The following is a 57,793-nucleotide window of genomic DNA, read 5'->3' on the forward strand; positions in this document are numbered from 1 at the left end:
TAATTGCTTAGTCTTAAATAACTTTTTTATCTAGCTATATATAAAAGTCTTCCTATTTATTATTATGCCGCTACCTATACTACTTTTAATATAGCTCTGTAAGTATATATAATCTATCTATAAGAAAATATCTTATTATTACTATATTATTATAACCTTTAGTATACCGTTCTTTAAATCTAGTTAAAATTCCTAAAATTTCTTCTTTTTCTAGTTCTTTAAGCCATTTTACTCTTAGTGTGCCTAATCTAGGCCTATTAGTAATCTTTTATATAGGTACTTTATCCCTAGGTCGTCCTAGTATTCTAAGCCCTTAATAACCTCTTTATTCTTACTATACTTTAATTTAATTCTTAAATCCTTTCTAGTCTTCTCCTAGTTTGCGTCTAGCTATTAGATTTTTAAGATCTTTAAACTTTATAATTCTAGTATCAACTATCTTACTCTAAGGTTAAATACTTTGTTTACCTATTATAGACGTCTTTATTTATTAATTTTAAAATTTTAATCTTATAGAAATCTTTGTCCTATATTTATTTATTTACCTTTAAACTAACTTACTACTCTTTCCTATTGGTTTTTATTTATTATAGGTCCTTAGATATCTCTTATCTTGTCTTAAAAATCTTAAGCGGTTCTTATCCTTTCTTTATAATCTTAAACTTATAACCTTTTACCTCTATTACGTACTAAAACAGCTTACTATTTTACTTTTTTTATATCTTATAAAGTAATAGACACTATATCTGATAAAGTTTTAATCCCTATTACTAATCCTTTTTATATAGTAAATTTAACTTTTACCTCTATTATTGCGTCCTTAAGGTCTATATACTCCTAGTAAGCTGCCTTTATTACCTTATTATTGCTACTAATAGTCTAATTATCTTAATCCTTAGATTTTATTACTCTTTAATAAAACTAGTGCGCAAGAACTTTCTTTGCTAACTACTGGCTAAATATGCCGTCTTAGTTCTTACCTAGTCTATAAAGTTAATTTTATTCCTTATCTAACTCTCTTATACCCTAAAGTCCCTTTAAGTTAGGCTCTTATAGCTAATAGCTTATACTATACTTAGTATCTTTATAAACTTAGTATATATTATTATAGCAAAACGCGAAACTCTTAATTAAACTCTCTTTTATTCCTCGCAGTATATTATTATCCCTTTATTTATATATATATCGTCTATTAATCTTATTTTGTTACCATGTAATTACTCTAACTACCTTTATAGTCTTTAACGAAATAACCCTATTTTCTATAGTTTATATAAGCCCCTTTTTTATACCACCCTTTTAATTATAGAGTTCGCCTAAACGTCTTCTGCTACTAAAATCCCTAGTTTAGCCTCTACTCTTTAGACCTTTAATTACTTAATTCTTATTCTCTAGGTTTCTATAATCGCTTATTTTACTTTCTTAATTCTTTAGTACCGCTTATATTAGGTAACGATAAGGGGCAAACGAATATACATATATTGGTTACCGAGCCGTCAAACCATTCGGTTTGACACTGTACCTTTTTAGCCAGTTGCGTTCGTTTGGCTCGGTGGGCGATCGTTACAGCTTAGGTCTATTAGCTCTGCGCTATACTATAGTTTAAATACTTATTACGTCTTCTTTATATACGTTAGTCCCTACTATATTCTACTAAATTTATCGCTCTAATATAGCCGGTTATTTACCTTAATGGCTTATTTAATTAGCTCTCTTATACCGCTTAAATCGTCTATTAGTATTATAGTAACTTAAACTTTAGCCTTTAGTCCCCTTCTATACTATACTATTAACGCCTTAGTTTTATTTAGTCTACACTACTAGTGCCTAAAACTATATTATATAATCTATTACTAATCCCCTTTATATAAGTTAATATAGCTTCCCATTAGCTATTCCTATTAATTCTAAATCTTTATATATCTATATTAGTCTACTAGCAAATCCCTCCTAGCTTAAGAATATATACTACGCCTCTAGGTTAGTAGTTGCCAATCTATTAGCCTATATCTCTATAAGATAAGGTTTAAACCACTCTAATACCCTACCTATTAAGAACAGTTCTGCGTACGCTACCTAATCTACTAGTTCTACTAATTTAGTTCCTTTATATCGGATTTTTAGCTTTATCTATATAAGGAATCCCTTTAGCTTATATTTTTCTCCTATAAACCTTTTAACTAATAGTATCTTAATCTTTTCTCTCTTTATATCTTATATTTATTAGTATTATTTTATTCCGCAATACTTCTTAGCTAGTTTATTATAACTACTTATAAGTTGTTATCCCTTATACTAGTATCTCCTCCTAATCCTAAAGTAGTTGCTGCCGTAGATAGTATTATAACTACTACCTTAGGTAGTATGTTATTTAACTTCCTTTACTGTAACCTTAGTAGTAAATATATAATAAAGCCTTATAGGAAATACTACGGTAGACTTATTAATGGGCTAGGTATATAGATATAGAATAGTTAATAACGTAAATATAATTAGTAAAGTAAATTGCTTAATAGATTAACTCTAATTATATTCTAAGATTTACTTTAAAGAAGAGAACTACTTAGATAGAGACTGTGGTCCTTTAAATATATAATACTACGCCTAAGAAATATACTAAGTATATTAGTACGTCCCTTATATTCCTATATTCCCACATTTCTACGTTTTAAACTTATAACGTAACTAGCTACGTAACTCGGCTACCCCCTACTTTATAGCTCAATCGGTTCTAGCGTCTCCTATACTATCTCAACCAACCTATTTATATATCTTTTTAGTAGTCGCATTACTGCCAATATAAGGTTCGTAACATTTATAAAAGAAAAGATAATTACCTAACTAGTTTATTACTAGCCAGGTACTAAGAATAAAGGTCCTTTATTATAGAATAAGTTTAAAACTATAGTCTAAGACTAGATTAGAAACCCTATAGTAAGACGCTTTAATAATACTACTATATACTATACGGCTATTATAAAGGAAAACTAGAAGTTTAACGTCTTTCTAGCCTATATACGTAGCTTAAAGGATCGCTTCTTATATACTCTATTTGTTAATCCTAATTAATAGATCGACTTTTAGTTCTTATATCTCCTAATCTACCTATAAGTAGAGCTTTTCTATTAAAACCTTATAGAATAGGTAAGAACTACTAAGGACCTCTTCGCTATAATCCGCCGTATAGAGTAACTACTTAATACTATAAAGCTTATAGAAGATTACGTAGCTAGTAGTAGCAGATCCTTATATATAAAGCGCGGTTATAGTATAGGCTCTATAGAGTTAGGTTTAGGGGATAAAACTTAAGGTAACGCCTTCCTAACTAAACTCCCGGGGAGACTACTTAATAGCTAAGTAGTCTAAAGAACTCCCTAGACGTCAGTACTATATATATAAGTTAAAGAAGGACCGCAGGTAGCTACTAAAAAGAATCCTAGCAATAAGCTAGTAAAAATAAGTTAGGCCGGCTTTTAGAAACCTAAAGCCCTAGTAGCGTATTTCTTTTAACTATAACTAGGACTTTATATAAAGGGAGAGAAGAAACATATTATAGTATATATTATAATAGATACGCCTTAGGGTAAAGTCCGTCTACGTGCGTTATACAATAATATATACTAAATTAGCCTTATTAATTAAGTTATTATATAATAATCGCAATTGTATAGCTGACTATAACTATATAGTTACTGCCATTACTAGAATAGATAAATCCCCCTTACGCCTTTGATAAGCTTTAAGGGGGAGAGCGCGTATATAGCAAATAATAGTTTATAAGAGATAGCGTATATAGAAGACGGTTAAGATATAGGGAACTACTAGTATATAGTAATTAATTAGTTAATAACAAGGCCTAGCTAAGACGTAGTAAACCCTAGCTAAGTAGGCTAAGAGAAAGATATAGTAGTATTAAAAGAGGTCCAAGTTCTATAGAAGTTTAGACATGGCCTTAGACACCGCTAGCTATATACTAAAGTGGTTAAACTGGGGCTTTTTTACCCTACTAAGGTGGTTTATAGGGTTTTTCCTATATAATACTAATTTCCCCCTATATGCGGAGTAGTCTACGTGGACCGAGATAGGATCCGTATTCGACGTTAATTAAAGAGTTAATAATAATATATATAGACTAAAAGAACTCTTAAAGCTGTATATAAATAGTAGATTGTCTATATCGTAGTCGTAAATACCTATAGATATTTTAGAGAATAGGGCCTAAATAGTTATAATTGAAAGAAATGTGTTTAGTGTGATATTTTAGAGTTTAGGATTGATAGAAGAATTCTATTAATGGACCGTATTAGGCAGTTAAAATAATTCTTAAGCTGTTGTTCTACTGCTCGAAGATGTCTGAATAAGATATTGCAAAATACCGTCCCGCTGTTATCAGATATATAAGTCTCGAAGGCTTAGTAATAAGATGCTATAGATTGATCCGACTAGAGTGGAACGCGACGTACGAAGAAAATTTGTGATGAACTTTGATCTACCGCATAGGAGACTACTCATAATAAATACTCCACGATATCTATTCTAAGGCTTTGCTAGCCCAATTTCCTGTTCAAACTGGGCCTTCCACTGATCATGACGAGATACCATCGAAGCCACAGGCTCCAGGGACGACTAACCACTCAATTTTGCCGTCCCAACAAGTGTAAGTTGGTCATCGGCGCCTTTCTGAGCATGGTTGCCGGAAGATCTAGGTTTCGTTGGAATGGTCACTGTTGATTTCGACCTTTGAGGGGCTAAAGGCGGGCTTGGCTGTGTGGTAGGATGCGCGTATGACTGCGAACGCTGGGCAGCCTCATCAATGCCGCCTAAATGTGCATCTCCCTTCGAATTTCTGCGCCAACTTTTGGGCCTAAAGTGAGAAAAGAATCCCGGAAGTTTGGGACGTTGTGGAGCGTATGCTGCTTTAAGCTGGCTGGGGGCTGTTCTTACTACGTACGCAGCAGCGCCTGGTATCTCTGAGCTAGAAGTGCCACGCCCCATGATCTCTTCATAGCTATCTTTCCATTCCTTGTCGAGATACTCTAGGGCGCCTTCGGTTGCGGCAGCATAATCTGGATAATCCGTCGCGCAGGCTTCCTTGATGAGCCGTAACTTTGACATATCAGCTGCTGCTTTTGCTTTGTCGAAGATCGGATGCCACCCGAGGGCTTTAATATCATGCTTTACACCACGATCCACCTGTTGTTCGTTACCCATGAGTTCAACCAGGGCGTTGACCTTCTCTTGAATCAGGCGTAAGAAAGGTTGAAACTTCCCACTATCGATGATTGACCAGTGAGTGATAGTAATACTCATGCCTCTCCTCTGCTCCCATCGGTGTTCCTGGAGGATTTCTAGCTTCTCTCGAAAAGCTTCCAACCTGGCTCTATCAAGTGCTGGTTGATAAGCACCGGTGAATTTCTTTGGCGGTTTCAGCCCATGTTTCTCGAATTGAGTGGCTCTGTCAGTGTATACAGGTCTGTCGATAATGCTTTGCAATGCTTGTTCGATGTTGAGTCGATACTCATGATCGTCGAGTCGAGGGTCGCGAGAGTTTCCAGTGTCGCAGATACCAAGATTGTCGCCCCATACTAGTAGTCTAGCCTGCTGTATACCAAGCTGCGCAATGAGAAGTCGTTGCATATGATCCCAGTCTTTGCTGGGATGGATCAGTCCAAAGCATTCAACGCATGTGCTGAAAAGTTGCGCCAGTCCGAGGGTGTTGGATTTTTCCTTTTCACGGGTCTCCATGGAGTAAGCGAGCTGGACAGGACAGAGGTAAAGAAGAAATCGGAAGCTGAGCAATGAGAAAGGTGACCAGGATTATAACCTTCTTTAAACGTGATGCTAGAAGTTGGCCACGATGATTGATCCTACGCTGCGGGGCATATTTATACAAGACACTAATGCGCCTAACGGTCATATCAGAAGATAAGGAACGATGACCATTAAGTTATCGAATGACGCTCGCTGCTTGCATTTCGAGCAATCACTTGCATGAGGCGTTTGCGGGGTAGTTGGCCAAGCGTCCTCCTGTTCAGTTTGGGGATTCCTTCTCAAGAAACACACTATTATCGGTCAGTATGATAGAAATTCTTTCAGGGAATATTAGTTTTTATTGGAAACAACAATCCTGAAAGGTTCACTCCATGGCGGGATCTTCCACTCTACAGTGGTCAAGAGAAATATCATGTAATATATCGCAGTCTTTTTTGGAAAGATGATCCATGAAGTCACCTCGCTTATATATATTGTTCCACACAGCCTTGCCTGGCATCCTGCCAGTCACTCGCTTACCTTTTGGGGTTTGTCTGGTGGCTGAGTGGTGCGGAGCTTGTCATCTCCATCTATGCACCTATAATAGTAAGTTATCCCTTCCGCCGTTGATATAGGCGCAATAACTAACGAGCCAATTAGAGCCCGTGCATTCAAACGATTTTTTTGTTGTTCGCGCACGGGCTACGTTTCTATTGCGCCTCAACAGCGTAAAGGATAGGAAAACACTAAACGGAATTTGGAGTTTCGAAAGGTAAAGATAGTAATATAGAACGAAACCTACCTCTCCGCGATAACTGACCTTCCTTATAAGTCCTTGGCTTTTATTACTACTACTAAGTTTAGTATAATGTGAGTATTGTGAGTATTATCCCGCTCAAGATCTGAATACTAGGACGGTGTTAATTTACGAAGCGCAAAATTGCAGCTATCGGTCCCCAATGAAGGCTGAGTTTTTTTGTGTGCGTTGCCCCACACTTGAGTGTCCTTGCTGCCGGAGCAGAGATTTCGTGTGGCTGCAGTTGCGGTTGGCTGCAGTTCCTACCAGGTTTTCGTCAAGACCCCTCCTAAAAAATTAAGCTGTCGTTTCTACTATCAATGCTGATTCCTAATTATTCTGCCTGCAACAATATTTCAGTTAATCGTACATAAAAAGCCCTCCGCTCAGCTCCATCCAAGTCCACGAAAAATTTCTTACCACCGAGATCCTCGATCATCTTACAGACGGCGCTCTTGCAGACGCTATTCTGAGGCCCCCTTATCACCAACGAGAAACCAGCCGTTCTTCATGTATCAATCAACAGCTCCCGCATATCATCCACATCAGCCTCCAATGGGGGTAATTCAGCCGCCCTCTACTTTTCCGCCAGCGGCTCCTACATATCATTCACCCCAACCTCTAGCAGGAATCCCGCAGTACTACTCGGCAGGATTTCAGCCACCTTCTGTATATCGACCCGCCACTCCCGCATATCATTCTCCTCAACCTCCGCTAGGGAACCTACAACATTCCTCTGCGGGAATGCCGCGGCCTTCCATGTACCAGCCAGCCGCTCCCACATATTTTCCTCCCGCGCCTCCAGCAAGAGCTGAACAACGCTCCTCGGCGGGATTCCAGCCACCCTCTATGTATCAACCTATTGCTCCCGTGTATTATCCTCCTCAACCTCCAATGGGAGTAGTTCAGCCGCCCCCTATATATCGACCCGTAACCCCTGGATACCATCCTCCCCAACCATCAGCAGGAAACCGGATGCCCTCAACGGATATCCCAGCAGCTCCCATTTACCAATCTCCTATACCACATAGGAGAAATAATTGGCTAGTGGACGCAGCATCCGATGTTACTGGATCACAAGCCATAGTTTTTAGACACTCGGATGACGTTCCTATACCTCAATCATGGAAAACCTCTGCCTCTACAATGGATTTCTGGTCAAACACAAATTTTTGGTGATTCTCTACTTTGAAAGGCCTTCATTGTTCTAGCGTCATTTCTGATACCCTACATGGAAGCCATTAGAGCTATGATACTAGCTTCCACCCCTGCTGGCAGAATCTCAATATAACTTGAATAGAAAACTTTAGATAGTCAATTACAACCTCATTAGAGCTTCCACTACATATTAGCTATGCTCTCATAAGGGAGGAGTGACTGAGTTCAACGTCATTACGTGCAGTAAATCGAGCCTAGACATTCCGTCGATCCAGGTCGGATTTTGCCGATTACCCTGTTCCTGTTCCAGTTGCCTGCACCCCCTTGTACCCCCCCTTTGTTGCCTATACCTTTCTCGTGTATATATAGCTTCTTTTCTTGATAGTTTGAATAGACAGAGTCTTCCTCATCTTCTTCTGATCTGCATCGGATCGACACATTCCCCCCCCCCCAAAAAAAAGAGTTCTATGTACCTTAGTGTTGCTAACCAAACCAGCGGTGAAAAAGCCTCTCCCCAGATTCCATGCTATTCTCGTAGTGGTCTATTAGATATAGTCTGAAGCCCGCATAGTATTATTGAGTAGGCCGGAGCTGTAAGCAGGAGAGCACTAATCTGTCATCTTTAAAGGCTCCGGTTTATGGGGAGAGAGTAGCTTTGTGGCAATTAATATTTTCCAAGTTAGTGCCCGTTTATGATGACAATGAATCAAATCCAGACCCCTAAGATTGTAGCTGTACTGTCCGAATCTTCTACCAAGCCAGCGGCCTAGCAGGCAATAAGGGAGGTTAAGGCACTACTTAGAACCTATTTTAGCCTCCCCTACCTACCTCTTATCTATGTGTAGTTAAGTTCGGCCCTACTACCTCTATTTTAACCCTTATCTCTGCTCCCTCTTATGCTCTATACGTCTCTCTATATATATAGTCCTACGCAAGAGAGACGAGCAGAGACACAAGTAGAGGTGTGGGTAGAGACGCGGGCGGGGGCGCGGGTAGTAGGGACGAGGGCAGAGGCGCGGGCAGAGACACGGGCAGAGAGGCAGAAATACGGGAGGGTTGAGAGAGAAGCAGGAGGTGAGGGAGAAGGAGAAGCAGTAGAAAGGGGTGACCTAGGTAGGAAGGTGAGTCTAGGTAAACGGTGCTTAAGCTTTGACATTCTCTTTTGGCTACCCCTTTTCTACTGCTTCTCTCCCTCCCCCATCTCCTGGTTCTCTCTTAACTCTGCCCGTGTCTCTACCTGCATCTCTGCCTGTGTCTCTACCCACGTCTCTGCCCGCGTCTCTACCCATATCTCTGCTCGTGTCCCGCTCGTGTCTCTCTTATATAGGAATATAGAGAGAGAGATGTATAGAGTATAGGGAGAAGTAGAGGAGTAGAAATAAAGAGGCGTATATAAAGATAGACTGTACTTAATTAATCTACAACTCTAAAAACTAAGCCTTAAGCCACTAATTTAATACCGGCAGAATTAAGCTTGGCAAACGATTCGGAAAGCAAAGTTACTGCCAGGAGTTACTGCCAGGAGTTACTGTCCGGATTCTGTCCCCCCTGCAGATAGAGCCAGGCGCCCCGATTATTCCACACAGCCAGACCAATACCGGCCCCTACAGCCGCCTATGATAGAGGAAGTCATTTTGACAATTTGGAGACTTTGGAAAAACTGGCCGTTTATCAACCGCCTTTGACGAGAGTAAAATCGGTGATCTTGAGTTGTTAGAGAGATGCTCAACTAGCGGCGTCAAGATAACAGAGGCGAACTCAACCAGAGCCACCAGGGCGTTAGGGATATACTCCAATAGGGCTACTAAAATGGCAGAGACACATAACTTGAACCGCTGAGGTTTTAAATATATGCTCAAGCAGAGGGCCGAAGAATTTGTAGCAAAGTCTTGATCCTTTCCGAAATGATTGTTTTATCATCAACAGTTCCTAAGTGGTAGTATACTATTATCCCGTAGTTAGCTTAAGATATAGAAGGGACGTGGTACGCTTATTGTCGACCGTCAGGTCACTGTCAGGTACACCTTATGACTTACCACCCTGTTTCTTGCCATCTTACCTGCCCCTTGACTCGGTCACCGACTCGGTCACCGACTTAGTCTACTACCCCTTCCTCATGTATATATAGAGGCCCTAGAGCCACATTCAATGGACGGAGTTCTTCTCAGCTACTTGTCCGTCCAACACTTATCTATGTATCGGATCTGGCGGATCTATCTCAAGGCCTCTTCCCTTCCTGCGTCTTTCGCCTTGCATTTGCGCCCTTTGTTCTAGTGTATTTTCATTAGCTGTCGGAGAAGGATACAAAATATCTAAAGAGGCCAGTTAGGGGACCTACCAAGCTCTGCGGCCCCCTGCTTTACGCTAGCCTCACTAAAGGCCCCCCAAAGCCAAATTACTAAGATTGAGTCAAAAAGCACTAGTAGATTGAAGGTGCCCCAGGCGTCCCGCGTGCCATGTGGATACACGCAATCTCTGGGTACCCCTTCGCAGGGAAAGCCTCGCTGAGCTCTCCCTGTCACCTACACAGATAACGCATGCCAGGCAGTCTAGACCATCCGGGCATATAGCCAGATGTAGAATCGAGTCACTGTTTTATCTAGCTTAGAATACGGTGATATGATCATGTCATTTCTCTCTGATATCCAGCCTCCCAAATTAGGCCTAAACAAAAACTCGGCGGTTGGCGTACTAATTACAAAGGGCTCTGAAAAATGCTCATTTCAGTCATTTCGAACGTAAAAGTGCCAACAAATGCAAACAAAGCTCCCCAAATTCCAGCAGAACAGCCTCCCTTACCTCCCATCCATGTGGTGAGCGCACGCGCATATTTGGTTTTATGGTATTTCTTATACATCAAGTGCAGAAACGAAGATTGAAAAAAAAATTTGTCGTGATTTGGCCACCCCAAACAATGCTTGACGAAATGCGTAGGAGTTCCGTGAAGAGTGCGTTGAAATAATTCTCTATAGTTGAGAAAATCGCATTGACGAAAAGTTAGCATATTTAGGAATGCTACGGTGCCGAGCTGCGTGGGCAGTTTTTGACACGCCTGCTTCTGTAAATTTTTTTATTGCTGGCTTGGGATGGCGTTGCGAGAGGCGGTGGAGAAAGCCCAGAGTTGATCGAGGTCAAGATGTGACTGCGGTTGATGTGATAGATTGTATCGAATCCGTTCTTGAGGATGTTGAAGCGCAAAGCATTTTTGCACGACTAGTAAATGTTTCAGGAAAGAGTAGGACTAGTCCCATGTTTCTCACTGTTTTCGTTTGAGCCCACTGTCGTAGGGACCTGATGGTGGAATTCCGGGATGATGATCGATGGCGGACGAATCCCAGCCGTTGAAAATCTCTCCTCTGTAGATTTTTCTACTCTCTCCTCTGCCACTTTCTCTCTTTCATGTCCTACACTCTTAGCATCATCAACTCCCGGTAACTCCTTAGTCCAGCCTGTGCTTCCCACTGTCTCCTCCATCCCGTGAGTATCCGGGATCTTTGTAGTTTCTAAACTTTGCCGTATATTCGCTGTTTGGGCGGCGAAAATATTAACGTCTACAATTGGTTCGTTGAACCCAGAATCTTGATGAATAGGTGGGCTGAACCGAGGGATTTCATTCATCCCTGCGTCTACACTCTCCGGCTCACTCAAAAATACATCTCTTTCGACCTCATCCTCCAGTTCTGCAAGTGTGCTATCTTCTGCCCTTATTAGTCGATGCACACGGTCACTGAAACTCGCATTCCGCATATGTCTGAGTCTGGATGGTGGTGTAGCAGGCGGGTGAAGCTCGGCTGGCATAGTAGCGAGAGTAGCACTAAGTTGTAGCGGCGTGTCGGAGCTTTTGAGTGATGACGCGAGGGAGTTTTCGAGTTCACCGGGCGGTGTAGTGAGACAGATTGTAGCACCATCCTGGCCTCCGAAACCATGTCCATCAATCCCAAGGCTTCTTCTCTGCACAAGTCGTGTATCCCCATCAACGTAGACTTGCTCCCATCGAGTTTCTCTGCTCGCTGGAAGGCTCTCGAGCTCGTTCTCTAACTCGCTGTCGAAACTCATGATCGATCTTGGAGCTGCGTGCTCGTACCGACGTCGGTTATTAGTTTCATACGAGGTGGAGCGACCGCGTGAAGGATTTGGGACAATGTAGGAGCCTGAGGAGCCGAACTGATATTCCGTGGAAGGTGCACCGTCGGCAAAAGTAATGCCTCCTGCAGATAAGGAGGAGCGAGGAGAGCGAGGAGCGTGGGGCCGAGGTTGATGCCGGTAGTGAGAAATATCATCGATGCTCATCGCCGTAGCGGGGTCAATATACTCTTTGTCTGATCTGTGCGTTGAGATGCTGTGGCGAGAATTCAGGAGTGGTCTTGAGTGGTCTGAAATACTGTCCGGGAATTTAGCGAGGAGATCTTTGGCTGAGAGTCTGTCGGAAGGATCGTTGCTCAGACATGCGACGACGATATCGCGGAAATGCTGCGGGATACTATCCGAGCGATCAAACGTCCGGATAAGGGGTCGTTCCTGACGTTCTGGTTCATCTTGCTGCTCTGCTAATGCCCAGAGGACCATGCCAAGCTGGAAGAGGTCGGACTTGACTCCTATGTAAATGGATATCCTCTGACCATTCTCGATCAATTTCGCTAACTCAGGTGGTTCCCATCCTACAGGACAGCCTCTCCTGTTGATGTCGATGATTTTTGCATCATCCTTATCATCGATAACAATGTTGGACAGCGTGAAGTCACCCTGAACGAATCCAGCCTCATGAATCTCCGAAAGACCTTGGACGATTTGCTTCGCCCATCGCTCTCGCCGTTCCCAGGGTAGCTTATCTGAATTTTTCCAGTCATAGATGAGATCTACAAGCGCGCCTTGATCCGCGTAGCTGATCAGCAGACCTTTGATGAGTTCGTCCTTGTCATCAACGATGACTCCCTCAAACTTGATGACGCTCTTGGAACTCCGGAGGTTGCACAGAGCGTTGATTTCATACAGAAATTCTTCCACTGCATCTGGACCTGGGATCTCTTTCTTGATGTACATTTTACCGCCGATGGTGATTTTGTAGACGAAACCCGAAATGTGCGACTCAAATCTTAGCGCGCTTTCCCGGAACCTTGGACATGATAGATGATCTACAGCGGGAGTGGGTGGATAAGGTATTATCTCATTAGCGTCTTCAGTGACATGGACATGAAGTCGGCCATCGGCTGTCTGAAGCTTCAGATTCGTAACGGTATCATAGAACTGAATATCTGGAAGAGAGTCGCGGATGGACTCGTATATCCGTGCGCTCTTGTCACGCTGGTAGTGGAGGCTCTTGAGATCTGCCTCTAAAGATTCGGGTGGTACATCTCGATAGTCACAGGAGACTGTGACCCTTCGCCACTTATTCGGTTCTTCGGCGTAAGTGATGAAGAATTTTTCTCGGTCAGACATGTCGCGGAAGTGCATACTGAGATTCAGTATCCACTTCGCTTCGAGTTCTTGCTGCAGAAGATGCTCGTCTATACCTTCCGAAGAACCATCATGCTCAGTCATCCCACCTGTTGTGGAGAGAGGAGGCGGTTCACCCAGCGGCAACTGACCTACGCTGTCGTCAGATCCATAGTCGACTTGTCTAGAACCAAGAGGTATTGATGATCCTTCTCCTCCACCTATTGGCTTGGAGGGAGGCTCTTGATGCGGATTCCGAACTTCTGGTGCCGACATGGATGGAATCGATATTGGGGGGGGGGAGAGTGCTCTCTTCCCATTGCTATTTGAACCCCTCCTATCAGCAGAAGCAGCCCTCCTCTCCTGATGATCTTGCGGGTGCGGACACAGCCTATCCCTCTTTTCTGAATTCATTCTTCTAAACGTAATCGGCCGCGGCAGGCCCGGGACAACTTTCCTGCTTGGTCTCCTATGCATCAGACCTGGCCTGCCCTCCGGCTTCTCCAGAAAAGGATCTTGCTTTTCTTCCCATCCTCCAGGAGGTGGTTCGCCACCTTCGTCACCATCCCTCTTCAACCAATTCCCAATCTTCTGAAAGGACAACCTGCTCCACATATTCTGCCTGGGCTCCTGGCTGCTTCCCCTCACTGTCTTTGTATGCTCGTCAGAATCCACAGAGAAAAAGAACTGCGGCATTGTCAGAGCCATACGCGGGCGGGAAGGAGCAAAAGGCGGCAGCAGTTGGCAGATTCAAAAATGCCTTTCCCTCTTCCAAAAACAACAGCAATGCAAGACGACACGGTGCCGGCTCTGATGGGTGTGTGTGTGGGGCCCGTTATGGAGGTGCTGAGTTCATGNCGTGGTGACGATTTGGGTAACGTGAGCTGCGCGCGTCCATCAGTTCATGCCTTCAGAGCCAGATTCGGCAGCGTGTGGTGGCGAAGTGGAATGGTCCCTGGTGCACAGCCTTGTCAACGGCTTGGTGGAAGGTGTCGAGGAATTATTGGGAAGGCTGGAGGAGCGAGGTGGGATTATGAGCTGAATAGGAGGCTACTTGAGGTGGTGAGAAGAAAGGCCGTTAGGCGTGACTCGGTCGATGAGGCTGGGTGCTAGCGACAAGGCTCCCATCGGGCGGGAAGACAGACACGACGCGCGAGGCTAAGCCAGATCAGTGGCTAACACCAACATAGGAGTGCCCTGGATGCACAGCAAAGAGAATGCAAAGGGTATACAGGCAAGAGCAGCAACAGCAGTAGTAGTTTGCGGGTCGCCGGCGGTGCGACTGTGAGAAAGTGAGCGAGGTGGCTGCCAACGCCCCCTCTCTAGGTTCAGCGTTCGGGGCTCCCTGTAGCTCTGACTGTGTGCTGGTTGTGGTACTTTCTTGACCGCCACCTCCTCCTCCCTCCCCAAGGGCTGACATGAAATTTGACCCTTTTCCTCCTATCCGACAGCGGAACAATGACTTGATCCTTCCTCGCCCACCCTGCCAATCCTCGCCCCTCCAGCTCTTCCTGCGCGGAACAGGATACGAATGCCCGTTCGCGTCTTTCACGGCGAGAGTTACCAAGTGCTCATTTGCAGCGTACAATCCCTTCGGTCGGGTATCAACGAGTGCACTGGGCGACGTGCATGCTGCTAGCCCTCACCTTCCACGCAAAATGCCCAATCGCTCCATTTCGGAGCTGCACAGCTCTGAACACATTTTGCTTCACTTTTCCAACACGGTACAAAGCCCTCAACCATTGGGAAGCCCCCCGCTCAGCCCTGAGACTGCGCTGGCATTTGCTGCGTCATTGCTATGGACACGTCAAGCGGGCTGCTTGGCGTACATGAAGAATCATGCAACGAATGCAGTTCATGAGCGCTGGGGCCGGTCAATAGAGCATCAAATTGTCCAATTCGATTGCCGTGGCCATGGGCAATAGTTCATTTTTCTTTTGAGGCCCGACCCTTTGTTGTGCGTCTTTATTCCTCCTAGCTGCCGTGGCCCGTGAGCCTCAGCATCGTGCATCTAGTTCGTACAGGGTGCTGAGCCAGCCCAATTAACTCAACGGCTACTAATTCCTGCCTGTCCCGTCAGCCCCGCTCTTACCCATTGTCTTTGGGATGCGCGAAAGTACTTTGGTATTAACCTCGGGGTACGGATGTATTCAAGATCCAAACCCTTCTACTTTGACGAAGCTCACAACATGCAACAGAGAAGGGTCGTGCCAATCTTTATATGGACTTCAGCTGGAAAGAATGGTCAGCCCACCCAATGCTGTAACTAAATGTGTCGTTTGAGTTATTGGACGTTCGGACGTTCGGACGTTCGGACGGTTTGTGTGTAGTCGGGATTATGCCAGTATGTCCTACGTATATGATCATCGTGTGGGTACTTAAAGTGCTGGCTACCCACGATTGGGGAATACAAACCCCGCGGTACCCGTATTGTTATCAATGGGTGTGAATGAACCCTTGTCGAAAGTATTCACGTGTTTAAACGAATTCAAGGATGTGATCCCGGCTATTATTTGCCATCGACTCTATGTTGATAGGCCAGCTAGACTTCTAATTCGTCTAATATGGCGAGCCAAAAATCTCTATATACAAGAGCGGAGTAGTATGCGTTCCGTTACATGAAAAGCCGGAGCTTCTCCACTCCGTATGCAGTATATTCCACCAACTCCCCCAATCATGGCCATGTACATGAGCCGTCCGGTACAAATTAGTACGGGGCAGCACGCGACAAGAACGCCGTTTCTTATGCAAGAAGTATATATCAGAAAGTAAAAGTGAATACATGCACCCCGTTGCGTAGGCTAGAATGATGTCGAAAATTCAATTGTGAGATTAGCGGTCCTCCTCTTCAACTTCTTCGCCATCTAGATCAGCAATCGCTCGTCCCTCTTCTTTGACATCCCTGGGCTTTTTGAGTTCCTTCTTCCAAAGAGAACTAGCAGCTTCGCGGTCCAGGTTGGGGAACACCTCTGAGAACACGTCGGAGTACCAGCGAACAGGCTTGCCTTCGATGCCTTCTTTGATATTCTGCAATCCCTTTAGCATTTGAAACATTAGACAGAAAATACAACATGACTTACTTCAGGCAACTCCAACCAGTCACTCAAATTGTCCTCAGGGAAGATAATCATCTTCGCGCCCGCCCGTCTTGCCGCCACCGTTTTCTCTCGGAGTCCGCCGATTCTCAAAACCTTTCCGGTTACAGTCAACTCACCCGTCATGGCAATCGTAGGGTCAAGAGGTCTGTCGAGAGCCAAGCTCAAAAGACTTGTTGCCATCGTAATACCGGCGCTAGGTCCGTCTTTCTGCACCGCGCCTTCTGGGCAATGGAGATGAATCCTGGCGTGCTCGAAAAAGCGATTGTTGGAAAATTCACGAGCCATAACACCTTTCGCGAAACTGTACGCTATAAGGGCGGATTCTTTCATTACCGCCTTAAGATTACCGGTACGTTCGAGACCAGGGCGAGAAGAGTAACTAAGGGCGTTCTCGAGAATCGATTCGACATACAGAGCAGCACCACCCATCTGTGTCCAAGCGAGACCCATAGCCACACCTGAGGGGGTCGTATCGTAAAGGCGGTCAGAAGTGAACACTGGTGGGCCGACATAATCTTGAAGGTTGTCTTTGTTGATGCGGATGTGCACCGAGTCCGGAACCTTCAATGCAATGCGTGGTTTCTCAGTCGTCTCATTTTCGATATTCTGAGATGTCTCTTTGACATCCATCTTGTCTTTCCCGTATTCGCCTTGTGTTGCCTTGCCTTCCTCGGTGAGGGCTTTTTCTTCCGACAGGACTTCCTCCCCTAGGTCTTGAATGATCTTTAGAGCGGATTTGCGGTAGACCTTCTCGATCTGTTTCTTGAGGTTACGCACTCCACTTTCACGGCAGTATTTGTTGATTAGTTCAACTATAGCCTCTTTTTGTAGCTCAACGTCAACTTCCTTGAGGCCGCTAAGTTCCTTCGCTGCTGGAGCGAGATACTTTTCAGCGATAGCCATCTTTTCGTCTGCAACATATCCAGAGAGTTCGATCATCTCCATACGGTCGAGGAGAGGTCGCGGAATCGTATCTGTCATGTTCGCGGTACAGACAAACAGAACCTTGGACAGATCTACCGGTACATCCATGTAGTGATCCAAGAATGAGTTGTTCTGCTCGGGGTCTAGCAATTCCAGTAGAGCTGAGGATGGGTCACCATTGTGGCCCCTGCCAATTTTATCTACCTCGTCAATAAGAACGAGCGGATTTTCTGTCTGGCATTTCTTCAGAGCTTGAATGATTCTGCCTGGTAGTGCACCGACATATGTTCGTCGGTGTCCTTTTATCTCAGCAACGTCTGATAATCCGCCAACGCTGAACCTATAATATTGCCTATTCAAGGCCCTAGCAATTGATTTGCCAATGCTGGTCTTTCCGACTCCGGGTGGGCCGACCATACACAGAATTTTGCCTTCCACAGTGCCTCGTAATTTCCCGACAGCGATGAACTCAAGAATACGATCCTTCACGTCCTTTAGTCCGTAATGTTCTTCGTCAAGTACTTTCATAGCGTGCTGGATCCCAAAATTTTCCGCGCTTCTCTGGCCCCATGGCAGTTGTGTAAGCCAATCCAGATAATTTCGTGTAACATTGAACTCAGACGCAGCGGGTTCCAGATGCGCAAGTTTGTTGATCTCCTCATCGAAAACTTTCTTGACAGCTTCAGGCATTGAAAGTTTGTTGGCTTTCTCTTTAAACTTTTCAAGAAGCTTATCCTTCCCATCTGACTCCAATCCAAGCTCTCGCTTAATGCCTTTCATCTGTTCCATAAGCCAATATTCCCGCTGCTTCTTCTGAATCTTGCTTTCGACATCCTTTACAATCTTGGACTGTAGCTGGGCGTTCATAAGTTCTTTCTTGAGGACGAGAAGCGCTTTGCTTAATCGCTCTTCAATGTTCATTGACCCTAGCGCTTCCTGTAGCTCATTCGAGTCGGCTTGTGCCACCGCCGCTGCGAAATCCGCCAATTTTCCTGGGTCCTCGCCAACATTGCCAGCATTCTGGCTCATGGAGAATGTTGAAATTTGGTCCCGGAAAAGAGGATTGAGTGATGCAACCTCTTTGAATGTGTTGACTATTTCGCTCACAAGGGCCCGTGTTGTCAAACTCTTCTTATCCAGAGGTTCTTCGACCAGATTCTCCACATTGACGATACTAACTAGGCGATCCCGCAAAAAAGACGTAGGCTCATAGTAGTAAACTGGCTTTTGCGACTCCATGGCGCTCTCCTCGAAGCTTGCAACCACATCACCCTTCTTCTCGTCTGATTCTGGCTCTTTTGTTGCAGATTCACCAAGCGTGGCTTCGACAGCTGTAGTCTCGTCTTTGCTGGCCACATCATCCGTCTCGGAACGGTTAGGAGTTATTAAAGAAGACATCTTAATCCTCCTGTGCGGGTACAGGACTGCAGTCATCGCCGAGTCCTCTCCCTGGTTCACGGGAAATGCACTTGTGATTTGACAGAAAGTCCCCACATTATACACATCATCCATACTTTCAATGGTGTCTTTGTCCGCTTCATCGTCCTTCAACAGAAACGCCCCAATGTAAGGTTGTCCCCGCTTCATCATCTCGTTGATCGCCGCCGCAACTTCCTTGTTTTTTATGGTTATTGCCTTGTAAAACCCTGGGAATAGTGGTCGCTTGCCGATTGGTATCGCCATGACTTGCGGGTAGACTTCAGGTATTGTCGGCTTCGTCAATGAACGATCCGCTGTCTTGCGCTTCTTCCCGCCACCCTCGCCGCCTCCAGCCCCAGATTCACCCCCACTGCCACCAGAAGATGCGCCTCGCCCATTCGAAGATTTACTTGAGGGTATTGGCTCTGGTGTCTTAGCTTTGGCTCCTAGGCCCTCGGCTTCGCGCTCCGCATCTCGACGCTCTTTCGACTCCTCTATCAGCTCATTGCTTTTCTCCTCATGAGGTTCTTGTGAGTCCTGGGTTGGCTTTCCCGGTTTTTCTTTCCGCCTAACAGACGAAGTTGAAAAGCTATGACAGTTTATTGATGCAAAGGATTGGTGGCCGCATCTCGCGAGTGGTGTCGGTCGTCTTGTAAGGGATATACTATACGTTCGAGATAGCACATATGAATTCGAAGTCGTAAATTGTGTAAGACTAGGGCCCGATCTTGCGGCCCGTCGAAGAACTGCCCTCCATGGCAGGTTTTGGCCGTAGAGCATGCTGAGAAGACCTCGGGAGTTGTGAAAACGTTATTGTAAGTCGAGTGAAAGTCAGGGAGGCTGGGTGGAGGGTTGGATAGAACTGTAAGTGGATGAGATGCCCGGTACAGGCGTGGTGACAAAGCACTCCGGTGGCAATGGAGGAGTGTAGGGATGGTGAAGATATGTTCAAATCTCGTTCTTACCAATCTACTCGAGCCGAAAATGGCTGCATCATGTCTTGCGGCTCCGAAGCTCCGGCACATACAAAGCATCGGTGAAACTATTATCCTGTTTAACACCAAGCGCAAGCTTGGTAGGAACTGTCGTTGGACAATTCACCCTTTAGGCACCAGATGTTTACGGTCAGCGCCATCCTCACTCTGACTACCGGCGCGGCTGTAAATGATCGGATGAATTAACCATCAAAGTGTTTTATGAAAAGACTCATCACAAAGTTTTCAATTGAGTGGTCATACATTAGGTAAGATATACCATCTCAGACCCTGACGTGTTATCAAGGTTTTGAAGATTGTATTTTGATCTTTATTATCTAGAAATACCTTCAGATCCGTATGCGAATCTGATTACTGAGCGCTACACCTCTTAAGAGGTGATACGGCTGAAGTATTGAGCTTTTCGTCGCCATCATAAAACTTCCAATTTAGACCTACTTCCGCCGCTTCAAGCACGATGCACAAAAATTGTGCATATAAAGAGAACTCCAGTAGCATAAGAATGGATTTGAGCTCTCAATCGAGAAAATAAATCCAATTCTCGTAGATAAGCTTTGAGCTAAAGCAAAATGAATGATTGCAATGCCGACCGCTAGCATAAAATAATAGGAAACACAACCAGGGTTAATGATGCAGATGCTGCTGAAATGTGGAGGGCCTCCCGAGCAGTTAGACTTTTGAAAGCATTCTATCTCAGGCAGCTGGAGTCTTTGAAATCACCCCTCCAGCACTAGGATGTTAGAGGTCGGAATGAACTAATTATGTTCAGAGTTCCGATCCTGAAAGGGGCACAAGACTTTACATCGGAAGGGAAATATTCAACCTTTGTGCGGGAAACCTTCCTGCATATTGACAAGCATAGCGTAGAACTTATCGTCCCAGCAGACGCATTGGAGGTACTCCCACCAGAGGCGAAGTCCAGGCGGGTCGGCAACATCCTCCTATTATCGAATTAGTAAATCTGCGAGAGCTATCCAACCAAGGGATATTTCCCCTTACTTTCTCGAACGCTTCCAAGATGTTCTCCATCTTGAGCAACTTGACCTTCATGCCCGACTCTTTCTCCCAGTCTTTAAGCTCGTTGATGTAGGCCTCCAAATCTTCAAGGACCTTTGAGCGTTCCTCGTCTTCGTTCGGTACACTTCCGGTCGAGACGCTGCTGCCGAGCATAGTGCCTTCATACTCCGGCTTGGGCCAGAAATGCTTCCTCAAGGCCTCTGTGACCCATCTAGGGCGGCCAATCTCACTCAACTGCTCAGCCCAGTACATTTTCACTTTGTTCGGAACTTCTTCGACCATGCGGTCGTAGTCAAGCTTGTCACTCCAACGATTCTGTGAGTAGGTACCAAAGTACGTATATCGACGAGTGTTCTTCTCAACAGAGTATGGGGAAGCGCAAATAAACAGTGGAACGTCACTGTACGCGGCACCAGCATCATCTCCATCAACTTCCTCGGGGCTTGAGTTGAAGAATGCTGTCAATTTGGCACCGTGCGCTCCAGGTTGCTCTGGAAGATACGGTTCGTAGCTTGCGTCCAGTGCGTAGTAAGTGCGGCCAGGGAGTATACAAGGTCCATGCGAGGGAGGGATATAATAGAGACCTGGACTCCACTGGCTGCCTCCAAAGGCAGAGCGCAGAAAGTCCCAAGTGAAAGTGACCGTCTTCGTAGCAGGTGGGATTTTTAAGAGATTCTCTTTCGGCAATGATTCAAGGCGTCTTATGGCCAATGGCTTCCAGGTACCGCCGGACTGGTTATATGGGTCCTCGACAGAAGGGACTGGTTCATCGGGGTTGGTTCCATTTCCGTTACTTCGATTTGCGATAACCACGGTGGAAATGTGAGCTAGTTTAGGTGGTGAAGCTACCTGACTATTGAATTTTTGTAAGTGGAATATTTTTAGCAGGCAAAAATCTTCATAGGTGTGTCTCACCTCTGGGGCTTAGAGTTACTATTACCCTCGTTCTCTTTTTTTGGTAAGACGATATTGGCTGGTTTACCACGGAGATGAGGAGCGACTTTGGCAGAGTTCGGCCTAACAACTGTGAGCGAGGAATCCTGTTGGAATGATACAGTAAAAGCGACATACTTAACGTCCTGTGCTTTTGGCATTGGGCGACCGCTTGCATCAGTCGGCAAACTCTCAATCGACATGATGCCATTGATAGACGCCTCAAAACCTGCGTCACAACTGGGTAAGTCAATCTTGGGTGCCTGAGTACTCTTTGGTAGAGCTCTGTAAAATGGTCAGTTTCCCTTGCTGATCTCAGGTCCGCCATGACAAACTTATTGGATAGCGCTTCTCCGTCTCGTGGGCGCTTAGCAGAGTCTGTAGCGCAACCCTCAACGGCAAGTGTTTCCCGAATTGAGTCGAAAAGAGAGTGGGCGATTGGACCAGGTGTTACAGCGCCAATCATCGTGTGCTGGGTTTCTGGTTCGATGGTTTTTTTGGTGAGCTGAGCCGAGGACTGATTGTGGCTAAACTGGTGCTGGAAGGGCCCAACGGTCATAGTCCATCCACCTTGCTTGAGTTTTTCTATATCTGTACGTAATGAATGCATCTCAGACACCATCACTTCAGTAACGTTGTTCAGCCTAGCAGATATCTGCGCAACTTCGGAAGAGCGTCCTTCACGCAAAACACCCGCGGTGGCGAGAGCATTGCGTATATCAGGAGCACCAGCGGAATGGGTCGGTTGAAATTGATCAGCCATTGGATTCAGCATATTCGGATACCAAACACCGCCGTGCATATACCCTATTGTTGTAGCTGAAAAGATCGCGTTGTGCTGCCCGATACCGTCCATCTTAATTCGAAGACAAGAAAATATTAAGAGTGAAGTCTAGTGTTCGCATTAGCTATAAATGTGATTTACCTGTGGAAGGAACCAAGGCGACAGGTAGGTAGCTTACGAGACGGTGTTGTTTGTTTAGGGTCAAGGCTTGTTGAATGAACCAAGTCCGATTAGAGTAGATTTGGTGGCTTTGATCTCGAGGGGCAATTGTGAGCTTGAGCCAAGAAACAGCCTTTCAAGTGAAAGTTAAAAGAAAGAAAGGCTGAAGAAGGGACTAGAGCAATAGAGCAAGTTGGTTAGTGGGGCTGGGCGGCGAGTGATCTACATGTGAGGGTATGCAGTCAAGTTAGATGAAAGAACCGGAAGAGAGGATTCACTTCCGCAGAGAGCTTCGAACTACCGTTGTCACTAGCATCGATCAATATTGGATCTGGTTACACCAAAGTTTTAGAAAGATTTTGAAATGGGAGAGTAAGGATCAGAGTGGTAGGAATCTTTTCCCTAGAGAGGAGAATATGAGGTATGAAGTGATGTGAGGGTTGATATCATATGTCAATTTTTTATTGACGTCTTGAGAAAGATTTTAGAGCAACGAATATGTCCGCAAATTGTATCACTAGAAATAAAGTGAATCAAGCCTGCAAGTTTAGACACAAGTTTGGAAGGCTGTGACCAGCAATGTAATCGGCATAAGGTCGGCCTAGACTTTCTGAACGGAACTTTACCAACGTGTCAAAGTGCAAGTTTCTTTGCATAGCGTAGGTGATAAGGTGACGGCGATAGGGTTATGACGGTTTGGAACTTCAACTGGCGTATAGACAAAATTTGGGTGCAAAACTTGCAAACCGTCATAACCCTATCACCTACGTTAGCGGGTTCACGGTTTATAAAGGTGAATTGACCTTTTATGTAATCTCTTTATAACAGCTACCCAATGCCACCTCAGTGATATGAAAGTGCTTAAGGCCTCCATGATAGGCAGCAAATTGCTTGTAACATATAATCACCACTTATACGGACCACCCCTTGCCATCAAAATGCAGTACTTAGTACGCAATGTGGAGACTGAATGTGGATAACTGTATCAAACAAGGTAAAGAAGCAGTAAAACAGCTCAATACGATTCAAGAGACTGATTACTTTAAGGCCTTCGCTTCTTAGAATAAGCCCGTCCTTAGGGGGAACAAGTCATCAATATGAGATGTAAGTGTTGTCTCCCATATATTCGAACGTTTTCGATAGCAGACCTCTCATGCGAGAGGTCCAGCAGTGTCGCGAGAACGCCAAAACCGAAGCAACCCCCCATCGCTAGCGTTACCCAAAGTGTTCCACCCAAACTTCCCATATAACTATGATCCCAGGAGGAACGGAAAGTCTATTGTCAAGCTGCTACGCTGCTGAGATCAGATGAGTATTACGAGTTAACTTTTCAAACTCTGAAGAGCCCTTCGATGTATTATGGATATTATAAATGATGTGTTTGTAGTTGGAGGCCTTCTAGCGGGTATGGTGGAGAATCCTCTGCTGGTGACGGAAGTTGTCGAGATCGTTGGAAAGACCAAAGGTTCGGTGGCTTCGTGCCGCCTACGATCAGATATGAACCCTGTATCATTTTCGTCATAGGATGACAAGGGTCCTCGTTCGTCGGCTGCAGGAACAGACCTTCAGCCGACCGACCAAGCTTCAATGAAGTCTTACGCCGCCGCGTTGATCCCTTTCTACGACACAGGCTAGGCGTTGGGCTTTGTTTCCTGTGTTTTAGTTATTTTATCTCGCGTTTTCTCATTTTTCTGATACTCTTCAAGATGCCTCCGACTAAGACTCGCGTGCTTCAGGAGGACCAAAGTACCACCCTGAAGGAAAAGCTCAATTCACTACAAGCTACGACTGCTCGAGCACGTCGAAATGGTGCCCCACCTCTTACGAATGGTAGTTCTTTAAAAGATGTCGTATCTTCCACCGCAGATACCACTTCTACGAATGGAGGAGCCCAGAGCAACCAGAATGGTGGATCAGGAGTAAGCTGCCAACCCAAATCACAAGCATTTTAATATTTCTATTCTTTCTGATGCTAATATATGGGTTTCGATGTCGTAGATATTATGGACATCCGAAGACAGTCCACTTTTACAAGGCTACCGCCGCGCCTATCGTCTCGATACGCCATCATCCTTTAAAAACCCTTTAAGTCACATAATTCTCGGCAGCGGCATCGGCCAATACTCCCCTACAATGGCACGGCACAGGTTAAAACGGAGAGTGAACAAAGACCAGCTAGCTCTGGCTGTGAGGAAGAATTTCAATGCGCTCGCCGTGAACGAGACCGAGGTCATTGTAGATTTATTGTACAAAGTCAAGACACAAGGTATGGAAATCTAATCATCCTTTTATGCGATATAAGCCTAACACATTCCAGATAAAGCATTCAGAGTACGGTTCGCTCCGCAAAGAAAATAGGGATCAGCCTCGAAGCATTTCGCGCATTGCATCGCCCCCCGGCGTACATCTTGACTATACTCGGGCACTAGGATGGCACTTGGGAAGATTGCCAAAACAAAATAAGCATTTGCATTGGTACTGGCGTTTGGCATGGCAAGATTTGCATAGCATGGTTACGGCCTGCATGCCTTGTGTATTAGGGGGTTATTACACCAGGATAATAATCTTGGAGTTTTGGGCCCTTAACTGTAAAGCGTGTAATCGAGCAGTTCTAGAATAATATTGTATGGGATCTAGGAAATTGGGCATGATCATTGCATGCTTTGGGCCTACTATATATTAAATTTCATTATCCGCGTTGCGCGCGCTCTCAACTCCGTCATCGCCTTTCCTCGATCATGACTCCTATTAATCGCAATAAATATTACAGTTTCTCTAGCTTTTCTTTTGCACCCCTTTCCTTGGGAAACGTGGATATAGCTGCAGCGCATCTGATCTCGAATTAAAATAGTTTTAGTTCAAACAAAACACTTGCAATCGAAAATAACTTTTTCGCGCAGCTACTCACGCCAAATCAAGCACGCCGGGGTCGCACAGACCATCAATTTTTTTCTGTCGGATTCTTACCGAAGATGCGAAGCATGTCTATTCTTTATATTCGAGAATCAAATTCCATATCGCTCATCACTCCCAAGGACCGTTCTCATATACAATCTGGATACAAGCGGTTAACATGAGCTTTGCCGCTCCGGCGTTGCCTTTCACAGCCGCCTTACCTGCACGCATCATCTCCGCGTGCAGGCCCTCTCAAAGACGGATAGCGGCGCGATGGAATAAACCGTCATCGACGTGCTGGCAGCCAAGGCAGTATGGCCCTCAGATACGGGTGAGTGAAGGTTGGATGGGTTGAGATGAATGCCTCATACTAATCGATTCTGGGTTCTACAGTTCTTTCATGCTACCTCTCCCACATATGCCACCCAAGACCCTTATTCTGTGCTTGGAGTTAATAAGAATGCCACTGCCTCTGACATAAAGAAAGCCTACTATGGCCTGGCGAAGAAGTACCATCCAGATACCAATAAAGACCCGTCAGCGAAAGACAAGTTTACAGCAGCGCAGTCGGCATACGAATTGTTATCGGATCCCAAAAAGAAGGAGGCCTACGATACGTATGGAGCAGCTGCATTCGACCCAACTGGCGGGTTTAACCCCGCTGGAGGTCCTGGGCCTGGAGCTGGGCCTGGGCCTGGAAACCCCTTCACAGGTTTCGGCGGCTTTAGTGGACAAGGCGGTTTCGGCGCGGAGTTTAATTTTGAGGATCTATTCAGCGCGTTCGGTGGGGCGCAAGGTTCAAGGAGGGGCAGGAGGTCAAAAGGATCACCGTTCCAAGAGGAGACGCTTGTTGGTGAAGATATTGAGGTTCAAACCAATATATCATTTATGGACGCTGCAAAAGGCACAGGTAAAGATATATTTATCACACCATTGGTTCAGTGCAATACCTGCACAGGCACTGGGTTGAAGAACGGCATACAGAGGACGGAATGTAAAACTTGTAATGGTACGGGTACGAGAGTGCATGTTATGGGCGGTTTCCAGATGGCGAGCACCTGCCCCTCTTGTGGTGGCGCAGGAGTTACCGTCCCAAGAGGAGGGGAATGCAACACTTGCCATGGCGATGGAGCGGTGAGGGAGCGCAAGACCGTAACAGTGGAGATACCAGGTGGGGTGGAGGACGGCATGCGATTAAGAGTAAATGGAGAAGGAGATGCTCCACCAACCGGCCAATCACCTAACCCGAACGTTCGAGCTGCTAAGGGAGACCTGTACGTGTTTATACGCGTAGCGCCAGATCCGAAGTTCAAGCGGGCTGGAGCAGATATCCTTTATACTGCGTCGATACCGCTCACAACAGCTGTTCTTGGCGGAGAGATCAAAGTTCCCACTCTTGACGGAGAGGTCAGGGTCAAAGTGCCCACCGGTGCAGGCACAGGTGATAGGATCACACTCTCTGGAATGGGCATGAAGCTGCTTGGCGGTCGGAGAGGAGCGAAAGGAGACCTCAGGGTAGAGTTCAAAGTTCAGATGCCTAAGTATCTGAGCGCTAATCAACGAGCCATCCTGGAGATGCTTGCTGACGAGATGGGAGATAAAAGTGCTAAGAGGATCATGAATTTAGGAAAGTCAAGAGATAATACATCAGAAGGGAGTTCGGCAACTGCAGACTCGCATGAAAGCGAAGGTTTCCTAAAGTCCACCTGGCACAATCTGACAGGCCAACACAAACCAACAGGTCAAACCGATCATAAGAAAACGGACGATGGCGAAGAACCTAAGAAAGCATCCGGATCTGGATCGTGATTTCTTATCTCTTCACGAATATTCTATGTACCATAGGCCTCCCACATTTTGTAATATTGATGACTGGCGTTGGAGGAAGCTGTCCATCTGGGAACAATTGAATATTTGGCTTGCATATATTGGTGTTTTCCTCTTTTGGTCAGGTCAGAAGTACGATAGCCCATATTGTAGAATATCTCGACTCAAGGCCTGTAAACTACCCTGTTTTGCAGCGCTTATAAAAGGCATTCTCATGCTCTGAGTGGTCAAGACTCATCCTATCACCGGGATCACCCTCCACAAGCCCCCACGAGTTAGCGAGTGTGACGGGGCTGACAATTCAGGAGAGCGAAGCATATGTAAGGCATTATCGTTTTACATACTGAGCGCGTACGTAAAGTGTGGCAGTCGTGAGGAAGTATCGTGAAGCCTTTGCAGGCGCGTCGACAGCCCTTCGTTCTTATTTCACCATCGTCCTCTCCACGAAGCCCCACTCGCCCTATCGACAAAGGACACCGCCAAAATACCTCACCACTCTGTGAACCTAACGACCACAACCGAGTAGCATATTTGCGCACTGCTGGAGTTCTTCGAGCCCAAGAAAGACGCCCAAATTTTCTATGCACGACACTGACACGAGCCACTGCACTTCGACGTAGCCAACCGGTGCGGCCACCTCAGCCCTGTAACGTCATCCCGGGCCTGCGTCTCAATGCATTTCAACGGCGAGCCAGACCTCTATCTCTAGTTACACCCTTCTGCGAAAGTACGACTACTGGTGCCTGCCGGGAAACTATTCAACACCAAGTGGGTTGCAGGAGGTAGCTCCAGGCACGCTCGAAAATAGAACCGCCGACCCCCGAGCATCCCTTGCAACCGCGATTACTACACCTACGACAACTAGCAAACCCACCCGATCTACACCTGACGACAGACCTACAAAGACTCATAGATCAAGGGTACAGAGGGCTCTCAGCCCTACCCGGATACGTCAAGATGCAGCAGGCGCCTATGATATCCACGCCACTGAAGCAAACAAACGAGATCGATTGGATTACACCGTTGAAGGGTTACATTAGGCAAACCTATGGCGATGATCCGGAGAGATATTCGGAGGAATGCGCGACGCTGAATAGGCTGAGACAGGATATGAGAGGGGCGGGGAAGGACAGCGCGGCGGGGAGGGACCTACTATACCGGTACTACGGGCAGCTAGAATTGCTGGATTTAAGATTTCCGGTAGATGAAAATCACATCAAGATATCTTTTACCTGGTAAGACCTAGCCTGGTTTGCAAAGACAAATAGGCAACGAATTGAGGAATGGATGCTGAAGCTGTAACTCCAGGTTCGACGCATTTACACACAAGCCCACCTCGCAATATTCTTTAGCATACGAGAAAGCCTCTATTATATTCAATATTTCCGCCGTCCTTTCATGCCATGCGGCTCACCAAAATCGCCACCAAGACACCGGTCTTAAAACCGCATACCATTCATTTCAAGCCTCAGCTGGCATGTTCACATACATAAACGAGAATTTCTTGCACGCACCCTCGACGGATCTTAGTAGGGAAACTGTGAAAACGCTTATTGCAATAATGCTAGCTCAAGGCCAAGAAGTTTTCCTAGAGAAACAAATTGCGGATGGCAAGAAGGTGGGATTGTTAGCCAAGCTAGCAAGCCAAGCGGCATATTTGTACACTCAGGCGACAGAAGGAGTACAAGACAACGTGACAAGGGCAGTTTTTGAGAAGGTTTGGCTATTAGTTTGCCAGGTATGAAACTCCTATTATATTAATAGCACAATGAAAGTGGGACTTAGCTAAGAAAGCCCAGATCAAAGCCAATTATATGGCTTCCTTAGCGCAATATTACCAGGCTCTTGCGGATAACGACGCAAACGCCCATGGTGTTTCAATTTGTAGACTTCAGGTAGCGGAAGGCCACGCAAGAGACGCGAATCGGATTTCAAACTCTTTTCCAACATCAGTACCTACAAACTCAAATCTCACATCCGAGACAGGTACAATTTTGGCCGACATGACGAAACGTCACCTTGCCAATATCCAGGAGAAGATTGGAGAATTCACCAAGGACAATGATTTTATATATCATCAAGGTGTTCCCAATGAGGCTTCACTCTCGGCGATCCCGAAACTACCAGCAGCAAAAGCGATACCTGTGAGTGAACTGTACCAAGGCCAGGATATCCAAAGGATTATTGGACCAGACATCTTCCAAAAGATTGTACCTATGGCCGTAACAGAGTCAGCGAGCTTGTATGACGAAGAGAAGGCCAAGTTAATAAGAGCAGAGAGTGAAAAGGTGGAGATTGCAAATGATGAGATGGCAGCAAGTCTAGATTACTTGAAATTACCAGACAGTTTGAATATACTGAAGGGTGGCATGGATCAAGAGATGTCGGTGGACAATGAGTTTCGGAAGTGGTGTGAAGAGCTTGCCGGCCATGCATCGTTCACAACTGCATTCGACCAACTGAGCACCGACAAATCAGAAATAACGGCGATGCTGGATGATAGCGTGAAACAACTCGACATGGAAGAAAGTGTATGCGAAAAGATGCGATCGAAGTACGGCGGCGAGTGGACGCAACAGCCAAGCTCAAGGCTAACCGCCACTCTAAGAAGCGATATTAAGAATTACCGAAGTGCGATCGAAGAGGCAAGCACTAGTGATGCTCAGTTATACAACACCTTTAGGCAATGCGAGTCCGACTTTGATGAGATGCGGTCAGCTGGTGAGACGGATGAAGCTGATGTTTTATACCAGCGAGCGATGATCAAGGCTGGCGCGGCACGCGGAAAGGGCAAAGGAGTAAATAGCCCAAACTCTGCCGGAGCCGAGGGAAATCTGCTAGATGATGACTTTGAGGGAGGCCCCAGCGTTGCTGAGCAGATTGCCAACGTCGAGGAGTTGCTAAGGAAGCTGAATCTCATCAAACGAGAGAGAGCGCAAGTCCTTAAAGATCTCAAAGACAAGGTAATGATCTCACTGTTAGATATACCCAGAAGTTGTTTAACAGTATATTCAGGTCCACAGTGATGATATATCGAATGTCCTGATCCTCAACAAGAAGGCAATATCGAATCAAGAGAACCAGCTATTCAAGGTTGAACTTGAGAAGTTTAGGCCACATCAGAACAGGCTTTTGCAGGCCAACCACAAGCAAGCTTCACTCATGAAAGAGCTTACTAGGACTTACAGTGACCTCTTGCAAGATAAGAGGGTGAGATCAGAGCAGACCAAATACGAAGCTTTCTCACGGCAAAGAAGTGCTGTGATGAATAAGTATAGAAAAGTTTACCAGTCATTCAATGACCTGATAGCCGGACTCATGCGAGCCCAAGGCTTCTACTCAGAGATGAGAGAGACGGTTGAAAGCCTACAGAAGAACGTGGACACTTTTGTGAACAATCGACGATCAGAAGGCGGCCAGCTATTGAGCAAGATCGAAGCATCCCGGACCAGTGGTGCCGGAGCTCAGGCAGACCGCGAACAGGAACGATTCAAGGAGCTAATAGAACGTATGTCGATGGATCCAGCCGAGTCCCCGAGTACTCAGCCCAAGAAGGCTCCTCACCGCCCACCTCCTCTACAGACTGCACCAATACCATCAGGTCAAGGTTTTCATTCCGCACACCCACACTACAATCCCGCAGCCTCCCCACCCATCACACCCCGTTACCCTCTCACATCTCCGGCGCCAAGTCAATACACATCTCCTCCACAAAACTACCCACAGGCTGGCTCCAATGGCGCTTATCAACACCCTCCGCCACGTCGGGAGTCCTATAACCGTGAGCCATATAATCCGAACGCCTACGGCCCTGTCTCACCACCCGCCCACCAACAGTTCTTTTCCCCACCCCCAGGCCAGCTAAGTGCCTTCACACAAACTGCTTATCCAACATCAACAACGCCGCAACCGTCACACCAACAACAACACCAAAATCAATACATTCCACCAGGCTATGTGCCACCACCTCCGCCACCAGGCCCGCCACCATCTCAGCAACTGGACTATTCTAGCTATACAGGTTCATACCCATCCGGTCCAGGAGGATATGCGCACAATCCGGCGCGGACAAGTCAGTCATCGCAGCAGCAGGGGCAAGGCGACCCTTGGGCCGGACTAAATAATTTGAAATAAGATAGTATTAGTATTTTCTCATACCGTTCTCCTCTTTTTCTTTGCCTCTCCTTATTTCAAGATATTTTGGTGGCATTTCCTTCTGTGCGCAACTCATGGCGTGGAGTTGTCCTTTTTTTAACTCTCGAGGAAATACAGGTGGAGTTGGTGATGCATGATGGTGGGCTATCACATAGGGCAAATATTACATGTTGATCTCGAGGAGCGCGCTCCAAAGTCTTTCTTTTGCGGACAATGCTTGCGTTAGCATGATTGCGGCTGAACAATATTGGTGACCGTATTTGTAGGTCGAAATAGATTTCGCGAATGACTATAACCGAATACTAAAACAAACTCACATCAAGTTAGGTAGTAAGCATCGTAAAGGTAACAACGACTGGACATATTAGCCCGAACTCATGCAAATAGTGGACTATCTGTCAGATTACTCGTCCTCATTTAACGAATTTTTTAAGGTGGAAGAGAAGCAACTCGTGATTTCTTTGCGGTAGCGGAACTCGGATGCGGCTTATTGACTCCAATCCTCCTAAGGAGGGTGCTCAGCAAACGACACAACAATCGTTCTCATGGACCGACATCGAACAACGCCAAAAACTCATATATGGATATTATTCCCGGACCAAGTTGAACGACCTGTTACTATTTTCCTGGACGGGATTTCTGCTAAATTCCGTGCATTCCAGGCAGAAGGCACGAAAAGCTTGTTTTAGTGTCCATGTGATACCACTGGCACAGCCGAAAAGGAAACGCTCGAGAATGAAGCTGAGTGCAAGGACGAATACTTCTGTCACCTGGCACGGGTAGCACGGCAGACCGTCAAGAATCACACCCTCCCGGTTTTCATCAGATCATTACGCAGGCCCAGATTATTTTCAGTATCTTATATGTATCGATTGACCTTATCCACCGCTGCGGTATATCTGCACCACCTGGCTAAAACTCAAGTTAACTCGAACGAAGTATTGCTGACCGATGGCTCAATCCGAGAAAGCTCTGATCGGTTTCTAGCAAGTGTTGCCGAGCAACCCAAGGCTAGATAGAAGTGCAGGTAGACTACCTAGTCTATAATAACTAGAGCTTATTCCTCTCCAGAACTCATATGCAGCTAGATCAGGAAACTAAAGCGTCAGGCCATTTTTTGTCACTTTAGACATCTCCTTCCCACTCATAGTATAAGCTTTGCAGTGTGTGGGAATTGAATGAGCGACCTTCTTGTAAATGTAGCTCTAAAGTCTCTATCCCTTGACACGGCAGAAGTTCGCTTATATTGACGACTGGATTCAATTGGATATTTATATTAACCCAGCTTTTCTGATTGGTTGATTCTTATCGATAACCTGAGGACCCAAATTGCCGTGTCAAGGGATATATACACGAGGTAGGTTGCAAGAAGCTGACGACGATGATCCACAATTGCCACTGTAGACAGCGTCACTTAGTCGGTGATAGGTAATAGAAATAGGTAATGGAAATAAGTAGTGAGACATGCGATGGCAAGAAAGAGGGTGGTGAGTCATAAGGTAGCGCAAGCTTTGGTACCGGTAGTCGGTTACACATAGCCATAGAGCAAAAACGGTTAGCATTCTCTCTACCGGACACGCTTACGTTTATGCGTTTAGGCGTGCAAATGGGATTCATATGAGGGAGGCTTGTGAACTTCAGCTTCAGTCGAATGATATCATCACAATTATACAGAAATTCCCAGGAACGCCTAAGGCTCGGCTACCGGACTGTCGGCAACATATTATTTGATAGTCGAAGTCTAAGCTTTGTCCGCCAATCTATTCCCGCGGCAAGCTAGGTCGCGGAACATACTAGCCAGACTCTTGTTTCGACTGCAGTTTTAGCCCTTTTGGAAGCATTTACTAGAATCCCGTCAGCTTCTTTTGGTAATTAAACAGTAAACGAAACTTGTTTCAGACAGCCAAGCAACTTCCTCCTGTTTCTCATTACTTCGGGTGGCAATTTTATTGCTGTAGGGCCCTACAATATAGGCTGTAATAAACCCATTTCAGATACGGTCCACCTCCCAAAGTACCTCTCGCTTCATACACCGATTCCGATTTTGTCACGTCTGCGTTGTTGCATCCTTACAGTTGTAGTCATTTCATTTTAAAATCTTCTATGGTGATCATAGAACCTCCTTTATTGCCTAGTACTCTCATGCAAGATCTTGTCCTGTGTTTTCCCTTTTTTTCATAGTCCCCAATTCACTTCGGCGTCTAACAGAAGAGCCATCACAGCACCATTGACCGCAGTATCAGAAAGCTCTATGAAGCGGCGAGGGCTCCGCATTTGTTTTATAGAATGACCAAAAGCTACCTCTTCCACACCCGACCCTTTGCTTCCGTCATTCGTGTCCCGGCACCGTTTCATACACAAGCACCCATGACGGCAACCTCATCCGCCGGACCGACATTCGCCGACTTGTCATAAGACGCCCATTGGGCGCTCTCCACACTGCCCTGCCTGCATTTGGCACGTTTATAGAGTAAACACAGCGGCGCGTCCAGTGCTTGTTTCCGGGGGCTTGGCAGTGCAAGCGAGTACGGAGAATATTGCGGGCGCAAGAGCGCCTGATGTCATTGGGAGTGGGCGTGGTACTTGCCAATATCCGGGGAATGTCATGAGGCGATGCTGGCAGAGAGGGAGTTTGGATATTTGAGGGTGGGCTCTGCCCAGGAAGTTTGGAAGACACCCCGCTGATTTGATTTTTCTTCGCCTTAGTCCCTTGACTTTGCTGTTTTTCAGTTGAAGAAGAATGAAGATATAATAATAAGAGGTTGAGAGTTTAGGGCTGCGTTACCTCATTGCTCACTCACCATGAAGGCTTTATGAATGCGTTAGCGGCGGTGGTGTCGATGGTTGCACTGGCGAGTGCACACGGCGGTGTGGGGCTGTATATTATGGATGGCACGACTTACTAACGGTATAGATACCTGTCCTAAAATGTGAGGAGATTTCTACGCTTGTTTATCAGGTCACTGAACCTTTTTTAGATGGCAACCGTACAACTCTGCAAGCGGCCAGGTCTCCATCGAACGGCAATACTCATCATATAATCCACCACACACCGCCGATCCCACAGTACGTATCTTTTGATTCCGCTGAAGTTGGTCCCATAGAACTATTCCGATTGTTTATAGACGGTAAATATACGCTGCAACAATGCAGGCCTCACTGGAACCGGCGTCTTCGCAACCGTTGGCGCAGGTGACAAGACCCTCGCCCACTGGACCCAATAGACGTATCAGCCGACTTCAGTATTAGTATACATGGCCAAATGTGTTGACTGGAAATACCGGTCAGGAACTCGTGTCTAGATTGATCTATGAAGATAAAGAGACGATATATACAAGAGTGGATGAGTCACAGGCACCCCCGATCTAACCTTGATATAGTAGTGATCGACACCAGGTTGATAAAATGCCCCAGCTCGGGGTGGGACGGCAGCGGCACAATTTGGGTGAGTTATCACTCCCTCAATCTCGATATATCCTGGCAAGTTTGAGTTCGACGATGCTGATATGTGTGACGTGCACAGTTCAAAATCCACCAGGAGGGCCTAGTGAGCGGGACCCAGAACGCAGGGAATCGGGCCGGCGGTACAATTGTAGGCACTAAACTAGACCTCCACGTTATAGCATCGCTCGCGGCGGGCGAGTATCTGATCAAGCATGAGTTGATTGCTGTGCACCAGGCAAATAACCCACAGTGTAAGATGCCTCCTCGCTCTTACTCCAGCCATCTATATTCGTCCCTCCTCTTCCTCCCTTCGCCAAAGCATTTAGTGTCCAATGGCACAGCATACAGAGTATCCCTTAACCAGCTGCTTCGGGCGCAGTGTTATCGATAAGGCCTAGCCAATAGGAGGCTCTTGTTTCAATCTNCATGATGAGAACTGCACACGGTGTTCCTGCACGGCCCTAAAACTGGCCCAAGCGTTGCACCTCAGCGGGTAGGGTTATTGAAGTTAGATTCACTGACACGTACGCAGTCCACCCCGAATGCGCACAGCTCAAAGTAACGGGTTCCGGCACCGCCTTCTCCGACAGCAGCTACCCGGGCATCAACTTCAACATCGCTGCCGCCGCCATGACCGCCACCATGTACGTGGTCCCTGGCCCATCCGTGTGGCCCGGCTCCGACACCGCCAGCGGCGCGGCCAGCGCTGTCACCACGGCTGCAGGCACTACAACGCTGAAGACGGTCGCCGTGGCGACGAGCGCCGCGAGTGGAGGCACGACGGGGTGCACGGTCGCGAGGTATGGACAGTGTAGCGGGATGACGTACACCGGGTGTACGATGTGTGGGGTAAATGTGCTGGGTCTCTTGGCCCCTTTTCCATGGAGAGGGAAGCTAATCACTGCTTGTGCTGCGGAGCGGATCCACGTGCTCGGCAAGCGGCGACTACTACTCGCAATGTCGCTAGGTAGTCGCTGGGCTGCCAGATTGTTTTTGCTTGCATTTGTTGGGGGAGAATGTTGAATACCATTTGCATATCGCTCTTTGAGTCTGTCTGAGAGCCGCTGCATCTTGCTTGGTCACTTGCTTGCTTGGAACTCATGGGTAGCTAGTGCTAGAACTAATGCATGAGAGCGTTGGGTATCTTCATAGCCTTTGAATGTGGATTGAATTAGCCTGAGTAGCCATGCTTTGAAAAGCCATTCTCCATATGTTGAGCCACTACTAGGATAAGTATATGTGTCACTATGACTGTAGCAGTGGGAGAGTATAGATCTATTTATCTAGGTTATGTTTACCCTTTTCGGAAACCTAATTAATTGAGTATGGATCGGAAAAGCTTAGTGTATGTAGCCAGGCTCCGTGCCAAGTAAGTCAGAAATTCTCATTTAGGTAGCACAGTCCCACAAATTGAACTGTGGAGTAAGGCTGACAGGTACGGAGGTTAGTAACCAAAGATTTTGCACCTTCCTAATTAGGCAGTTATATTACTATCCACCAGAAAACTCCCCATAGAGACTTAAAAATACTAGAATATTTTATAATCTATTTAACTGTTATTTGGGTATAAAAAATAAGCAAATTAAGGCCTGAAAGCTGCTGCTTTAGAAGTTAACCGGGTTTCTTTACGCGGTCGGGCAGCCGAGGCGCCCAAAAACTGTGTGACCGTAAAGTACGTTCCTTTATACTTTAGCAGAAGCTTCTATAACCTTAATTTTTAATGTTTAGTATCTACTTAATACCTGGACAGATTTTATAAAATATTCTAGTATTTTTAAGGCTCTATGGGGAGTTTTCTGGTGGAGAGTAATATAACTGCCTAATTAGGAAGGTGCAAAATCTTTGGTTACCGACCTCCGTAAGACTGCAGTTTTCCGAAGGCAGCCGGATTTCCCGCCACAATTTCTTCCATAACCTTTCCCTCTCTTGACTCCGGTCCTCTTGGATATCTTCCTCGGTCTGCCCTTGCAATTCAAACTCCTTGAGTAGATCAGCTAAGTTCTGTTCCGTTGTAGCTTGAACCTCTATCCTGCGACAGGTAGTTCACAAAAATAGACCACCCCCGCTTGTAGTATGAAGTCGTGAGACCACCCCAAGATTTTGATGCATGGTCAGATATCTCGCCGTTGGGACCTCACAGCGTAATTTGATTTCGAGCATCATACTCGTAGAAATTAGCTGATTGAGACTCCACGTTCGGCGTGGGCGCACCGGAAGTACTGGGCGGAAAAGGACCATGGAGTTGCAGATGCCGTTGCAGCAGCGTTCGCCGACGCCCGAGGTACATCAAGCCAGCTTGACAGGGAAAAGGCTTTATTGGTTGAGAGCACGTGATCTGGATCGTCGATCATGCTGATCAGTTCCCCTGCTCGGCTGACCGGGTTGAAGCGTTCCAAACACAGATAAACTGGAGGTACGCCGGGATTGCTGAGAATCTACCCAGTACATCCACAATGTCGTATTGGTAAGACGGGCTGTCCCATAGCTTTGGGTCAGCGGTAGAGGCGCTGTAAGTTCTAGCCCGTGATAACTGCTTCCGGGTTATAGTCAAGCCGGGTGACGGGATGTACGATTCGACAAGCCCGGTTATGTTCGGGGATCGCTCGATTACTGATTTTGGTACAGCATTAGATGTGAGATTTGAGTTGTTGTACACAGAAGTGCGGAGAATGTCCTAAGCAGAATAAAGGCTCTCCGGAATAGTGCTGCGGCTCATATAGCGAGCTCTGACCCATTTGCGGAAGTAGGCCACCGTGTTGATAGGTGAGGTGTCCCACACCTGAGTAAGGAGTAAATCATTCATGAATTCGTTGCCTTCTTGGCCTTTATTTTTCTCGATGCCACTCAAGGAAGCTTTTACCCGCGCATCGGTCCAGAAATCGGAATTGCTGAAGAACGGCCAGCCATGCATAACCCATACAGCAACAGGGTTAGCAGCTTTGAGGCTTTTCCAGGTATTATGAGTTACGTTCCGGAGATAGCCTAAGTCTCCCGAATAAGGGTTATTCTCGTTATACTGGTCTAGGGTGCAGAAGAGGGTAATATTGCCATATGCGGCAATCTGCTTCGAAATAAAGCTTTTCTGGAGCCTTGTGAATATTTTATCAGATCGTTTGTATATTGAGGGAGAATCCATTCTGCCAGGATCCGCTTACTACCGCCGCATTTGGTTAGGCTGTGAGAATGGCACATGGAACAAAGCCAGTGAAAGCAGGAAGAACCGGAGTCATCCCAAGCTCAGCCATTCGTACCAAAATCTTTTTCTGAAGCTCGAGCTGTGATTCAATCCAGAATGTTTGTAAAGAAGAAATTGCAGGATTCCAAGATCCTTAGATATTCCCAAACTGATTCCATGCTTGAAAAGCAGGGCCACTCAGAAAGGATCTAATATTAGATTCTGTTAAACCTATTTCTTGAAAGACTTCTACAAGAATCTTCTCTGCTCCAACCCGTGCCAATAGTAAGTTCACACCACGCAAAGCCAGCCAGTCGAGTTGAAACCCCAATCGTCCCATGTCCAGAACGCGGTGGTATATGAATATGTCACTAGAGTGAATGTTAGGTTAATTTTATCAATATGAAGGAGGTTGCTGATCCGCATTGAAGTGGTAGCGCCTAGGGACAATGCTCGAGCTAACAATGGGTGATTTTGGCTGCGGGAGGTAGGATAGAGCGACATGTAGACGACTGCCAATAAACCAGTAGATGTCGACATGGGCAATATCAGTAACGTAGCGATGCAGCCTGGGAATTTCCTGTTAACGCCATAAGCGCCAGTCCTTCAATCAGGCTTCCATTGCATACCCAGACGCCAGCACACTCAGTGAATTCCCATAGCGATTTTATTGCTAGCACTGGTCGAGATAACATAGCTGTAAGTCGGTGGGTGATTTGTCATCTTCGTTGAGAGAGAAGGAGAGTTGCTGAGCATGAGCCAGGAGAAGCCTTCGACTGACTAGGTCGTAGAGGCCCTGGGTAGATTGAGCAGACACGCGAAGGAGCGCACTACTGACGAATAAGAGTAGTGGATGGAAATGCATGATTGCATCAATTCGATAACGAAAGCGAAGACGAAGCCATCCCTCACTGCGGTTATTCATTGCTGAGTTAATGCTTACCTCACTTGTGTAACGCTCTTTGCCTGGCTGCAGGATGGTAATGCCACTTTCGTCCTTTTGCCCTTGAATGATTGTTGCTCTTTGGATAGTGCTATGAGCTCATCTACATGTAAAGGAATGGGGTCTGGCTATGACGTTAGATGATCTGCAGTGCATCTTTAGAGCATCTGAATACCAGGCTATTGGGATGAAACGTCCCTGATAGATAAGACTCTCAATGAAGATAACTACCAAGTTTTACGCAACAATCCTGGAGTCGGGAAGAGAGCGGATCCGCGAGGATATCGAGATTACCACTCTTTTAACGTTTCGATGAAGTTCAGTCAAAGAAAAATGTCAGACAGCTGAGTTTTCGCCTGTGACCGTTTGTGGTCTTGAAGAAGTCCAATCAAGCCGATTACTGCGACCTGAGTACTATGCTTAGGAATTGACAATACCTGGCAATGGGTGTATCAATTCTTCCTGTCGAGAAGAGCTGGAAATACCTGATGCTTCGACCATGATATCCTGAAATCTGTTCTGGTGCCTCGGGTCAACGTAAGGCGAAGGGGGAGCAAGGAGCGTCAAGGTTCGGCTAAGAGTCCAACACTTGCTTGCTTGCCATCACCTCAGCGCGTTGTCATGTAACTTTTCAAGACCGCGATCCCGACCTCCCAGTCTTAATTGTAGAGACCATGAAAGGCCTCCACAGGTTAGGGAGCCCGCAACAGGGGCTCTGTGGCATTAATTGTACTCCGTGTCCTTTCACTGATGAATGTGAGGCGTGGAGGTCTTATTGCCCAACTGCGAGGCCTTCGCTAAAGTGGTGACAGGGGGCAAGTACTGCCGAAGGATGTGAGGCTGAGACATTTTACCGCTGCCAGCATCACGAACTTCCGGATTGGGACTATCTTGCATTAGAGTGAGCCGTGGGGGATTGGAGAGCAAGAAAATGCTGAGAAATCTCCGCTATAGATCTCGATAGTGGGAGTGCCTGAGAGTGTTTAGCCTGTACGGTGCAGACGTGAATTCTGTAAGGCCGAGAGATGCTCCGAGTGCCTGGGCAGATCCACTTCGAACATTTCCATCGAAGTTTGCTTTTCTGGACAGCCCAGGGCAGCCCATGGTTGTGGGCAGGCGTGAAGCAAGGCATCTACTGACCAGTAGTTTTCTTTTGAGGGGGGAAGCGGGCAAGCAAGCCCGTGGAGGCGCCAGAGCGCGCCATAGTGCGCCCAGGCCGCCTCGACTTTCGTGGTTTGCCCCGCCTTTTGCATGCCGCACCTCGTTGATGAACGCATCGACAGGTCGCAAAAGATGGTCGACAATATTTACGTGACTGATCGCCAATCGCCCAGCACTCCATAGCTCATTCCTCTCAGCTCATTCTCTCAGGCGTGTGATCTAAAGGTCTCTCGCCCGCCGAGCAGTGCCTGCAGATGCCGTCGTCTGTCCTCAGCTAGGCGCTGCGTTGGCCTCTGCCTCATCCTTTTGCTCGGGCCGGCGGGCCAGTCTCGCATTGGATAGTGGCAACTAGCCTAATTCCGCTCCACTCGCGACCCTATTCCACCCCGGAGATTTGCATACTTTCGTTGTGTCCAGGCGTCTCGACACACTTTTCAGTCGGTAACACGACACTCGTTGCGGACAACAATGTGCATGTGCCCTCGTGGAGTCCCAGAGCGTCCCCGTCGACCTTTCCTCATAACCGGATGGCCTCCCCGAATATTACAGCAAGAAACCCCTCAGTATCTAAACAGAGATTCCCAGGTCATCTAGTTGGACCTTGCATAACTAGCCTCTCCGCTTCTCCCCCATGCAGTCTTCGAACATCACCAACGGAGCTTGCTCCCCTTCATCTTCCCAAAAGCAAGGCTACCAACCGCCTTCTCCCCCAAATCCTTCTGCCGACCAAGGTGTTATACCGCCAATATCATCTCCAGACCGATTTGCACCCTCTCCACCAGCAGACGGAGAATGGGATGTTGCATCCATCTCGCCGGAGACGGCGATGAAGATGCTCTGCAGGTCTGTTCAAGCATTGGCTAATGCCACTGGTGACATCCCGCCGACCCCACCAATAAGTCGTCCAGGTACTCCTGGAGGTCTCCCTGGGGGCAAGGAAAACTTAAGGCATCATCACAGGCGGACTTCGTCAAGGCCTGCTACACCAGTACCATCGGATGATATTAAGGCACCCACTTTCAAAAACGTTGAGCTCGGGAGCCCTGAAGCCAGCATGTCTGAGCCATCTGCAGCGGATGTTGGCGCAAACGCCGAACCTGTGCACATCCAACAAGAAGCGATTGCTCGGAAATTCTTCTCTAAGAAGGTTCCGCTTGTTACACTCGAAGATTATCTCCTGCGCCTGCAGCGATACTGCCCAATGTCGACAGCAGTCTATCTTGCGGCGGGACTCTACATTCACAAATTGGCAGTGGAAGAAGGGTTAGTCCCAGTGACAAGTAGGACGGTGCATCGGTTAGTGTTGGCGAGTCTTCGGGTGGCAATGAAAGCTTTGGAGGATCTGAGATATCCACAAGCACGGTTTGCGGGGGTAGGAGGGGTAGGAGAGAACGAGTTGAAGATGCTTGAGATCAGTCTTTGTTACTTGACAAACTTTGATCTTCAGGTCAATCCAGAGACGCTCTATGAGAAGACTTTGTGCCTTCAGAAAGCTGCGCAATCCGCAACAATGTGCTCTAAACTTCCACCATCGTTTCAATCGAGGTTACCAACACGAACGCGGACGACGGCCTAGGTTGACAAGACTTGTCTTAAACACAAAGTGGCTCACTTCTTTTTATGTAATTTTCCGCACTTTGGTCGACAGGGTTTAGGAGTTTTAAGTGGGGACAATCAGCGGGTACACCTAAGGCGTTGAGTCTTTGGACCTAAAATGGCGGCTTCAGCCTTGCTTTATCGGGTGGAGAAGAGGCTCCGCCACCGATTGGAATTTGTACATTACAGCAAGCAAAACCCGTACATAGTCCTCATATAATTTGGAAAAAGCGCCCCTTGAAGCATTTGCTCATCCGTGAATGATCACCTATGAAAGCCTGATTTTATGACGAATCCTATAAATGGTGTGGGGTTGATGGTTGTAATTTAGCCGTGTTTGGAATTTATCGTTTACAGTCGCTTGCGAAATATCGTCGACAGTGTGCACAGACGCAATGCGGCTCACCAAATTTACAAAATACCCCATATAGTCCTACCGCCCTACTAATATGGCTCTATATATGTAAATTAGACCAATATTGGTAGAATTATATGGGGTACTTTACAACGGCGTTAAACTTGAATTGAGGCTCTGCGCTGACTAATCTGACCCCTCCAGCCCCAAAAATAAGCATCCCCACCAATATAGCTCCAAATTATATAAATAAGGGCTCATTTTATAGCCCTACTCTATAGCTACAAAATAAGCCCTTATTTATATAATTTATAACTATATTGGTGGGGTTATAGGGGGTGTATTGTTTTGATTGGGTGCGGTAAGCCGCATTGCGTCTGTGCACACTGTCGACGATATTTCGCAAACGACTCTACCCCAGCAAGCTCAGACGTGATTCTGTTGGTCCGGATTTTCAATCGGTCCGCAAGTTGACTAACTACGTTTGTGCGAAACCACCAGAATTACATCTAAGCGTGTTCCGCAACGGTTCTTAATAAATTTAATAATATCCGCGTTACGGAGGTTACGGATATTAAAATAACTTAACACTAATATTTTATATTATTTTCTAAAGTTAATTAATTATATTCCTCTTTTTCTTCTTTAGTTTAGACCTGTATTTTAATATCTACCTAACTTAGCTTAGGGGCTTGTATAAGCTTACCTAATTAGCCTAAAAGTTTATAAAAGCTCTTTTAATTGGCCTAAAAGCTTATAGGAATTTATAAAAGCTTTTTTAATTAGCTTAAAAGTTTATAGAAGCTTATAAAAGTCCCTAAAAGAGCGTATCTAACTAATAATATGCTATAAATATTGCATAAGCATAGTATAATTAGGTAAGCTATTTATAATAAAGTATAAAAGGCGCCTTATAAAGTTTAATAGTAAATAGAGTTATAGTAGTAGAGTACGGTCGCTGTATTAATAAGACTAATTAGGTATAACTATTACGGACGCTTTAAGCACAATATTACGACTACTTAGAGAAGAGTTGGAAGAAGCTAGTTAGTTAATTTAAGCACGGTCTAAGATGGAGCCGATAGAGCTATATAACGAGGAATAGTAACTAAAGTTATATAATGTTATACGCAGTATACGCGGTGTATAAAGGGAACATACGTATAATGCGTATACTACGTATATTACGTATAAGAAGGATTTTATAGGAGTACGGTTATGTATTTAAAGGACTATAGTCTTTACCTAGATAGTTTCTTCCTTATAGTAATTCTTAGAATACAATTAGAGTTAATCTATTAGGCAACCACTCTACTAGTTATTATTACGTTATTAACTTTAACTTACTTTACCTATATACCTAGCCTAATAATAAGCCTACCGTAGTTCCTACTATAAGGTTCTATTATATAATTACTACCTAATTACGGTAATAAGTATAGAAAGTTAAATAATATGCTACTAAAAGCAGCTACTATAACGCTATTAACGGCGGTAACTACTTTAAGGTTAGGAGGAGATACTAATATAGCGGATACTAACTTATAATAACCTATAACGGTTAGATAGTTATAAGAGGTAATTAACTAGTTAATAACAAATAATGCGGCGCTAGAAGAAAGGGTTAATAGGATAGAAGTAGTAAGGGTTAAGCTACTATTAATTAAGAGATTCTTAGAAGAAAGATTAAAGCTTAAAAAATTCCTTATATAAATATACTTTAAAGTTATATAAGAAGGGGTAAAGCTACTAACACCTATAGATTAAATAGCCTATGCAGGGCTATTCCTATTAGGAAAAGCACTTAAATAGTTTAAGCCTTACGTCAGGAAAAAATTTAGCAGCATTTTGCCAGCATTTTTAGCATTTCGCAGCATTTCGCAGCATTTAAAACAGACTATACGCATTAAGCAGTATCTAGGCAGCTATATATATATATTATATATAAAAAATTTATTTTTAGATAGATAATTGGATATAGTATATTATATAATAATTTTTCTTATAAATTACTTATAAATTACGTAAGTTATTCTACTTCTAAAAATAAATTTAAAAAAATTTAACTTTTTTTTAAAAGTAGAATAACTTATGTAATTTATAAGTAATTTATAAAAAAAATTATTATACAATATACTATATCCAATTATCTATCTAAAAATAAATTTTTTATATATAATATATATATATAGCTGCCTAGATGCTGCTTAATGCGTATGGTCTGTTTTAAATGCTACGAAATGCTACGAAATGCTAAAAATGCTGGCAAAATGCTGCTAAATTTTTTCCTAACGTACCTTATAGAGATATAGGTAAATAGAATAACAACTACTAACTAAAAGGTGTAGTTTATATTCTTAAGCTAGGAAGAGTTTATAGAGCGACTTATATAAATATTTAGAGGCCTAGAGGCAGTAACTATGGTAAAAAGAAAACTCTAAGATATTATATAATAAACCTTAGTAATTAAGTATATAACACAGTTCTAGATATTAGCGATATAAGTAAAGTAGAATAATAAGGCGCTTATAGCATAGTATAAATAAGGACTTAAGGCTAAAGTCTAAAACATAATTATCCTAATAGAAGATGCGGACACCCTAAGAGACTTAATAGATTAAGTAATTAAGATTAATAATTGGATTTACTAAAGGGAACAGGCTAAAAGAGGCTAAGATAGAGTTCTATAGTTATATAAGGCGCAGAATACGCATTAACTAAAGCTAAGTTAGAAACTATAGTATAGCGCAAAGCTAATAGACCTAAGTGGTACTAAAAAAGCCTATAAAAGATAGAGTAAGAAACTATAAAAACCTAAAGGTTAAGGATCTAGTAATTATAGAACTAAGGAGTAGAGGTTAAACTAGGGATCTTAGTAGTAGAAGACGTTTAGGCGGACTTTATAGTAAAGTTAATAGTTTAAAGACGGAGCTTATATAAATTGCGGGAAATAAGGTTACTTTATAAGGGATTATAAAGATAGTTAGAGTTACTATATAATAAAGGGAACTAGATTAGTAGAAGATATATATATATAGAGGGATAATAGTATACTGCGAGGAATAAAAGAATATTTAATTAGAAGTTTTGCGTTTTGTTATAATAACGCTTACCAAATTTATAAAGACGCTAAGTATAGCGTAAGCTATTAGCTATAGGAGCTAAAATCTATAAAGTATAGAGGAACTAATAAACTAGTTTATAGATTAGATATTAATAATAATAAATTTAATTAGGCGAAATATTCTATAATAATAAGGTAATAAAGGTAGTTTACTAGAAGCATATAGACCTTAAAGATATTATACTAAAGGTAGAGGATAATTCCACTATAGAATAGAAAATATTAGTAGGGATTAAGACCCCACTAGATACGATGTCTATTGCTTTGTAAAATGTAAGAGAAGTAGAATAGCGAACTATTTTAGCACTTAATAAAGGCAAGAAGCTAAAGGCTTAAGATTCTTAAGATAAGATAAGAAATAACTAAGATTTTTAAGACAAGATAAGGTAGACCTAAGGACCTATAACGGACAAAAACCGATAGAGTAGGGTAGTAGCTTAGTTTAAGGACATATAAATAAGCTTAGTGTAACGGAACCTTATAGCAGGAACTACGATAGGCTCATTATTAGGCTAGGTGTGTAGGTAAGCAAGTTAAAGTTAACAATGTAATAATAACTGGTAGAGTGGTTGCCTAATAAATTAACTCCAATTATATTCTAAGAATTACTATAAGAAAGGAACTATCTAGGTAGGGACTATAGTCCTTTAAATATACAACCGTATTTCTATAAAATCCTTCTTATATATAATATACGTCTTATATATAAGGTACGTAAGTTCCTCCTATTCCTCTTATTTAATACGTAGCATATTATATAACCTTAGTTATTATTCCTTATTATATAGTTCTACCGGTTCCATCCTAAACTATACCTAAATTAACTAACTAGCTTCTTCCAACTCTTCCCTAAGTAGTTATAATATTATACTTAAAGCGTCCGTAACACTATCTCCCTTCTCTTTATTTTCGTCTTTAAAGATTCTAAACATCTCTAAGTTGTTTACTAGAGGTATAATATCCGTTTAATTAATTTAGTTAATATTATTGCTTATTATACCTAAAGTAATTTCTTCTTTATACGCCCAACGTTATACTCGTACTATTACTACTATATTATCTCTTAGTAAGATTATACCGTCTCCGTATTCTCGCTATTTAAAAAAGGGGTTAGTTTATATTATATTAGTAAACCTATCTTCGCAACAACTATCCTTTTATTTAGAGTGCACTAAAGCAAATATTTATTTGTCCTATAACGTTCGCTCTACTTCTAATACTAAATATACGCGACCTATTACTTTTAATAGTTATCTGGTTCCCTAATTAATTTGTTTTAAAGTTTTATATTTAATCTGCTGCTACGCAGCTAGATAGTAAACTATCTTAAGCCCTAGCTAAGTTAGAACGTTCTTATAATGCAGAATAGAAGGCTTTAAATACTTATATTACGGCCTTTACTTAACTACTTTATCTTAAAAAGGTTCGTAAGAAGGTTTATTTTAAGGAGTAAAAACTTATAGAATAGGGTCTATAGGAACTTAGTAATAAGAAAACCGACTCTCTTTTAGCTAAGAAGGAAATAGATCTAAGTAGTTTAGTAACTATTCTTCTTAGGTCCCCCTTAGGTGACTTATTCTTTAGTAATTCTTCTTTATTAATACTACCTAACCTAATCTCTTTTAATACTCCTATACCTTTCCTATAGCGTTCTTTAAATTCTCTAGTAGCTCCTAGGTAGTCTTATTATAGCCTATCTACTTAACCTTATACTATATTTTATTATTAATATTCTTATAACTAATAATCTTTAAAACTTACTATTTATCTTCTTCCTATCCTTTATATATATCTACTTTATAAACCAGTGGCTTAATATTCCTATATACTAGCTCTAGTATTATAATATACTATATAGGGTAGATCTTTATTTTAGCTAGTAGGTCTAACTTAAATATAATCGGTAAAATCCTTTATATAATTTTAAAAGGTCCTAGTCTAACATAGTTTAACTTCTTACTTAGTTATTAACTCTTAAAATTTTTATATAGTAGCTATACTTTATCTCCCTCCTTAAGATCTAGTCCCTTAGATCTCTTAGCATTATAGTACTTTTTTATTCTTTCTTATACCTTTTTTACTAATTCCATAAGGTCTATATAAAGATTTATTAACGTCTTTATTTTTTCTTTAGCTATATTACTTATTTTCTTTAGCTATATTACTTATTTTCTTTACTTATTATAGTAATAATAATATTCTTAGCTTATATCCATAATTTGCCTTAAATAGTAATATGCCTATTCCTTTTTAAGGTGTTGTATTATATATAAACTATATAACTGGTAATAGTAATACCTAATTATTCTATATATAATTAATATAGTACCTTAGATACCACTCTAGTGTCTAATTTAATCTTTCTATTTAACCGTCTGTCTATAGATAATATACGGTAAAAGTTACTACTCTAACTTTTTATTCCGCTAAGAATACCTCCTAAAATACTACTATAAATCTTAGATCTCTATCTAATATAATCTTACTTAATACTCTATGTTTTATAAATACTTCCTTAACATAAATTCTAGCGATATCTTCTGCTAATATTTCTTCTATATATGCTATAAAGTATCCCTACTTTATAAGCTTATCTACTATTACTAAAATTACGTTATAATCTTATCTAGTAATAGGGTCTCTTAACTTTAGCAACTTAATAATAAAGTCCTATAATATAACCTTCTATAGTCTCTCTGGTATTTTAATAGGTTATAGCCCTCTATATAGCTTATACCTCGTTAGTTTATTCCTTTAGCAATCTAGATATTCTCTTATAACTTTTTATACTAGTCCCTAGATTCTATTAATAATATACTCCTCTTAGAGTCTTAATACTAAGCCTATGGCTCCATTATATCCTTAAGTTATTCCCTTATAGAAATCTTCTATAAATTACTCTACTATGCTTCTTAGGATATACTTTACTTCTTAATTCTCGTATATATCCGTCTATAGATCTTCTAGCTATACTTTTAGAATTCTTTATACCTAAAAGCTCTCTAATATCTTATAAACTCTTTCTAGTTTCTTATTTTCCTAAATTACTATAATTTTTAAATAATTATATCTAATTAATCCGTCTATATCTTTTCGCAGTAAAGCCCCTAATGGCTTTTTATTATTTTATAGTTTAGCCTTATAACTTAGAGTATCTACTCTTATATTATCTATACCTTTAGTATACTAAATCTTAAAATAGTATTTTATAAGTATCTCTGCCTATTTAACCTATCTTTAGTTAAGTTCCTTCGTTATTAGGAATCCTATTAGGTTCTTATAATCCGTCTTAACTATAAATAGTTTCTCTATACCTTATAAGAATGCTCTTTATTTCTTTAATACTATAATTATATCTAATAACTCCTTATTATAAATGTTATAGTTTAACTTTAGTAGTATTATCTTTTAACTATAGTATACCACTAGGTGCCATCTATCTTAATATTTCTATATAAAGTATACCCCTAATATATAATCTAATATATTTATTTCTATAACTATTTCTAATCCTAGTTAATAGATCTTAAGAACTGGCTCCTAGGTAAATAACTCTTTAACTTTCCTAAAGAGTTCCTTTTATTCCTCTCCCTATACCTATAGTTTTTCTTTCTTTATTAACCGCGTAAATAGCTTAATATCCTTTAACTACTGCGCTATAAACCTTTTATAGTAATTATAAAACCCTAAAAATAATCTTAACTATATAACGTTCTCTAGTTCTTACTAATTTACTATAGCCTTAATCTTCTTTAAATCTATACTAAGTTAGTTTAGTTTAATAATAAATCTAATAAAATTAGTCTTCCTAGTAAAGAACTCGCATTTCTTAATTACTACTAGCATTTATTCTTCTTATAGTCTCCTTAAAACCTATTTAACGTATTCTCTATACTCTTTCTTACTTATTAAATAGATAATAATAATATTAAGGTATACTTTAACAAATTTATCTAAGTATTCTCCTAATATATTATTAATATATTTCTAAAACGTTGCTAGTACGTTTATAAGCCCAAATTGTATAACTAATAGTTTATATAGTCCTTTCTTTAACTTAAAGGCTGCCTTTTATTTATTGCCTTTCTTAATTCTAATCTAATAGTACGCCTATCTTAGATCTATCTTTATAAAGATTTACGCGTTACCTATCCTATCTTAAATTTCGCTAATTAAGGGTAAAGAATACCTATCCTTTCTAGTAATGCTATTTAACTATCTATAGTTAATATACAGCCTTAGTTTACTATTTTTCTTTAGTATAAATAGTACTGAATATTCTACTAATAACTGCGATAGTCTAATATATCCTTTTCGTAGGTTTTCCTAGATAAACTCTTTTAATACTCTACCTTCTTCTTTAGTAAGCTTATAGATTAAAAAAAATCTTAAACTTATTCCTAGTTCTAATTCTATCTTATAGTCCCACGCTATATATTCTAACAGCTTTTTACTTTTTAGTAACTATAGTTTCTTACCACACTTATAGTATCTCTTCAGTATATAACTTAAGCCTTACTTAGTCTCTTTATATATTGCTCCGACCTAGTACTATACTAACTTAGCTTATTATCGCATCTTACGGCGTTAAGTATCCCTAATATTAACTTAACCTATAACCTAATTAATCTTTAAATTATATTTCTATAACTAAGGCATTCCTAATACTACCTTATTATTTCCTAATAGTAATATATTAAAAGACATATTAATCTATCTCCCTTTAATAGTTAACTAAATAGGTCCTATTTTAAGATTAATAATACCTCCTCTATAAGCTATTAGATCTCCTAAAATTGTTACTAATAGGTAAGAGTACTCCTTTTTCCTATATAGTAACCTCATTTTTTTTTAACTACTACTAGTAAGATATAGTTTCTTATTACTCCACTATCTATTAATACTTTAAACTATTAATCTTACTATTTAACTTATAAATTTAGGTATTGTCCTTAAATTCCTTTAAGGATCTAAGGCTCTACTACTAGCTCCCTTTAATCCTATAGGCCTCTACTTTTCCTAACTATTAGCTGCTTAATCCTATCTATACTTAGTCTACTTTTAGCTAATACTTAGTTCGCTTTTTGTCTTTAATATACTATAGATATATATTCTCTAGGCATTCCTACTACTATTATTTATCTAGGCATTCTTCCGTAAAGAATCTTCCTAGCTAAAGTATTAAGTCCCCTAACTCCTAAACTTCTACTAGATACTAGCTATATATATACTTAGCGTTTTAGTATTTCTATTCCTTAGTTATCTAATACATTTTTATAGGATATTTTTAATACTTGTCCTTTAGTGCTTTATATATATTATATATATTATCTATATACGCAATCTACACCAATATATAATATACTTAGTGTTTTAGGTTAACTCTTAGTTTGTCTTTATCCTTAAGTTTAAACCTCTATTATATTAATCTAAACGTTATAACTTTATTTATAGGTACTAAAATACGCCTTTCGCTTCTCTAGTCCTCTAAACGCTTCTTTAGATCTCTTAATATTATAATTAAGGCCCCTTTAATATAACTTATTGCCTTTTCTATAATCGGGTAGTCTTAAATAACTTTTTCGTCCAACTATATATAAAAATCTTCCCACTTATCGTTATGCCTTTACCTATACTACTTTTAGTATAGCTGCTAGAGTATATACGGCTCGTCTATAAGGAAGTATCTTCTTATTATTATATCATGACAGCCCTTTATATATCGTTCTTTAAACCTAGTTAGAATCCCTAAATCCTCTTCTTATTCCAGTTTAGTAAGCCACTTAGCTCTTAGTATACCTATTCTTAGCCTATTAGTAATTCTTTATATAGGTGCCCTATCCCTTATACGTCCTAATATACTAGATCTCTTATCTAGTTTCTATTCTTATTATAAGGCGATTCTTGCTCTAAATTCCTTTATAGTTTCTTTTTTTTATATCTTATAAGTAGATCCTTAAAGTCTTCTTACTTCTTAATCTTAGTATTAACTTTTTAATCTTTAGGCCGAACACTATGTTCTCCTAGTAAGTCCTCTAGGTCTATATATCTGTCTTTTAGTCTAGTTACTATTTATACTACAGATTCTCTAATCTAATTAATAGTCCTTATTTATGTCTTAAAGTCTTAGTCCTATAGGATTCTTAATTCTAAGCTTACTTCTAACTTAAGCTTTACTCTTACCTTAGTCTAACTAGGCTTATTAGGTGTTCTTATCTTATCCTAAGAGTTTTAAATCTTACTTATCTCGTCTTAAGAGTTTTATACCTATAGGAAACTCAATCCCAAGCTTATTTATATATCTTTAAACTAAGCTACTACCCTACTCCATCGGTTCCTATCCGTTGTAGGTCCTTAGGTCTACCTTATCTTGTCTTAAGAATCTTAGTTATCTCTTATCTTATTATAAAAATCTTAAGCCTTTAGCTTCTTGCCTTTATCGAGTACTGAAGTAATTCGCTGTCCTACTTCTCTTACGTCTTGTAAAGTAATAGATATCGTATCTAGCAGGGTCTTAATCCCTACTAATATTCCCTATTCTATAGTAGAATCATCCTCTACCTCTATTATAATATCTCCGAGGTCTACGTACTCCTAGTAAGCCGCCCTTATCGCCTTATTATTATGGAATATTTTGCCTTTATTAAACTTATTGTCTTTAATGTCCAATCTATAAACTGGTTTATTAGTTCCTCTACACGCTATAGATTTTAGCTCCTATAGCCAATAGCTTATACTATACTTAGCGTCTTTATAAATTTGGTATGTGTTATTATAATAGAACGCAAAACTTCTAATTAAACATTCTTTTATTCCTTACAGTATACTATCATCCCTCTATACGTGTGTGTCTTCTACTATTAGTCTTATTCCCTTTATTGTATAGTAACTCTAACCATCTTTATAATCCCTTATAAAATAACCTTATTTTCCGCAATTTATATAAGCTCTATCTTTAAACCATTAACTTTACTATAGAGTCCGCCTAAATATCTTCTACTACTAAGATCCCTAGTTTAGCCTCTACTCCTTAGTCCTATAATTACTAGATCCTTAACCTTTAGGTTTTTACGGTTTCTTACTCCATCTCTTATAGGCTTCTTTAATACCACTTAGGTTTATTAGCTCTACGCCATACCATAGTTTCTAACTTAGCTTTAGTTAATGCGTACTCTACGCCTTATATAACTATAGAACTCTATCCTAACCTCTCTTAGCCTATTCCCTTTAGTAGATCTAATTATTAATCTTAATCGCCTAATCTATTAAATCCCTTAGGGTATCCGTATCTTCTATTAGGATAATTACGTCCTAGACTTTAGCCTTAAGTCCCTATTTATACTATACCATAAGCGCCTTATTATTCTACTTTACTTATATTACTAACGTCTAGAACTATATTATATACTTAATTACTAAGGTTCGTTGCGTAATATCTTAAAGTTTTCTTTCCGCCGTAGTTACTGCCTCTAGGTCTCCAAATATTTATATAAGTCGCTCTATAAACCCTTCCTAGTTTAAGAACATAAATCGTACCTTTTAATTAGTAGTCGTCATTCCGTTTACCTATATCTCCATAAGATAAGGCTTAAACTACTTAAGTGCTCTTCCTAATAGGAATAGTCCCGCATAGGCTATTCAATCTATAGGTGTAGGTAGCTTTACCCCTTCTTATATAACTTTAAAGTGCATTTACGTAAGGAATCCTTTAAGCTTTAATCTCTCTCCTAAGAATCTCTTAATCGATAGTAGCTTAACCCTTACTGTTCCTATCCCATTAACCCTTTCTTCTAGCGCTATATTGTTTATTATTAACTAGTCGATTACCTCTTATAACTGTCTAACCGTCATAGGTTGTTATAAGTTAGTATCTACCATACTAGTGTCACCTAACCTTAAAGTAGTTGCTGCCGTCAATAGCGTTATAGTGGTGGCTGCTTTTAGTGGTATATTGTTTAACTTTTTACACTTATAACCGTAACTAGGTAGTAATTATGTAACGAAACCTGATAGTAGGAACTACGATGGGCTCGTTATTAGGCTAGGTGTGTAGGTAAGCAAGTTAAAGTTAATAATGTAATAATAACTGGTGGAGTGGTTGCCTAATAGATTAACTTTAATTATATTCTGAGAATCACTACAAGGAAGGAACTATTTAGGTAGGGACTGTAGTCCTTTAAATACACAACCGTACTCCTATAAAATCCTTCTTATATATAATGTACGTCTTATACGTAAGGTACGTAAGTTCCTCCCGTTCCTCTTATTTAATATATAGCATATTATATGACCTTGGTTACTATTTCTCGTTACATAGTTCTACCGGTTCTATCCTAGACCGTGCCTAAATTAACCAACTAGCTTCTTCTAACTCTTCCCTAAGTAGTCGTAAAATCGTACTTAAAGCGTCCGTAATACTTAGAATAGAGTTTCCTACAGGTATAAAACTCTTAAGATAAGATAAGTAAGATTTAAGACTCTTAAGATAAGATAAGAACACTAAGTAAGCCTAGTTAAACTAAGGTAGAAGTAAGGCTTAAGTTAGAAGTAAGCTTAAGATTAAAAATCCTATAAAACTAAGATTTTAAGATATAAATAAGGACCATTAACTATATTAGAGAATCTGCAGCATAAATAGTAACTAGATTAGGAGATAGATATATAGACCTAAAAGACTTACTAGGGGAATATAGTGTTCGGCTTAAAGATTAAAAAGTTAATACCAAGATTAAGAAGTAAGAAGACTTTAAGAATCCACTTATAAGACGTAAAAAGAAAGAAACTATAAAGGAATTTAGAGTAAGAATTACCTTATAGCAAGAATAAAAACTAGATAAAAGATCTAGTATATTAGGACGTGTAAGAGATAGAGCACCTATATAAAAAATCACTAATAGGCCTAAAGTAGGCATACTAAGAGCTAAGTAGCTTATTAAACTAAAACAAGAAGAGGGTCTAGGAATTTTAACTAGGTTTAAAGAATGATATATAAAAGGCTATTACAACGTAGTAATAAAAAGATACTTCCTTATAAATAAACCGTATACACTCTAGTAGCTATACTAAAAGTAGTATAGGCAAAGGCATAATAATAAGTGGGAAGATTTCTATATATAGTTAGACAAAAAAGTTATTTAGGACCACCCAATTATAGAAAAGGCGATAAGTTATATTAAAGGAGCCTTAATTATAACATTAAGAGATCTAAAGGAGCGTTTAGAGGACTAGAGAAGTAAGAGACGCATCTTAGTACCTATAAATAAAGTTATAGCGTTTAGATTAATATAATAGAGGTTTAAACTTAAGAATAAAGATAAACTAAGAGTTAACTTAAAACACTAAGCATATTATATATTAGCGTAGATTATATATATAGATAATATATATAATATACAGGGCACTAAAATATAAGTATTAAAAATATCCTATAAGAATATATTAGATAATTAAGGAGCAAAAATACCGGAATGCTAAGTATATGCATAGCTAGCATTTAGTAGAAATTTAAAAGTTAGGTAACTTAATACTTTAGCTAGAAAAATTCCTTATAGAAGAATGTCTAAATAAATAATAGTAGTGGGAATACCTAGAAAATATGTGTTTATAGTATATTAAAGATAAAAAGCAAACTAAGTATTAGCTAAAGATAGACCAAGTATAAATAGAATTAAGCAGCTAATAATTAGGAAAAGTAGAGGCCTATAGGACTAAAGGGAATCAGTAGTAAAGCCTTAGACCCTTAAAGGAATTTAAGGATAATACCTAAATTTACAAGTTAAATAACAAGATTAGCAGTTTAAAGTATTAATAGATAGTAGAGTAATAAGGAACCATATCTTACTAGTAGTAGTTAAAAAAAATAGAATTACCATATAGGAAAAAGGAATATTCTTACCTATTAGTAATAATTTTAGGAGATCTAATAACCTATAAAGAAAGTATTATTAATCTTAAAATAGGACCTATTTAGTTAATTATTAAAGGGAGACAGATTAAGATGTCTTTTAATATATTACTATTAGGGAATAATAAGGCAGTACTAGGAATGCCTTAGTTATAGAAATATAACCTAAAGATTAATTAGGTTATAGGTTAAGTTAATATTAGGGATACTTAATAATACAAAACGCGATAATAAGCTAAGTTAGTATAGTACTAAGTAGGAGCGACCTATAAAGAAATAGAGAAAGGACTAAGATATATACTAAAGAGATACTATAAATATAGTAAGAAACTATAGTTACTAAAGAGTAAGAAGCTATTAAAATATATAGCGTAGAACTATAAAATAGAATTAGAACTAGGAATAAGTCTAAGGTTTTTTCTAATCTATAAGCTTACTAAAGAAGAAGGTAGAGTACTAAAAGAGTTTATCTAAGAAAATTTATAAAAAGGATATATTAGACTATTATAGTTATTAGTAAGTTATCTAGTACTATTTATACTAAAGAAGAATAGTAAACTAAGGCTATATATTAACTATAGATAGTTAAACAGCATTACTAGGAAGGATAGGTATCCTTTACCCTTAATTAGCAAAATCTAAAATAGAATAGGTAATACGCAAATCCTTATAAAGATAGATCTAAGATAGGCGTACTATTAGATTAGAATTAAGGAAGGCAATAAATAAAAGGCAGCCTTTAGGTTAAAGGAAGGACTATATAAACTATTAGTTATGCAATTTAGGCTTATAAACGCNCTANTAANNTTCTAAAAGNGTATTAATAATNTATTANAAGAANACTTANATAAATTNNTTATNGTATATCTTAANNATATTATTATCTACTTAATAACTAAGGAAGAATACAGGGAATATATTAAATAGGTCTTAAAGAGACTATAAGAGGAATAGATACTAGTAGTAATTAAGAAATACAAGTTCTTTACTAGGAAGACCAATTTTATTAGATTTATTATTAAACTAGGCTAACTTAATATAGATCTAAAGAAGATTAAGGCTATAGTAAATTAGTAAGAACTGGAAAACGTTATATAGTTAAGATTATTTCTAGGGTTTTACAATTACTATAAAAGGTTTATAGTATAATAGTTAAAGAATATTAAGCTATTTACGCGGTTAATAAAGAAAAAAGAACTATAGGTATAGGGAGAGGAACAGTAAAAACTCTTTAGAAAAGTTAAAAAGTTATTTACCTAGGAGCTAGTTCTTAAGATCTATTAACTAAAACTAGAAACGGTTATAAAGATAAATATATTAGACTATATACTAGGGGTATATTTTATATAAAAATATTAAGATAGATAGCACCTAGTAGTATACTATAGTTAAAAGATAATACTATTAGAGTTAAACTATAACATTTATAATAAGGAGTTATTAGGTATAGTTATAGCACTAAAGGAATAAAAAGCATTTTTATAAGGTATAGAAAAATTATTTATAGTTAAAACGGATTATAAAAACCTAATAGGATTCCTAATAATAAAGGAACTTAACTAAAGATAGGTTAGATAGGTAGAGATGCTTATAGAATACTATTTTAAAATTTAGTATACTAAGGGTATAGATAATACATAAGTAGACGCTTTAAGTTAAAAAGCTAAACTATAAAATAATAAAAAGCTATTAGGGGCTTTACTATAAAAAGATATAGATAGATTAATTAGGTATAATTATCTAAAAATTATAGCAACTTAAGAAAATAAGGAACTAGAAAAAGTTTATAAAATACTAAAAAGCTTTTAGGTATAAAGAATTTTAGAAGTATAGCTAGAAGATTTATAAACGGATATATACAAGAATTAAGAAGCTAAGTATATTTTAAGAAGTATAGTAGAGTATTTTATAGAAGATTTCTATAAGGAAATAACTTAGGGATATAATAAAGCTATAGGCTTAGTATTAAGACTCTAAAAGAAGTATATTATTAATAAAATTTAGGGGCTAGTATAGAGAGTTATAAAGGAATATTTAGATTGCTAAAAAAAATTAATTAAAAAGGTATAAACTATACGGAGGGCTATAACCTATTAAAATACTAGAAAGACTATAGGAGGTCATATTATAGGACTTTATTATTAAGTTACTAAAGTTAAGAGACCCTATTACTAGANANNATTATAATATAATCTTAGTAATAGTAGATAAGCTTATAAAGTTGGGATACTTTATAGCATATATAGAAGAAATATTAGTAGAAGATATTGCTAGAATCTATATTAAAGAAGTATTTATAAAATATAGAGCACTAAATAAGATTATATTAGATAGAGATCTAAGATTTATAGCAGTATTTTAGAAAGTATTCTTAGCAGAATAAGGAGTTAGAGTAGTAACTTCTACTATATATTACCTGCAGACAGATAGTTAAATAGAAAGATTAAACTAGACACTAGAACAGTATCTAAGGCACTATATTAATTACGTATAAAATAATTAGGTATTGTTATTACTAGTTATATAGTTTATATATAATATAATATTATAAAAAGAAATAGGCATATTACCTGTATAATTACAGCACCTGTCGTACTAACCGCGTGCTTACGCGTTCGGTACGCCGAGTACGCGTTTACGCGTTTAGTGCACCAACCACCCGCTTACGCGTCTGGTGCACTTCTAAAGCACTAACTAATTAGGGGGGAGGCGCATTAGTATATAGACTACGTAGTTTGCTTTATATA

At 41.5% G+C, this 57,793-nt stretch overlaps 10 protein-coding genes across 10 annotated transcripts; 5 read left to right on the top strand and 5 right to left on the bottom strand.

The window, feature by feature from the left end:
• Positions 1-4,575: 4,575 nt before the first annotated feature.
• K441DRAFT_661650 (uncharacterized protein) lies at positions 4,576-5,953 on the bottom strand. The gene has a single exon (XM_067648908.1). The coding sequence runs from the start codon at positions 5,743-5,745 to the stop codon at positions 4,627-4,629; it is 1,119 nt and encodes a 372-aa protein (XP_067502840.1). The 5' UTR covers positions 5,746-5,953; the 3' UTR covers positions 4,576-4,626.
• An 889-nt stretch (positions 5,954-6,842) lies between these two features.
• Positions 6,843-7,833, top strand: K441DRAFT_143758 (uncharacterized protein). Its single transcript, XM_067640147.1, has one exon. It carries the CDS (start codon positions 7,058-7,060, stop codon positions 7,724-7,726), a length of 669 nt encoding a protein of 222 aa, XP_067502841.1. The 5' UTR covers positions 6,843-7,057; the 3' UTR covers positions 7,727-7,833.
• Positions 7,834-10,930: 3,097 nt separating this feature from the next.
• Positions 10,931-13,753, bottom strand: K441DRAFT_565881 (uncharacterized protein; the record flags this gene model as incomplete). The annotated part of the gene is made up of 1 exon (XM_067643721.1): positions 10,931-13,753. The coding sequence occupies one exon, from the start codon at positions 13,751-13,753 to the stop codon at positions 10,931-10,933; it is 2,823 nt and encodes a 940-aa protein (XP_067502842.1).
• Positions 13,754-15,639: 1,886 nt separating this feature from the next.
• On the bottom strand, positions 15,640-19,456 carry K441DRAFT_638374 (lon protease-like protein). Its single transcript, XM_067646537.1, has 2 exons — positions 16,219-19,456; positions 15,640-16,165 (listed from the first exon to the last, which is right to left on the bottom strand). The coding sequence occupies exons 1-2, from the start codon at positions 19,357-19,359 to the stop codon at positions 15,971-15,973; spliced, it is 3,336 nt and encodes a 1,111-aa protein (XP_067502843.1). The 5' UTR covers positions 19,360-19,456; the 3' UTR covers positions 15,640-15,970.
• An 826-nt stretch (positions 19,457-20,282) lies between these two features.
• Positions 20,283-21,311, bottom strand: K441DRAFT_723369 (uncharacterized protein; the record flags this gene model as incomplete). The annotated part of the gene is made up of 2 exons (XM_067654088.1): positions 20,283-20,515; positions 20,574-21,311. Coding segments are annotated over 2 exons (861 nt in total), but the record flags the coding sequence as incomplete, so codon positions are not given.
• K441DRAFT_143829 (uncharacterized protein) lies at positions 21,182-22,549 on the bottom strand. The gene has a single exon (XM_067640148.1). It carries the CDS (start codon positions 22,378-22,380, stop codon positions 21,490-21,492), a length of 891 nt encoding a protein of 296 aa, XP_067502845.1. The 5' UTR covers positions 22,381-22,549; the 3' UTR covers positions 21,182-21,489.
• Positions 22,550-24,034: 1,485 nt separating this feature from the next.
• On the top strand, positions 24,035-25,296 carry K441DRAFT_638381 (uncharacterized protein). Its single transcript, XM_067646538.1, has 3 exons — positions 24,035-24,386; positions 24,466-24,733; positions 24,785-25,296. Exons 1-3 carry the CDS (start codon positions 24,174-24,176, stop codon positions 24,823-24,825), a joined length of 522 nt encoding a protein of 173 aa, XP_067502846.1. The 5' UTR covers positions 24,035-24,173; the 3' UTR covers positions 24,826-25,296.
• Positions 25,297-25,346: 50 nt separating this feature from the next.
• Positions 25,347-27,659, top strand: K441DRAFT_143845 (uncharacterized protein). The gene is made up of 2 exons (XM_067640149.1): positions 25,347-25,693; positions 25,756-27,659. Exons 1-2 carry the CDS (start codon positions 25,541-25,543, stop codon positions 27,169-27,171), a joined length of 1,569 nt encoding a protein of 522 aa, XP_067502847.1. The 5' UTR covers positions 25,347-25,540; the 3' UTR covers positions 27,172-27,659.
• Positions 27,660-34,157: 6,498 nt separating this feature from the next.
• K441DRAFT_687828 (carbohydrate-binding module family 1 protein) lies at positions 34,158-35,755 on the top strand (the record flags this gene model as incomplete). Its single annotated transcript, XM_067652128.1, has 8 exons — positions 34,158-34,222; positions 34,323-34,410; positions 34,470-34,526; positions 34,569-34,627; positions 34,759-34,789; positions 34,868-35,039; positions 35,321-35,588; positions 35,707-35,755. 8 exons carry the CDS (start codon positions 34,158-34,160, stop codon positions 35,753-35,755), a joined length of 789 nt encoding a protein of 262 aa, XP_067502848.1.
• A 4,943-nt stretch (positions 35,756-40,698) lies between these two features.
• Positions 40,699-41,643, top strand: K441DRAFT_566265 (cyclin-domain-containing protein; the record flags this gene model as incomplete). Its single annotated transcript, XM_067643734.1, has 1 exon — positions 40,699-41,643. The coding sequence occupies one exon, from the start codon at positions 40,699-40,701 to the stop codon at positions 41,641-41,643; it is 945 nt and encodes a 314-aa protein (XP_067502849.1).
• Between the last annotated feature and the right edge of the window lie 16,150 nt (positions 41,644-57,793).

Source organism: Cenococcum geophilum (genome assembly GCF_001692895.1).
Source record: "Cenococcum geophilum 1.58 unplaced genomic scaffold K441scaffold_27, whole genome shotgun sequence".
In the NCBI taxonomy this organism is placed as follows: domain Eukaryota; kingdom Fungi; phylum Ascomycota; class Dothideomycetes; order Gloniales; family Gloniaceae; genus Cenococcum; species Cenococcum geophilum.

Bases quoted from the DNA above. Each gene is read 5' to 3' on its own strand.
- K441DRAFT_661650 (XM_067648908.1), bottom strand. From the start codon at position 5,745: ATGGAGACCCGTGAAAAGGAAAAATCCAACACCCTCGGACTGGCGCAA.
- K441DRAFT_143758 (XM_067640147.1), top strand. From the start codon at position 7,058: ATGTATCAATCAACAGCTCCCGCATATCATCCACATCAGCCTCCAATG.
- K441DRAFT_638374 (XM_067646537.1), bottom strand. From the start codon at position 19,359: ATGCTCTACGGCCAAAACCTGCCATGGAGGGCAGTTCTTCGACGGGCC. The intron at 16,166-16,218 runs GTAAGTCATGTT...AAGGGATTGCAG, and splicing joins ACTGGTTGGAGTTGCCTGAA to AATATCAAAGAAGGCATCGA.
- K441DRAFT_143829 (XM_067640148.1), bottom strand. From the start codon at position 22,380: ATGGACGGTATCGGGCAGCACAACGCGATCTTTTCAGCTACAACAATA.
- K441DRAFT_638381 (XM_067646538.1), top strand. From the start codon at position 24,174: ATGCCTCCGACTAAGACTCGCGTGCTTCAGGAGGACCAAAGTACCACC. The intron at 24,387-24,465 runs GTAAGCTGCCAA...TCGATGTCGTAG, and splicing joins ACCAGAATGGTGGATCAGGA to ATATTATGGACATCCGAAGA. The intron at 24,734-24,784 runs GTATGGAAATCT...AACACATTCCAG, and splicing joins GTACAAAGTCAAGACACAAG to ATAAAGCATTCAGAGTACGG.
- K441DRAFT_143845 (XM_067640149.1), top strand. From the start codon at position 25,541: ATGAGCTTTGCCGCTCCGGCGTTGCCTTTCACAGCCGCCTTACCTGCA. The intron at 25,694-25,755 runs GTGAGTGAAGGT...TGGGTTCTACAG, and splicing joins AGTATGGCCCTCAGATACGG to TTCTTTCATGCTACCTCTCC.